Source organism: Microtus pennsylvanicus, chromosome 1, assembly GCF_037038515.1.
Source record: "Microtus pennsylvanicus isolate mMicPen1 chromosome 1, mMicPen1.hap1, whole genome shotgun sequence".
NCBI classification, from domain to species: Eukaryota; Metazoa; Chordata; class Mammalia; order Rodentia; family Cricetidae; genus Microtus; species Microtus pennsylvanicus.
Genome location: NC_134579.1, coordinates 98605392 through 98677480, shown reverse-complemented (window position 1 = coordinate 98677480; position 72089 = coordinate 98605392). Strand labels below are relative to the sequence as shown.

At 40.6% G+C, this 72089-nt stretch overlaps 2 protein-coding genes across 4 annotated transcripts in view; one reads left to right on the top strand and one right to left on the bottom strand.

Annotated features, from left to right (window-relative positions):
• The window catches only part of LOC142851581 (cytochrome P450 3A13-like), a 26459-nt gene extending 19495 nt beyond the window's left edge, over positions 1-6964 (top strand). Inside the window, exons 10-13 of the mRNA XM_075975381.1 lie at positions 1322-1482; positions 3242-3468; positions 6095-6257; positions 6676-6964. Coding sequence (XP_075831496.1) covers positions 1322-1482; positions 3242-3468; positions 6095-6257; positions 6676-6771 — 647 coding nt within the window. The 3' untranslated portion in view covers positions 6772-6964. The remainder of the gene's footprint in view (positions 1-1321; positions 1483-3241; positions 3469-6094; positions 6258-6675) is intronic.
• A 22900-nt stretch (positions 6965-29864) lies between these two features.
• On the bottom strand, positions 29865-54477 carry LOC142851609 (cytochrome P450 3A9). Of its 3 annotated transcripts, none has more exons than XM_075975432.1 (13): positions 54407-54477; positions 51346-51439; positions 49963-50015; positions 49250-49349; positions 46492-46605; positions 46186-46274; positions 45170-45318; positions 42637-42770; positions 40883-40943; positions 36361-36521; positions 34456-34682; positions 30802-30964; positions 29865-30071 (listed from the first exon to the last, which is right to left on the bottom strand). In XM_075975432.1, exons 1-13 carry the CDS (start codon positions 54475-54477, stop codon positions 29976-29978), a joined length of 1512 nt encoding a protein of 503 aa, XP_075831547.1. In that variant the 3' UTR covers positions 29865-29975. The 3 variants fall into 3 exon arrangements, with proteins under 3 accessions (XP_075831547.1, XP_075831556.1, XP_075831565.1); XM_075975441.1 differs by having other exon boundaries at positions 42643-42770; XM_075975450.1 differs by lacking the exon at positions 54407-54477 and adding an exon at positions 51518-51546.
• Between the last annotated feature and the right edge of the window lie 17612 nt (positions 54478-72089).

Sequence of the window (72089 nt, the reverse complement as noted above, 5' to 3'; positions counted from 1 at the left end):
CACAGATCCATTAATGTTCCATACACTCAACCCTTTTTATTGAATGCTCATTCAAAGTGCTTCAAGCTATATTTTACCAAGACTAATTTCATGTTTTCTAAGGAAGAGCTCCCTATTTTATTTATAAAATAGATTTCTTGGGGCTGGCTTGGATGGGTCAATAGTTAAGAACACTTGCTACACAGGCACAAGACCTTGAATTTTAATCCCCAGCAACTACATAAAAAGCCAGGCATGGTTAAACATGCATCTGAAGGAAGAGACAGAGGGAACGTTAAACTCTGACCAGCCAGTACAGCTGACAAAGAAAGCTTCCATGTCAGTAAAAGACCCTATTACAAGGAAATAACAAAGAAAATGACAGAAGAGGACATCCATAAAATCACAGTGGCATAAGATTGTGAACAATGACTAGTCAAGTGTCTAGACAGTTCTGCTGACGTCTGTGAGACATCCTGCTCTTGCCCCCAACACCACCAAGTACTGATACAAATACACCACATACACAAACCACACTCATATACACGCACACATACCACACTCACACACACACCACTTATACAGACTCACAAACAGTTATACACACACTACTAATGTACTTTCACATGCACACTCACAAACACATGCACATCACATGTATCGTTCATTCACGCACACATAATAATTTTTAATTAAGCAGAGTTAAAGGTTAAATGTGCCATACTTATCTGTCTGTAAAGAAGTACTAGAAATTTTTTATTCTTACAAAGAGAGGAAATAAATTGAAGAAAACACGTAGATGTTTTCTATAATCATACCCAGTCATCCAGAGGTGTGCTAAAGACACTGCCATACTAAGTAGACATGCTTTCTCTATAGATTGCAAAAGTATGGTGCTGATAAGGGTGTTGGTATGAGGAGCAGATGGACAAGAGAAACATAGACCTTCGGGAAACTGTGTTAAAATGACTTTTCCATTTTATCCCCTTGTCATGGAATTAAAAATAAGCCTGATATGACCCTGAATTGTTTTTCATGTTCTCAGTAGAGATTTGTAATTTTTCTTTGGGTTGCTCCTCATCTAAACCATGATTTATACTCACCTCCTTCACCCAAAATGTATGTCCTGGACTGATGAGATGACTCAGTCGGTAAGGCACTTTCTGCCAAGCCCAAAGACCTGAGTTCAAACCCCAAGACACAAATGGTACAAAAATAGAATTCACTCTTGCAAGTTCTCCTCTAACTTTTAAACACATATTTTGGCTTGCTAGACTCTGCACACACATCAATCAATCAATGTAAAAATAAGTGAAATAAAATGTTTTCCCTTTTCCTCCAGGTTTATCTGATCTGGAGATTGTGGCCCAGTCTGTTTTCTTTATTTTTGCTGGCTATGAGACCACCAGTAGCGCTCTTTCCTTTGCTATGTATTTGCTTGCCACTCACCCTGATGTCCAGAAGAAACTTCAGGATAAAATTGATGTTGCTCTACCCAATAAGGTGAGGATATGGGACCTGGAATGGCAGTCTGGCTCTTTTTCACATTAGGTGAGAATCTTTGCACAGGGCGATAAGCATCGATTCTTTTTTCAGTTCTATTTAAGAAAGATCTGAAGAGATGAGTGAATGGGAAACAGGCATCAGACACTGCTTTTAGGATTGTAACATCTTTATAGATGAATGTTGGTACATCTTCTTTCATTGTCTGTCATTAAAAACTACCAAGAGACAACCACAAAATCACAGTGGCATGAAAATGTGAGCATTGGTTACTCAAGTGTGGGGGGTTGTCAGCTCTGCTGATGTTGTGGAGTGTGCTGTTGCCTGCTCACACTGTTGTCTGAGTGTGACTGGCCTTGGCTGGGCTGAGCTGGGTAGACTGATTTAGCTCTGCCCTACACATCTCTCTCCACTCATAGGTGGCCTGAGTCAAACTCTTAATCCAACATTATGATCTGTCCAAAAGTCCCATAAAGTAATAGTCACATGTTACCCACATTGGTCTTTACAAATCTACCGAAACTGAGAGGCTGTGGGTGTGAGGATATGTAGTCTGCGGAAAGGGCTGTCTGGTTTGTCATTCTCTTCAGAGCTCACAGGAAGCCCTGAAGGAACAGCCATAAGGCCGGACCAGCAACATAGAATAGGACTGAGTAATGGATCCTGTTCTCACTGTGATTTTTACCATGGTCAGAACTGAGCATTTGATAGCAATGGCTTTTTCTGTCTTTTGTTGTATTTAGTATAGAATAGACTGTTAATACCTCCTTAGATCACTTACTGTTTTTGTTTTTGCTTTTTGCTGTACAACCATGTTGCATGCTTTTATTTAATTTTAGACTATGTTTAATTGAAAAGAATTGCATCACTTTTCCTCCTGCCCTTTTCTTCCTCAAACCTCTCCCATGCCCCAGTTCTCAAGTTGATAACCCCCTTTTGATTGCTATTGTTGCATAAATAGATACACATGTTTTTATGTATGTACACATACACACAATCTGCTGAACTCATTTTTGTTGTTTGTGTATATATGTTATATATGTAAATACTCTGCATTTACAATAAGAGGGTTCATCCCTGAGAGAGGCTAATTCTTCCTCCTCCAAAAGTTATCAGTTGCCTGAAGTTGTTTGCCTAGGAGTGGAACCATGTGAAATTATCTCCATCCATTCACAAGTCCATTTATATTGCCACTGTTCTGGTCTTCTTTATGCATACATTTCTAAGAAAGACTGTATCACAGCAAATTTCCTCTTACAATCTTTCTACCAACCTCATATTCTCCATGTTCCCTGAGTTGTAAGTGCAGGAGCTGTAGTGTAGATGTATCTGTGATCCATTGATCTCTATATTGTGTCCAGTTTCTTATAATGATCTCCATTTGATGTAAAGAGGGGCTTCTTTGATGAGCTGTAGTAGCTATGAAAGTTTATCTTTCAGCCATTTTAGATTCTTCTGTTGAGAATTCTCTGTTTAGGTCTGTACTCCATTTTTTATTGGATTATTTGTTCTTTTGATTTCTGTGAGTCTGAGCCCAGCCTGGTCTACAGAGGTAGTTCCACGACAGTTACACAGAGAAACCCTATATCAAAAAAGAAATACTTAGTAAATGGTAAAGTTTTTTTTTATCAATAGCAGTTATTCTGTGGAACTCCAAACACTTCTGCAATACTCCATAGATGAAAATAATTCAAAATATTAATTAATTAATCTCTCTCCCTCCTCCTCTTCCCCTCACTCTCCCTTTCCTTTCATCTAGGCACCTGCTACATATGATGCCCTGGTCCAGATGGAGTATCTGGACATGGTCGTGAATGAAACTCTCAGATTGTATCCAGTTGGTGGGAGACTTGAGAGGATCTGTAAGGCAGATGTTGAAATCAATGGGGTGCTCATTCCCAAAGGGACTGTGGTGATGGTACCGACCTATGCCCTTCACAAAGACCCAAAGTGCTGGCCAGAGCCTGAGGAGTTCCGCCCTGAAAGGTACAGAGACCCTGGAAAGAGACACTATCCAAGACTGGACTAATTGAAGCATGATTTATTGTCTCATGGTGTTAACAATATGCTTGTAGAAACAACAATTTGTCTGTCTGTGTCTCTGTATCTCTACTTGCCTGTTTTTTCTGTCTATGTAAACTTTCAAAAAAAGTATATCATCTGCCATTATTTTTCTCAGCATGATCTTGTGTTTTATAATATACTTTTCATTCATCTCAGACTTTCCTTGCCATTCCCATTAGCTGTTCCCATCACCTTTAGAGAACATTTGCATCTCTCACTTGACTAGACACTGCCTCCTGGATCTTCTGTTATGGGTGCAATAGTGTCACTGTAGGCATGGAGTCCCTCCTCCATTGTGCTTACAGAAGCCCTTCAGAAGACAGTGGAGCCCATGGGGTCTTACACTCCTGTCTCCAGATGTCATCCTAGCCAGCTCCTTTATACTTAGTGACTCTTCTAAGGCAAAGTCACCTGCCAGTCTAGAAACCTCCTTCTTTGGAGATGCCTCAAACTGATTCTTCTGAAAATTTTGGAGTCAAAGTTAGTCTTCAGTCATAGTTTTATATCTAAAAATACTATTTTCTTGATCTCCTGTTTGGTAACCAAAGCAGAGACTAGAAGTCTTAGCACTGAGGCTAAAAATCAAAGGGAGTTGTGACCCAGATATGTACTGATATGGATTTTCTATTGTCAGAATACATGCCTTAGTGGTTGTGGCGTGCCTGCTGCCACCATAATATTTACTGAGGGCTTCAAGAGGGGTTGATGCATTCCAGATGACTTATGTGTTCCCTTCAGTCTCAGCAATTCTACTTCCTGTAGTATTGAGACTATATAAGCATCAATCATTGGTTATATTTATGATGAATTTTTGACAGTGAAGCAAATAACACATGCCTATTTCCTATATGGAATACTCAAAACACTGATAAAAATCCAAATATTAATGTAAGTCTACTAGAGAGAATGGTTGACAAGTGCCCGAAAGTAACAGATAGAAATTATATGTTCAGCATTCTAAATGGATCTCTGTGTGCTCAGTAACCATTCATCCATGTCAGCTGCTCCACACACATCATCCACAACTCTCAGCTGCAACATAGAATGTGTGTATATGTATGTATGTATAACATACAATTCATAAATACTTGAGAATCTCTTTCAAAATATGTGTTACAGTTTGAAATACATTACCACATAACAATTATCACCCTTCTAAAAATCATTATTCTTCTCTTAAATATTTAAAAATTATCAAATTAAAATAAAATGTATCTTCTCAAGGACAATACAATGCCCAATGACACATATAAAGAAAAACATTGATGGTACCACACTGGAGTGGCTTTGTATATTTTCTATGATATCTGACTTAAGTACTCAATAAAGAAGGAAGGGAAGTAGGAAAAAGCAAAAGAATGGGGAAAAAACAGAAGCAGAAGAAGAAAAAAGGGATGAAAGGAAGGGAGGGATAGAAAAGAGAGAGATAGAAAAGAAAAGAGATACAGGGAGGTAGGGGAAATGATGGAAGAAACAGAGAAGGAAATGAATAAAGGGAAGGAGAGTCGAGGAAGAAAGAATGGAGCTAGCAAGAAAAAAATAAAGATTGTGAAAATAGTCAAAGAAAGAATTGAGCAAAAAGGAGAGAATTATACAAGGCAAAGGGAAAACAAACTTCCAATAACATACTTCCAGCTGTGGTATCCTCTGAACCCAATGAGCATGTGGCCAGAAAAAGTGGTACTTGAGGCAAGAACATGCTTTCCTTCTATTGGCCTCATTTTTGTATGTCAGATTATGAACATATCACTGGGCTAAATGCGCTTTACTTATTTAAGGATAAATTTTCTTAAACTGGGTGTGGTGGCACATGCCTTCAATCCTGGCACGTGTGAGACAGAAGCAGGTAGATCTCTGAGTTCAAGGCCAGCTTGGTCTATATAGAGAGTTTCAAACCAGCCAAGACTACACCGTGAGACCTTATCTCAAAAATAAATAATAAATAAATGTTCTTTTGAACATCTTTGATGTCATCTCAGAATGACTATAAGCTTCTCCGTGGTAAAGAGAGAGGGAGAGTCCTGTAGCCTAAAATTTCTGCAATATATCTCATACGCCAATGCTTAGAAAACATCACGAAAGACAGGGAGGACAGACTGTAGTGGCTAGAAGGTGGGGAGGTGTCTCTTGGACAAGACATGGCCATTGCCATTGTAGGCACACAACATCTGTGGCTTCCTATAAAAAAAAAAAAAACTTGTGTGTGTATGTGGATAGTACACCATACACACACGCACATGCACACGCACACACACGCACACACACACACACGAGCACACACTCAAAGACACACAAAGAGGCATGAAAGTAGGAGGTGACTAGTAGGGGAGAATGGAATGGAAGCAATAGGATCACAGTGTATTGTATACAACTAAGAACTGTCAAAAATTAACTTTTAAAAAGGCCCCAAGCAGAATTTCCACAAACAGCCCAGGCAAGTAACATCCTGCCTACTAAGGCTGTGTGTATGTGTAAGAGATATCAAACAAGGAACTGCTACGAATTTTATGCTTTGTTAACTTGTCTTCATCTACTCCTGTGGGACCAGGTTCAGCAAGAAGAACCAGGACAGCATCGATCCTTACACATACCAGCCCTTTGGGAGTGGACCCAGGAACTGCATTGGTATGAGGTTTGCTCTCATGAGCATAAAAGTTGCTCTTGTCAGAGTCCTACAGAACTTCTCCTTCCAGCCTTGTGAGGAAACTCAGGTCAGCGTGCTTTCCCAATAAGTCACATACAGTTTGGTTTTCTTAATTTGGACCCTCTATATGCAGAGAAGAATATGCGTGTTATTTAATCTACTCTATGAGCCAAGTAACTTCTTTTGTAGTATCTGTTGAGGTTTGGAGCTTCTGGATTCAGGAGTTGGGGGACTGTATCTTATGCAGAGGCTGAGGAGTAGTTCATTCAGGAGAATGCCTGAATTATAAGCATGAAGGCTTGATCTTTATCTGAAGACCCCAAATATTTAAAAAAATTGCCTTCTAAGAAATGATAACTAAAGAAAGGAAAAATAGCTCTCATGTGCACGTAAAGAGTATTTATCCTTGATGAATCTCTTCCTTGCTTCTGTGCTTGGTGACCCTTCATTGCTTGGCTCTTACTGTGTTTGTTTAATTCTTGCAGATCCCTTTAAAACTAAGAAAACAAGGATTTTTTCAACCAGAAAAATCTATTATTCTAAGGGCTGTATCAAGAGATGGAACCCTAAGTGGAGCTTGACATAAAGTCCGTTATGAGACTGCATCCCATAACTCCAGATGCCAGCTGATTCTGTGAGAAATATGCAGAAATCAAGATGGCATTGGTTCTCTTCATGTATGGGGGACTCTAGGCGTTCACCAAATTGCTCACCTCCTCTAGCCACCAAAGTTCAAAAATCACTCGCTTCCCAAAATAGAGAAAAGCAAGAACATTTGTATGTGTGTGAGAGTGTGGTTATTTTTTGTTTGTTTCACTTTTGGATTGCAGTGACTAGTTGGTTGTCTTTAAAACAATGTCATATAAAAAAACAGTGTCATATGTATCCCAGGCTAGAGTCAAAATCTTATATAGCAATGGATATCTGAGAATCCCTGACATCACCTCCCAAGTACTGAGTTATCATCCTAAACTACCATGCCCAGCTAAATTATCACCTCACAGAAGAATGGACGGTTCTATTCATTAGATACCAATGCTGATTTATTTTGATATTTGTGCAGTCAAGATATATGGGGTGAGGACATGGCTGTGTGGACAAAGCCCCCAATATGCAAGCAATAACATCAGCAACAGTATTTCTAGAGCCCCCTGCAAAAGTGGAACTGAAATAGAATTATTTACATCAGTAGTTTTGCCAAGATTACCCTTCTGCCTGCCATGTTTATCTGTCTTACTTAGGGTTTCTAGTGCTGTGACAGAGCACCATAACAAACTGCAACTTGGGGGAGGAAGTGATTTATTTATCTCACAGCTTTCTATCTACCATTCAGAGAAGTCAGAACATGAATACAAGGCAGGAATCTGGAGGCAGGAAATGAAGAAGAGGCCATGGAAGAACACTGTTTACTTTCTTGCTCTTCGTTGCTTGCCAGCCTGCTTTCTAAAACAATGCAGGACCACCTTCCCAGAGGTAGTGAAATTCACGGTGGACTGGGCCCTCCCAAAATGCTCATCAAGAAAATGCACTACACACTTGCCTATAGGCCAATCCTTCTCTGATAAAGTATGAAAGTGTTCTAAACAGTCAAATTCATAGAAACAGAAAATCAATACCACTTATGGCATAAATGATAACAATTTTTAGTTATGAAGGAACCACAAGTGTTAAGAAAGTCAGTACTGAGCACACTGGGAACAAGCAATCACTTTAGCTGTGGGACTTTTCCCAAGTTCACTTTGGAGAGATTCTTCATGCTTGTTTCCAGTAGTGTGGAGTATTTGTGGGGTTTACATTCTCTTATGGTCTCAGACCATACTCACAAACACATACACACACAAAAGTCTATAAATACTCAACATCAGAAACTATAATATACAAGCAAAAGACCAGTAAGGTTAAAAAATGCCAAGACAAAGATATATGGGAAAACGCTCTAAAACTATCTTTTAGATCATTTTGCATTGGCTGCCTACTGCAGGGTGTGGAACCTGCCCTGAGTGTAGCTTGCATACCCAATGAGGCTCCTTAGAGGAACCGATATCTCCTTCCTTTGTGAGTGGTTGACAACAAGAGCTAAGATTCTTAGTTAAGGATATGAGTCTGTGCATACTTCCCCATCTCAGCCCTGGGACTCCATTTGGCTTAGACCCATTCAGTCCCTGTGCATACTGGCACAGTCTCTGTGAGTTAATGTGGGCATCAGTCCTGTTACATCTGGAAGACAGTGTTTCTTTGTTATCATTCATCCTCACTGGCTCTCACAATGTCTCAGCCTCCTCTTCCACATAATTATCTGCATCCTGAGGAGGAGGATTTTATAAAGACATCTCATTTAAATCTGAGTAAGATCTCTCACATTCTGCACATTGTCGAGTTGCACATCTCTGTATTGGCTCCCATCTGCTGCAGGAGAAAGCTTCTCTGATGATGGCTGAGTGAGACATTGATCCATGAGTAAAGCAGAATGTGGTCGGGAGATACTTTACAACTATGCTCCTTTAATAGAACAATAGTATTTGGTTTTCCCCTAGTTCTATCATCTGTCCCATCTCATTCTTGGCCAGCCAAGCAGTGTCAGGCATGGGTTCCGTCTCATGGAATGGGCTTCAAATCCAATCAGACAGTGCTTGGTTACTCCCACTATTATTATACCATCCTATGCTGCAGACAAGTCAACACTGTACATCAAAGGCTTTGTAGCTGGGCTGATGTTTACCTTTCTTCTCTGGTAGCATGCAGGGTATCTTCCAGTACCTTGAACACTGGTTAGTAGGGGTAAAGGTTCCAGTCAGGCACCAGCTTGGCTTCTCCATGTTCAATGAGATATATAAATATGAAAGTAGAAGGAGATCATAAGGGGTCTAAGATGTAGTGGTGTGGGGTGATGTGGGAGTGTCATATATCAATCTGTTGATTTCATTGGTTAAGCAATAAAGAAACTGTTTGGCCCTGTGGGTGGAGTAAACAGAACAAAATGCCGGGAGAAAGAGAAAGTGAGGTCAGACTCGACAGCTCCCTTTTCCGGAGCAGACGCCTCGGCAGAGACGCCATGCCCCGCTCCCAGGCAGACACACGCAATGAAGCTCCGACATAGAATCTTCCCGGTAAGACCGGTGCTCACAGACACAGATTATTAGAGATGGGTTGATTGGGATATCAAAATTAGCCAGTAAGGGCTAGAGCTAAGGGCCAAGCAGTGATTAAAAGAATACAGTTTCCGTGTAATTATTTTGGGCATAAGCTAGCCGAGCCGGGCAGGAGGCTGGGGTGTTTGGGAATGCAACCCCGCCGCCGCTCATATTACTACAAATGGCGCCCAACGTGGGGCTAACTGAGTCCACAAAAAGCCTAAAAAAGCTTGGAAAAGAATAGAGTAAAGCATGTTTCTTGTGACAATTTCTCGGGTCTACTCTTGCTAGAGGCAAGCAAGCGCCTCATCTAAGAGAGGCTTCCTGACTCAGCTTCAGCTGCAAACCCTACAGCTCATTAAGAGGTCCTGCCACAAAACACTTAAACGGTGTTGACAAAAAGCTGAACACATGCTTTTCGGTTTTCAGCCGTAGCAGGAAAAAAGCTGCGCTATTTAAAAATGCCAGCTTTCTGGGCCATCCTGCCAGGGCAAACTCTGACTGTTTGAGACAGGAGGACCGGCTACAGAGAGAGGACTTAAGTGTTGTCTGTTGTAGCTCTCTGGCTGGCAGGTACCTTAAAATGCCAGTTGTGGCTATAAACATGGCTACAGCCTGTATATCCGCCATGAGGCTAAAAAGCTAAGAAATGGACTGGATCTAGCTGACAAAGCCACGCCTTTAGTCCTACTGAGATTGCTTGGTAAATTAAAGACTCATGTGGTCAGAAAAAGAAAGATATACAGTAAAAAGAAATTCAAAGACAGAATTTCTAAATGGTTTAAAGTGTGTTAAAAATATATACAGACTAAAAGTTAAAATTCTTAAAGTAAACCTCTGTGACTTCAAGGTGTGGTAGCACACGCCTTTAATCCCAGTGCCTAGAAGGCAGAGACAAACAGATGTCTATAAATTCAAGTAGTAACAAACACCTTTAATCCCAATGCCTGGGAGACAGAGACAGGCGGATCTCTGAGAGTTCAAAGACAGCCTGGTCTACAGATATACGCTCAAAAAAACAAAAAGTTAACCTAAAAATGTCACAGCTTAGATTCTTAAGCGCCTAGTGATTTAAAGGCGCAAATCAAAAGTGCTCCTGAATAGTAAAAAATTACAGATTCACAATAGGACAGATTCAAACCACTAAATAAATCACACTGTTGGATAAATATACGTAGGCTTGGGAGAAAAAAAAGAATATAAAAAATAAAGTTAATGGTTTAAAAAAAAAGTAAAAGTAAAGTCTTTAAAGAGACAGAGTACAGATAGTTATAGATATAAATAAAAATAAGCCGCGTAAAGGTAAAAAATTCACAAAAAGTCTGGATTATGTACATTGTATTTTCTTTAAAATTTTTGACTGTAAAGGAGCTAAGTACAGAGAGACATTTCATTATATGGGCTGCCCAGTAAAACCAAAATGGATATCATGAGGGTATGATTTCAAAATTTGGATCTAAGGATATGATACTTTAAAAAAGAGATTCTTCTTTTGTTTTCACAGAGGATGAGACTCTATGGATTTCTTCTATTCCGATTTGGTATGATGGACCACGTCCTCCTAAAGGGTTGCTGTGAACATCTTCAAAAAATTGCTTTGCTCAACTGCCAACTGAGATAAAACTAGCACACAGGTTATACCATAAAAGACCTAATTAACGACGCCCCCATTCAGCAAAAAACAGTTTGAAGAAAAAAAACTGCGCCCATGTTCCCAAATATAGTTTATAAATGTTCTTTTACATTTAAAGGGGGATATGATATAGACATGAATAATTTGCATTAGTATAGATTTTGCTTTATTGATAGAGATTTACGGTCAATTTTGTTATATGTATAAATGTTTCTGATGTAACTTTTACTTGATAACTGTTTTGTTATATGTAATTTTCCTATGTTAAGGTTAAAGCCTTCCTTTTTTGTTTAAACAGAAAAAGGGGAAGTGAAGTGGGAGTGTCATATATCAATCTGTTGATTTCATTGGTTAAGCAATAAAGAAACTGTTTGGCCCTGTGGGTGGAGTAAACAGAACAAAATGCCGGGAGAAAGAGAAAGTGAGGTCAGACTCGACAGCTCCCTTCTCCGGAGCAGATGCCTCGGCAGAGACGCCATGCCCCGCTCCCAGGCAGACACACGCAATGAAGCTCCGACATAGAATCTTCCTGGTAAGACCGGTGCTCACAGACACAGATTATTAGAGATGGGTTGATTGGGATATCAAAATTAGCCAGTAAGGGCTAGAGCTAAGGGCCAAGCAGTGATTAAAAGAATACAGTTTCCGTGTAATTATTTCGGGCATAAGCTAGCCGAGCCGGGCAGGAGGCTGGGGTGTTTGGGGACGCAACCCCGCCGCCGCTCATATTACTACAGTGGGGGAACAAGAGAAGAGAAATTAGAAGAAAGATAGATATAGATGTGTAGATATGCATACACACATACATACTGCATGCTTTCACTCCTGTGGACTATGTATCTATCATCCATCATCTATCTGTATATGCATACATATATGCACATAAATAACATGAAAACATGGAGGGAGAGTAGGAGGACCAGTGAGAGGGATGAAGGAGGAAAGACAGTGTTGGAGGGACAAGTACGAGCAAATTACTTTGATTTATACATGTCAAAAAATTATTTTACTGATACCACCATTTTCCCCAGGTTTTAGGTTGACAAAGAATCTTTCCAATTCCAAGCTTCCTAGATATGTATGGTGGAACACGCCTGCAATCCCTGTATTTGAGAGGCTGGTGTGGGAGGGTCTTCTGTTTTGTGTTGATTTCATTGGTTAATAAAGAAACTGTCTTGTCCATTTAATAGGCCAGCCCTTAAGTGGGTGGAGTAGACAAAACAGAATGCTGGGAGGAAGAGGGAAGTGAGGCAGACACCATGCCTCTCCTCTCTGGGTCAGATGCAATGGAGCCAGCCACCAGGACAGACATGCTGAGTCTTTCCCGGTAAGCCACCACCTCGTGGTGTTACACAGATTATTAGAAATGGGTTAATCAAGATGTGAGGATTAGCTAATAAGAGGCTAGATATAATGGGCCAGGCAGTGTTTAAAAGAATACAATTTGTGTGTTGTTATTTCAGGTGTAAAGCTAGCAGTGCAGGAGCCGGGTAGGACAAAAAGCAGGTCTGCTCGCCTCATCACTACAAAGGGTTAAGGCAGGACCCATGATGTGAGTTCAAGATTTGCCTGGAATACATAATAAAACCCTACTCAAACAATTCTAACCCTCTAACCTTTTATTTGGCACATTCCACAAGGCTAGTGTGCATTAAATTAGAGTTCTAATCTGGCCTGAAGAGGGCAGTGTTGTGTGGTTGAGCATCAAGTCAACAAATTGCACAACTCAGTTTGCCTTCATGCTGCCTTGTGTCCAGCAAAGCGTGGCTGCAGGTCAGTGAGGCAGGATTGGATATTTGGGTACCACTGAAGATTGGATAATGTCCTTTGATGGCACAATATTCAAGATGTGCAAACAAAGGCTGGCGATGATCTAGAAATGTGAAGAGATAGTGTGTGTGTGCACTGAACAAGAAGTAAGACAAGATGGGGATAGGAGGAGGGCTCGGTAGGTAAGACAGCTTGCTGCACAAGCTTGAGGACCTGAGTCTGAATTCCTGCACCTAGGTAAAGAGCTGGGTACTGTGGTGTGTGTGTCTGAAACCTCGACACTGTAAGGAGCAGAGAAAGGAGGATCACTGAGGCTTGCTAGCCATCAGCTTCACTCCAGGTTCAGTGAGAGACCCTGTCTCAAGGGAATAAAACAGAGACTGATGGCACAGGACACTCTGGCCTCCCCACGTGTTTGGGCACATACACCAAAGAAAGAGGAGAGAGAGAGAGAGAGAGAGAGAGAGAGAGAGAGAGAGAGAGAGACAGACAGACAGACAGACAGACAGACAGACAGAGGCAGACAGAGAGAATATTAAGGTGGCATGAAGAAAGACTTGAGAGCAGCTCCTTGAGTAAGCTCCTTCATGTCACCAGAAGGATCAGGTGGTTATGTGAAAGATAAAGCAGCTATCTAGACCAGAGTGTGAGTTCAGAAGCTGTTGGAATGAGAGCTCAGTTTCCCTCCTGGAAACTTCCATAACCCTATGGCACGTGAATAGCTTTATACACTTGCATGTGCTGCTAGACTTGAAGCAGCCTTACACTGAAAAGTGAGCTGAACATGACATTCTGGATTTCCTCTGACTTCAGAGCACCTTCTGACCTTTAAAATTCCCTTTCTGCTTACAGAACCAATTGGGTTTTCTTCAGCAGATGATGAGCTCCCAGAATTTCAAACATGGGAAGTCCCATATAGTTATCAATGGTGTTTCACAAGTCTTCTTCTGGGGCAAGTTGGAGGAAAGGGAAATTCTTCTGAGAATAGGAAGTTTTCCAGAGAAATGAGATCCCTGCCAATTTCAGAAAACTACATTTTTGTATGTACCAAACAGCAAATAGAGGTGAGTGTGTGTATGTGTGTGTGTGTGTGTGTGTGTGTGTGTGTGCTGTACATATGTATAGCATATATGAATGTAAATATACTGGTACATGTGGACACATATATGCAGGCCAGACGAGGACATCAGGTGTCTGTGTCTGTCACTCTCTACCTATTTCCTTGAGACAGGGTCTCTCACTGAACTTGGGGCTACACTGGTGGCCTACAAACCACAATGATCATTACTATGCCCATCAGGTTGCCGGAGTTATAGGCATATGCTGTCACGCCCTACTTTTTACATGGGTGCTGGGGATTCAAACTCAAGTCTTTGTGCTTGGGGAGTGCTTGCTCTTACACTCTGAACCATTTTCCCAGCCCAATTAGAAGCACTTTCTAGAAGCATTTAGATATATACTAATGTTTAGAGCTGAAGGGCAACTATGGATATGAATGCCATATCTGGAAGTCAGACAATGCTACCGAGTGACCTCTCTCAGGATAAATGTCACATCTATGACATTCAAATCCAAACTGCTTTTATTCACATCTAGACAACCAGTCAGGAGAAACCCTATCTCCAGTCGGATAAGCTGCAGAGGGAGTATGTGGCTAAAGGGTACCACCTGGTGTTATTTTCCATAAAGTTTTATTTATGTAATTCATATGAAACTTGAGGAGGAACCTTTGAAAACTTCTGATCCTCCTGCCTCCACCTCCTAAGGGCTAGAATTACAGATGCAGACTCCATTTCTGGCACCCACGTGATGACTCACCCCATTCACAACTCCAGTTCTGGAAGAAGGGATCTGGCGCCCTCTTCTGGCACTTCAGGAATGTGCTACACAGACAATACATGCAGGCAAAATGCCCATACACATAAAAAATAAAATTTTAAATTAAAAACCTGGAACTCCATAGTGACAGTTACCCAGTAGAAGGAAGAGACAACTGATTAGAACATATAAAGGAGAAAATAACTGGAAAAGGGCAAGAGTCTTAGTAAGTAGAATTGCATACATGCTGGGGCCCTGAAGGGCATTGGCGGGAATATGCCCATGTGGTTGGCAGCCCAAAGAGTGTGAATGATTCTTTCTTGAAGGATCAGTATAGAGAGGCTTAAGTCCCCTGAGGCTATGGAGAGAGGGTAGGTATTGAGCCTGGGTGATATATTTGGTGGGGTTTGATGGGTTGGTAAAGATGTCAGCCTACCCTGACAGTACGGGAACAAGAGGAAATGTAGGTCCCTAAAACTCCATGAGGACAAAATAGGTGGCGCCAGTATCCAGGAGAGAGACAGATCTCCCCGATACTGTGATTTCCAGTTGAGGCTCCTAGTGAGAAAGGGCAATGGGCCCCCTCAGTCGTCCATGGTCAGATCTAGAAGGTCAACTGGAAGGCCATCTGAGCTTGGTCAGTATAAACGTTTCCCTGAGTCTGAGGAAGTGACCGTCCAGCACTCCTCTGTACTCTTGGAGGTATAGATACCCCCAGCCATTGTCTTTAAGGCTGTGGCTGGCTCTCTTCACCTGATTCTATCCTGCACTTGGAGCTACAATTCTGCAATTTCCTTAGGCCAAACCAGGCATATTGCATCCCTTCCTGCCCTCTTCTACTTCCCGCTTGGAGCTGCCCATAACCCCACAGTTCCTTTAGGCCTGTGTAGCTTTTGTGAGTTCATTACTGACACTTTACTGTGGTTGAGACCCCTCCTCCTAGCACTCAGTTCATTCTCACATCCTTGCCTCTAAGAAAGTACCGGTGCCAGGCACCAAGTTGCTACAAGCCACAACATTTTACAGTAATTGCTCAGCAACTTATCAGAACCAAGGGGTCTAATAAAGGCTAAACCAAAAAGCAAGTCTTTTGGTGTTCTTGCTTTGTGAATAAGGTGACTGTCCTTTGCTGTAGATTTTTCACTGTAGCTGGCTTCCCTTCTGTTACATGTTTATGAATTAATTCCCTAGTTCAGAACAGTTTCCCACTCCCAGGTCTTGTTTTTCTCTCCAAGGTAAACATAGACATTTGCCTTCCTGCAATTACCTTTATCAGCAGGCATCTGGTGAGGGCTTAGGGTCCAGGCATAGAGCATCACCTGCCCAAGCTGCTGCTCTGATTTTACCCCACATAAAGATTCTTACCTCCTACGCTCACCTTCACCTTGGTTCACTGATGACTTTAGTTCAGGACTCTCAATGGCAGCAGAAGAAATAATTAACTGTATCCCAGAGAAAGACCCACAACACCATGATCACAACGACTGATAACAGCATAGGCCAGGAGTGCTGATTTAGAGGCCTGGTTGTCTTCTGGGTTTAACTCTAGACCTAGACCATAGAAACTGCAGCCTCTGGTGTGTGTGCTATCTGATCAAGAGCAATCAGCTTCTCCCTGACTGTTTACGTAGGTTACCTGGAAGCCTCTATGCCTGCTGGGAGAAAAGAAGTGGTGTGCTGATTTAAACAATCCATGCCCTGTTCATAATTTTACTGAAAATAAACCTTTTAGCTCTTTTATCTACTACCTAAAAATGTCGTATACCTAACCTTCCCCTCTATTCCCTGATGATTTAGTTCCTTTCTTAACTTTCTCCATTAAGGAGTTCACTGGACATATAGCCACTCCCATGAATCTCTCTCTCTCTCTCTCTCTCTCTCTCTCTCTCTCTCTCTCTCTGTGTGTGTGTGTGTGTGTGTGTGTGTGTGTGTGTGTGTGTGTGTGAAAACCCTTATCTGATTTTCTATGGGGCAAAAGAATTCCAGCCCCGGAACCTGCTGGGGTTGGGAAATTGTTGGTTTTAAGTATATATATACAACTGGGAATGTTTGTAATGGGTAGAACAAAAAAACTAAGTAGAATTGAGTGCAGTATAGAACAAGGAGAACAAGTAACAGGTGGAACAATGAGGGATGATCGATTGAAGAGAGAAGAATAAGAGACATGGACAAACAATTCTAGTGACTAGACTTCTTTACCCCTAAAATTTTAACCCTCAGATTTCTAACACCCCACCCCCACCTTTAGTTCATGCTGGCACCTTTAATTGAACTGTGAAAGGGAGTCCCAGAGGCTAAAACTTTTAAGGCTCTTGTTACCAAGTCCTTCAGCTGGCTTAGCCAGGCTAAGCCTGTGACCCCCATTGAGTGTGGTGACAATCCACTGAATGGCTTGGTCCTCATTCAGTCCTCCCTGAATCCTGGGGACACCCATGACTACAGGTTGCAGTGACATTTTCCTTTTCTCTCATCCATGAGAACATGTCTTCCATACTCTTTCATTCCCCTATGGGATGCCTCTTAGAAAACCTCCAACTTCACCTGACACCTGATGTGAAGAGCCCTAAACTTATTTGCTTTTGCAATCAAATTTGGCTTCGGTACCCCTTAGATAATCAATTCAAAGGGCACATGATGGCCCCTTAGATTCTAATAGTATTTGGGACCTTTACAAATACTATGAGCAATCAGGGAAACAGAGATTTCGCATTCCCTATTTCTCTACTCTAAGTTCTGCTTGTTTTTGTCTAGTCACACACACGCGCGCACACACACACTCATGCACTGTGTCAATATCCAGTCTTTTAAGTTTCTATAGATGGATCTGTAAGTTTTTTGCAACTTGGGAGCTAGGAGGGTGATGGAGGAAGGTCATTGGTTGAATTAAAAGAAACTGCTTGGCTCTCATTGGTTAGGAGATAGGTGGGAGGAGTAAACAGAACAAAACGCTGGGAGGAAGAGGAAGTGAGGTCAGACTCCGCAGCTCTCCTCTCCGGAGCAGACGCTTCAGAGAGACGCCATGCTACCTGCTCCAGGGAAGACGCACGCACGCTATGAAGCTCCGACCCAGGATGGACTTAGGCTAGAATCTTCCCGGTAAGACCGGTGCTATACAGATGATAAGAAATGGACTAGTCCAGGTGGGAGAGTTAGCCTAGAAGATGCTAGGTAGAAATGAGCCAAGCAGTGTTTAAATGAATACAGTGTCCATGTAATTATTTCGGGGCATAAGCTAGCCGGGCAGGCGGCTGGGGGTTGGGGACGCAGCCCTGCCGCTCCTATTACTACAAATGGCGCCCCACGTGATGGACTAAACCCACTTAAAAAACCTGAGAAGGCTTAAAAATAATGGAGAGAGAGTTTAACACAGATTTTTGCTGTTTGTTGGTGGTGTGCTGTAGAGAGATTTCCTGATTCAGCAACAGCAGCAGGAAAAAAAAGCTGCATTATTTTAAAGCGCGGCTTCCTGGGGCTTTGCCACCAGTGCAAACTCTGGCTTTATGTTTGTGTTCCCGCTTGGGATCGGAAGGAGAGTGCTCTGAGACCTTGACGATGACTCAGCACTCCCTGCCTGCACCTGGGCAGACAGCCGAATCAGGCTTAGGCAGGCAGAAGAGCATGGCCTCTCTCCTGAGAGATTCAAAGACAAAGAAAATTTTTAAATGATTTAAAGTGTGTTAAAAATATATGCAGACTAAAAGTTAAAATTCTAAAAAGAAAACATCTGTGACTTCAAGGTGTGGCAACACACGCCTTTAATCCCAGTGCCTAGAAGGCAGAGACAAACAGATCTCTGTGAGTTCAAGGTGTAGTAGCAAACACCTTTAATCCCAATGCCTGGAAGGCAGAGACAGGCCCATCTCTGAGAGTTCAAAGACAGCCTGGTCTACAGATATACGCTCAAAAAGCAAAAAGTTAACCTAGGAATGTCACAGCTTAGATTCTTAAGCGTCTAGTGATTTAAAGGCGTAAATCAAAAGTGCTCCTGGATAGTAAAAAATTGCAGATTCACAATAGGACAGATTCAGACCACTAAATGAATCACACTGTTGGATGAATGTACGTTGGCTTGGGAGAGAGAAGAAAAAGAATATAGAGAATAAAGTTAATGGTTTAAAAAGAAAAAAGTAAAAGTAAAGTCTTTAAAGAGACAGAGTACAGATAGTTATAGATATAAATAAAAATAAGCCACGTAAAAATGGAAAATTCACAGAGAGTCTGGATTCTTTGTATTATTGTGTTTTCTTTAAAATTTTTGACTGTGAAGGAGCTAAGTACAGAGAGACATTTCATTATATGGGCTGCCCAGTGGAACCAGAACGGATATCATGAGGGTATGATTTCAGAATTTGGATCTAAGGATATGATACTTTGGAAAAGAGATTCTTCTTTTGTTTTCACAGAGGATGAGACTCTATGGATTTCTTCTATTCCAATTTGGTATGATGGACCACGTCCTCCTGAAGGGTTGCTGTGAACATCTTCAAAAAATTGCTTTGCTCAACTGCCAACTGAGATGAAACTAGCACACAGGTTATACCATGAAAGACCTAATTAACGACGCCCCCATTCAGCAGGAAGCAGTTTGGAGAGAAAAAACTGCGCCCATGTTCCCAAATATAGTTTATAAATGTTCTTTTACATTTAAAGGGGGATATGCTATAGACATGAATAATTTGCATTAGTATAGATTTTGCTTTATTGATAGAGATTTACGGTCAATTCTGTTATATGTATAAATGTTTCTGATGTAACTTTTACTTGATAACTGTTTTGTTATATGTAATTTTGCTATGTTAAAGTTAAAGCCTTTTTTTTTTTGTTTAAACCGATAAAGGGGAAATGATGGAGGAAGGTCATTGGTTAAATTAAAAGAAACTGCTTGGCTCTCATTGGTTAGGAGATAGGTGGGAGGAGTAAACAGAACAAAACGCTGGGAGGAAGAGGAAGTGAGGTCAGACTCCGCAGCTCTCCTCTCCGGAGCAGATGCTTCAGAGAGACGCCATGCTACCTGCTCCAGGGAAGACGCACGCACGCTATGAAGCTCTGACCCAGGATGGACTTAGGCTAGAATCTTCCCGGTAAGACCGGTGCTATACAGATGATAAGAAATGGACTAGTCCAGGTGGGAGAGTTAGCCTAGAAGATGCTAGGTAGAAATGAGCCAAGCAGTGTTTAAATGAATACAGTGTCCGTGTAATTATTTCGGGGCATAAGCTAGCCGGGCAGGCGGCTGGGGGTTGGGGACGCAGCCCTGCCGCTCCTATTACTACAGGAGGGAGACCTAGCAGAAGAGGAGAAAGTGAGAGGTAGGCCAGTCGCAAAATGCCCACACCCTTCACTGGCTGTGCATCTCTCAGCTCCCTCCTGCAGCATCCTCTGTGCATGACCAGGACTCAAAAATGTAGCATGAGTAATAATTGCTCATAGACATATATAAGGATTAAAGCTAAAGATCAGAGAAGAAAAGCAGTAAGTCACCAGAGAGACCTTTTACCACTACCAATGCTCAGACCAAAGGGGCAATACTCAGATTGCCTAGACTGCAATTTCTCTACCAAACCTAGACTCCACACTTCAGTGAGTTCCTATCCCTTCCCCTTTTCTTTCTATTCCTCTCTCCTCCCAGCCATATCACTCCTGTCTCTACTACTCTAGTGTTGGTATTAAATGTGTGTGACTCCCAAACACTAGGATTAAAGGTGTGAGTACCACCACCTGGATCTGTTTCTGGATCAATCTTGTGTAGCCCAAGGTAGCCTTGAACTCACAGAGTTCGGTCTGCCTATCTCCAAAGTCCTGGGATTAAAGGTGTGTGCCACTACTCCCTAGCCTCTAGTAGCTTAGCTTTGCATTCTGATCTTCAGTCAAACTCTATTTATTAAAATACAAATAAAACATCACCACTCAAGTATTTCCTATCTGTATACTTTCTTTATTCTCTGCTTATTAGATTCAGTTCTATAAAGATTAAGGTGTCTTTTAGGTATGAGAGGCATTAGACTGTTGTTTTATGATGTGCCACTTGAATTAAAATCTGGCTTAGAGTTAGGGTATGGCTTCTGCTCTTCCAGACCCAAGCATGCTTGTTTAAAGGTTTCTTCCAAAATATCTGTCCCCTAACAGGCCAGTCTTCTGTTATGTGACAGAGAAAGGAGAGCAAAACAAAATAAATAGACAGACTATTTATCTAAAAAAGTATCCATTTCTTTTACATTTTCCAGTTTTATGGCATACAGGCTTTTGTAGTAAGATCTAATGATTCTCTGAATTTCCTCTGTGTCTGTGGTTATGTCCCCCTTTTCATTTCTGATCTTATTAATTTGCATATTCTCTCTGCCGTTTGATTAGTTTGGATAGGGGTTTATCAATCTTGTTGATTTTCTCCAGGAACCAGCTTTTTGTTTCATTGATTTTTTTGGATTGTTTTCTGTGTTTCTATTTTGTTGATTTCAGCCCTCAGTTTGATTATTTCCAGTCTTCTACTGCTCCTAGGTGAGTCTGCTTCTTTTTTTCTCTAGAGCTTTCAGGTGGGCTGTTAAGTCTCCAATGTGTGCTTTCTCTGTTTTCTTTAAGTGGGCACTTAGTGCTATGAACTTTCCTCTTAGGACTGATTTCATAGTGTACCATAAGTTTGAGTATGCTGTTTTTTTTATTTTCATTGAATTCAAGGAAGACTTTAATTTCTTTCTTTATTTCTTCCTTAATCCAGGTATGGTTCAGTAGTTGACCTTTCAGTTTCCATGAGTTTGTAGGCTTTCTAGGGGTAGCATTGTTGTTGAATTCTAACTTTAATCCATGGTGATCTGATGAGACACAGGTGGTTACTAATATTTTTTTGTAACTGTGGAAGTTTGCTTTGTTACCAAGTATGTGGTCAATTTTTGAGAAGGTTCCATGAGCTGCAGAGAAAAAGGTATATTCTTTCCTCTTTGGGTGGAATATTCTATAGATGTCTGTTAAGTCCATTTGATTTACTGCCTCCACTAATTCTCTAATTTCTCTGTTAGGTTTCTGTCTGATTGATTGGTGAGAGAGGAGTGTTGAAGTCTCCTACTATTAGTGTGTGCGGTTTGATGGCTGCCTTGAGTTTTAGTAATGTTTCTTTTACATACATGGTTGCTTTTATATTAGGGGCATAGATATTCAGGGTTGAGACTTCATCCTGATGAATTGTTCCTGTTATGAATATAAAATGCCCCTATCTATCTCTTCTGATTGATTTAAGTTTGAAGTCAACTTTGTTAGAAATTAGTATGGCCACACCTGCTTGTTTCTTAGGTCCATTTGCTTGATAAGCCTTTTCCCAGCCCTTTACTCTGAGTAGGTGCCTGTCTTTGTGGTTGAGGTGTGTTTCTTGTAAACAGCAGAATGTTGGATCCTGTTTTCGTATCCAATCTCTTAGCCTGTGCCTTTTTATAGGTGAGTTGAGCCCATTGACATTAAGTGATATTAATGACCAATGGTTGTTAACTCAGGTCATTTTTTTAGTAGTAGAGTTTGTGTGTTTTCCTTCTTTGAGTTGTGCTGGTGAAGGGTCTCTACATGTCTGAGTTATTGTGGTCATTGTTGGACTCCTTGGTTAGTGATTTTCCTTCTATTACTTTCTGTAAGGCTGGATTTGTGGCTACGTATTGTTTAAATTTGTTTTTATCCTGGAAAATTTTGTTTTCTCCAATTACAGTGAACGAAAGCTTGGCTGGGTATAGTAGTCTGGGCTTGCAACCATGGTCTCTTAGTTTCTGAAGTACATCTATCCAGGACCTTCTGGCTTTCATGGTTTCCATAGAGAAGTTAGGTGTAAGTCTGATAGATTTACCTGAAATGACCCTATCCTATAGCCATACTGATGAATATCTTGCATATCACCATAGAACCTTCATCTGACGATGGATGGAGATAGAGACAGAGACCCACACTGGAGCACCGGACTGAGCTCCCACGGTCCCAATGAGGAGCAGAAGGAGGGAGAACATGAGCAAGGAAGTCAGGACCACGAGGGGTGCACCCACCCACTGAGACAGTGGGACTGATCTATTGGGAGCTCACCAAGGCCAGCTGGACTGTGACTGAAAAAGCATGGAATAAAACCAGACTCTCTGAACGTGGTGAACAATGAGAGCTGATGAGAAGCCAAGGACAATGGCATGGGGTTTTGATCCTACTTCCTGTTCTGGCTTTGTGGGAGCCTAGCCAGTTTGGATGTTTACCTTCCTAGACTTGGACAGAGGGGGGAGGACCTTGGACTTTCCACAGGGCAGGGAACCCTGACTGCTCTTTGGACTGGAGAAGGAGGAGAAGAGGAGAGTGGGGAGGGGGAGAAGGGCGGGAGGAGGGGGAGGGAAATGGGAGGCTGGGAGGAGGGGGAAACTTTTCTTTTTCTCAATAAAAAATTTTAAAAAAAACAGACAGACTGTTCCCAATAGTTACTATTGGTACTCATCTCAAGTTCTTTAGGTTTTGGTTTAACTCTCTAAAAATGCTGCTAAGGTGTAACCTTATCTCAAGAGTTTTGAAAAACTGTACCTCAAGATTTGTTATTATATTGGGTATGAATAAAACCCTGTAAAATCCGTAACAAAAAGATTAATTTGAAACACATATTGATAGTTAAAAAAATCTATACATAGGTAATCTTAAAGGGAACACGTGACTTGCTGCCACCTTACCTGCTGCCCCCGGTCCTGGGATGAAGGTAGCCAAATGGCTGACAGCCGTCTTTGCTAGGGTTGGAAAGGATGGACTTCATCATGTGACCTCACTCCCATCTTGATAAAAGTGACCACATGACATAAGAGAGAGGTAGACTGGATTTCTCCCTCCCAAAAAAAAATCTCTTGAATGAGTTTTGGGCGAAGACCTTCTTTCACCACAGTGAAGAGGAGCAGAGATGCAACAATATCTCTGTAGCAGAACTGCTACCTGTCTGTGGGGAAAACCTCTTAGCAGAGCTGAGCTATAACCGCTCTCTTGAAAAGGAGAAGGATTGCTGCATTCCAGCAGGGAAAACATCCCCCACCACAACAGAGCTATAGTAATCCTAAACTCCTACAGCCAGTTCTCTTCAGAACTGTAGGTATTGCCTGGCTTCTGACAGCCTGGCTACCTTTCCCTTCAGAGCTGTAACACTTACAGGCAGTCTGGTTTCTGAAAGCCAGAAGCTTCTGACGGCTAAGATACCTTTCACTCCAGAGATGTAATGTGTGTGTGTGTGTGTGTGTGTGTGTGTGTGTGTGTGTGTGTGTGTGTGTGAATACATCAGTTGTCTTGCTACTCCCCATAGGTAAGGGAATCCCCTGGGGAGTCAACAAAGTCTGGCACATTAAGGTGGGACATTCAGAAAGTAAAGCTTCAGGAAGTCCCTGAAACTGATCAGCTTCATTAGACTCCTCTTTTCCCAAGAATATATATAAGTAGTATAGACCACTGATATATGCTCTCAAGTGAGATAAACTGCCTGGGAGATGCTGAGACCAGACAAGTACTGGGAAGAGGCTCAGATCAGAACTTCCTGGAAAAGATACTTCCTACCCAGGACACTCCAGGTTCCCAGATGTCATCACCTGTGCTGGTGTGCATTTTTGATGAAAAAGCTGTTTTTGACTCATTTCTGCTCCTATAAGTAACCCCTCATGCATATCCTATAAGGAACCCCAATAAAACTAGTTCATCAAGTTGTGCTTTGGTGGTATCCATACCACATATGGTCTGCCATATATTCTTTATTTTGGTTCAGTAGGCATTCTTCACATCCCCAGGAATAGCGTCAGACAACAAGCCCTGAAGCAACAAAAACTCTGGTCCAGCAACTAAGGATGGGGCTGACTGTAAATTCCTATTCTTGTTGGAACTTTCATTGAGTCTAGAATTGTGTGCACCAGAATCATCTAGTGGCAACCATGGTTATTATCAAAGAGAAGTAAAACTGGGTGAGTTTCTCCTCTGGAAAAGCAGCAAGTGCTCTTAACCACTGAACAATCTCTAGCTCCTTTTGCAGTTTTAGAAAGGCAGAAAAATGTTTCTGTATCCCTTTTATATTTCAACTCACATCTATATTAATACAATACAGATTAAATGAAAAATTGGTTGACTGATCAACAGATTGGCTATCGGAGGTAAAAGAAATGATCTGATTCATCAAGTATTCAGAGTTTTGCGAATTATTCTTTTACTTTGTAAATTGTGTGTGTGATGGTTGGTGGTGGTACATCACTTTAATCCCAGCACTCAAGTGGCAGAGACAGACTGATCTTATGAGTTCAATGCCAGCCTGGTCTACAAAGTGAGTTCCAGGGTGGCCAGAGCTGTTACACAGATGTAGACAGAAGTTCTTTCCTACCCAGTCTTGCAATGATTCAGTCCCCCCCCCCCAAAAAAAGAGCCTTATATTAATTCTAAACTGTTTGGCCTATTTCTCAGGCTTATTACTAACTAGCTCTTGCAACTTAAATTAACCTATAATTCTTATCTATGTTTAGCCATGTGACTTGATACCTTTTCTTAGTAATTACATCTCTGTCCAGCTTGCAATTGTGTCTCTGCCTTTCCTCTTCACATAATTCTCTTAGTCTGGTCGTTCTGCCTGTATTTACAGCCTGGCTACTGAACAACCAGCATTATATTAAACCAATATGAGTGACAAATCTTTACAGTGTACAAGAGAATTATCCCCAGCATATCTACTTTTTCCCTTTTCAAAACAGAAACCTGAATCTAATCTCCTTTATTTAGCTTTTTCATAAACATTATCCATAACACCTTGTAACCAACAACATAAACAAAGTCAAGCATCCATAATCCATTTTTGGAAATATGGACATATTTTTCTAGGCTATTTCTTGCTGATTGGGGGTGCTGGTAATTTGGGGGAAACCCTGAGAAAATTTAGAATTATGGTCAGCTCCTGGCTGGATTATTCTGTGAGGCTGGATCACCTCAACCAGTCACCTTAAAGCTGTTCTGGATGTAGAACTCAGAGGGAACTGCAACAGAGGCGCTCAGAGATATTGGATCATCTAGGCCATCTGCTCCTATCAGAGATTTTTCAGGTTGTCTTCCTCAATCAAACCTGATTTTTCCAAGCCAATAATGAATCAACAGCCTGTATAAATAAAAGCAGAACCTCATTCCCGAAGTAATATATCTTTTGATGTGGGAGTCCCCTCTGTGAGCTTTATTCATTATCCATTAGTGAATAAAGAAACTGAAGTGGCCTGTTGATAGGGCAGAACTTAGGTAGGCAGGGAAGATGGAACTGAATGCTGGGAGAAGGAAGGTGGGGAGAAAGACACCATGGATCCGTCACTGGAGATAGACGTGCTGAAACTTTGCTGGTAGGCCATGATCTCATGGTGATATACAGAGTAATAGAAATGAGTTAAATTAAGATGTAAGAGTTAGCCAATAATAAGCTAGAGCTAATGGGCCAAGCAGTGATTTAACTAATACAGTTTCTGTGTTATTATTTCAGTTCTGGGCGTTTGGGATGAACAAGCAGCCCCTTCTTCAATAATCTTTTGACTTAAATTTTAAAGTAAAAATATGTTTAAAGTATATAGGTTGGTTTAATCAAGCAGCATTTATAATTAAATGTCTTCTGTCAGCTTTTCCTCCCTCCTCAGCAGTCAAATAATTCAAAGAGAACACAATAACATATAGTATCCTGACTCTCTGTGTTTTCTTCCATCTTTACATGCTTTTTCTATTATTCTACTTATTTTTAAGAACTTTCTGTATCCTTTTATTTTCTCTCCAAAGCCTACATATATTTTTAAATACACTGTCAACTGTTTAGAAGTTTTTTTCATCTGAATCTGTCTTTATTGTGTATCTCTATTATTTTCTGACCACATGAGTCTTTAATCTTCTCAGTGACATGGCTAGCATTAAAGTGACAGCTTTGAAACTGGCTCAACCCCATTCCTTGGCTTCCTCAGACTCTAGCTTCATGACGGAGGTACTAGTGGGAGCCACACTTATTGCCACAAATTGTGGAGTGTCTCTGTCCCTTCTACCACCAAGAAGCATGCCACTGGCTGCTCATAACACCATTTAAGTGTTTAGTAGCAGGGCCTCTTAAAAGAGCCATGCAGTTTTTGCTGCTAAAGCTAAGTTAGGAAGCCTCTCTTAAAGAACTGTACCTCTTCTTGACTCTAGCAGAAACCACCGAAGAAACTGCTACTACCAAGAAGCCTTGCTTGACTCTGTTCTTTTGTGTCTAGAATCCCTTCCCAAGGTCTCTCAGGTTTTATATTGATGTAGTTGATAAACGTTAGGCACCATTTGTAGGTGGAAATTCCTGTCCTGCCTGGTTCCATAGTTGTTCAGTCCCAATTAAATACACAAAGGCTTACATTAATTATAAACTGTTTGGCCTATTGCTCAGGCTTATTACTAACTAGCTCTTACAGGTTAAATTAACTCATAATTCTTATCTATGTTTAGTCAAGTGACTTGGTGCCTTTTCTCAGGAAGGCATTTTCATCTTGTTTCTTCTGTGTCTGGCTGGTGACTTTGTCTCTGCCTTTCATCTTCCCAGAATTCCCTAATACTGTTGCCCCACCCATACCTCCTGCCTGGCTACTGTCCAAACAGCATCTTTACAGTGTACAAGAATATTATTCCACAGCACACAAAAAAAAACCTGTCTCAAAAAGTGTGTGTGTGTGTGTGTGTGTGTGTGTGTGTGTGTGTGTCCGTCCATCCTTTTATGAGCACCTTGTGCATGCAGGTGCTCACAGAGGCCAGGAAAGGAACATTAGGTCACTAGATCCAGAGCTACAGGTAGCCATAAACTACCTAATGAGTATGCTGGGAGTTTCTTTACATGGGAGCCATAATTAATTTCCCTGTTCAATTGTCATTTTTAATATTCTAGAACACAAAATAGTTTACAAAGAAGGAGCATGATCTAAACACATTTATTAGTGTCAACTCCATAGAAAATAGACAGCAGAGAAAGTGCTGGACTCATATTAGGACATTGTATGTACACCAGAAAAGTTAAAATGTAGAACTTGGAAAAATTTATATCTCATCATGGACTTACTAAGAATATCAGTGAAGCATTAAGTTTTCCATAGGATCAACAAGATGACTAAATGGTAAAGGAGTGTGTCACCAAGCCAGAGGACTTGAGTTTGAACCCCAGAACTCATATGGTAGAAATAGAGCACTGACTGCCATCAGTTTGTCCTCTGACCTCTGCATGCCACAAGCCTACCCACATACACACATACACACATACACACATACACACATAGACAGTGGGGAAGACAGAGACAGGCACCAAGACAGGAAGAAGAGACACTAACTTACATGCAAGATGCACACAAAATAAATAAATAAAAATGAAAGACATTCTAAAACCATTTCCATTTTTCCAGGAATTCTAGTTGCAGAGTTCATGTTCTCAATAACTGTGTGCTATTGTTCCATTATAGTGAACAAACAAAACCAGTAAGGTTATGTGAGAGATAAAAATAAGATGTTTAAGTCAACAATCACCTATGCCTGTTTCTCCTCTAAAGAATAGCAAAGTAAAAAGAAAAGATTATTTTAGGAACGATTTTTATTGAACCATCTGAGGGAAAATTGTCAAAATGATAGGTATACACTCTCACATTATTACAAACTAGTTGTATTAATTACTTGTCTTGTAGCTGCAACAAAATGTCTGACCAAAAATAAAGTTTCACCAGCACATGAAAGCAGGTTGGAGTCTTTAAAACAAGGGTCTGTCTATTAGTTACTTTTCTGTTGCTGTGATAAATACCATGGCCAAGAAAACTTATAGAAGACTTTGCTTAGGTTTATGGTACCAGATGGGTTAAAGTCCATCATGGCAGGGAGGAAGACAGCACACAGTAAGATCAGGAATCTGAGAGCTGACATCTTCAAATGTAAGCATGAAGCACAAAGAGGTAACTGAAAATGATAAGAAGCTTGTTTTCTTAAAGTCCATTTCTAGTGGCACACTCCCTGCAGTAAGTTTGCTTCACCTACAGCTGCTCTAACAGCATAACCAAACGGTAACCATGTGTTCAAAAGCCCAAGACTATAAAGGAAGTTCTGCAAACAATTACAGCCTGAGATGAGAACTCTGGTGTCCATGGGCTTTTGAGATGACTCATGGGATCATATGTGTGAAAAATGGACTGGGAAGGTGGGAGATACAGGTAGAGATGTGAAACTCTACCCTTCCCTCATAATCTACATGGAATTAATGATAGTTCAGTGATATACGTTTTCTTCAGTGATGTAGCCCACTGATAAGTGGACCATATTGTTAAAAATGACCCCTTAACTTTACTATTCTTAAACAACATTATTTAAACTCATACACCCAAAAAGACAGGAAAGTAGAAGGGGGAACTGGTTGGAAAGAAAGAACTGATCAGTACGATGAAGAAAATGGGGGTAGAGTAATGAAGGTAAATAAAGTCAAAAAATATTTAATGCACATAAAATGCCATAATGAAACACATTAGTACATGTAATTGGTATGAGCAAATAAAATGCACAAGTGATTTAACTGAACAGCAAAATAATTAAACAAAAAAATAGATCCTGATTGAGTTTATCAACCCATCCTGTTGTGTATCTATTTTTTTCTGAAATGAAAGTTTCATCTAGGGAAAAGCTCATTAAGATCCAGAAGAAAATGAAGCTTATCAGATTCAAGAAGTAAACAAAACTCTCAAGTGTCAGGAAGTTTCTGAAACTTGTAAGAATCCTAAGATCCCAGCATCCAGGTTATATAGGCAGTAGTAATCATAAGGAATTATAAGGGAACGTCAGAGATATGTCTTTTTTGCCTCAGAGATGCAACACTCTTCACAAGACTCAGTGATGGAGCTGCTCTAGAATCACCTGTGTGTATGGAAGCAAGAACTCATTCATGCTCTTGTAAGTGCCCATAGAAATTCACTACTTCACTAAGCTAAATTTGGGTGGAATCATTCCTTCAGTCTTTCTTTGTTACCATATCTGGAGTAAATAGTTGTTCCTTCACAACTCTCTAGGAAATGTCAATACCACCATGCTTACTGGCTTCTCAATTTAGTAGTTAATTGTAATATACTTCAAATAAAAAATGTTCAGTAGACATTTAGTCATTAGCATCACTATAAAAATTCTCATTTTCAGTAGTAGTTGTTGATAAAACTTGTAATTGGTATTTATTTTCTCAACAGAAATCAAGTTTGGTGGTGACAATGAAGTAGAATTAGGAAGTCCCACAAAAGCCAGGAAGTTGAATGTATCTATCTTGGATTGGTGTCTTCACATCATTTTGTTCCATAGTAAGCTCGATGAATACCCAGAATCCTGCATGCATGCACAAGATTACCACAGTCTTCATCTTTGAATTTATCCACAATCTAAATTGGTTTCTTGTCCAGTGGAACACAGCATCATAACAAACCACTATACATCAAGCTCCACTTATGGTCCCACCTCTTGACACAACCTTTAGAAGTACTGGTTTTTCTGGTTGAAGAAGTCCTTGCTTGCTTAATTGTAAAGGGATCTGCATCAATTAAACAAGTATAAGAAGTAGTCAATGAAGAGACACCAACCACAAATACAGAGATGAGACACAAAAATGCCAAAGTACTTTACAAGCACACAAAAACGACTTTTACCTCCAGTGTCCTCCTTCCTTAGGTGCTACCTACCCTTTTGGAGACAGGGTTTCTCACTGGCCTGGAACTCACAAATTATATAGTTTGGGCTACTTAGTGAGCTCCTGGAATCTACTGGTCTCTGTCTCCTTGATTCTGGGATTTTTCAGTGCATGTCAACATACCTAGTTGGTAATAAGTGTTGTTTGATTGTTTGGTTGGTTGTTTGGTTGGTTGTTTGGTTGGTTGGTTGTTTGGTTGGTTGTTTGGTTGGTTGGTTTGTTGGTGGCTAGGTTTTTTTAGTTGCTATGTTGGGAGTTGTTTGGTTGGTAGTTTGCTTGTTTGCTTTGTTTGCTATGCTTTTCATGGGTTGTGGGGATTAAGCTTAAGTATACATGCTTTCAAGGAAAGAATCATTCTGATTGGTCTATCTCCTGCATTTAGACAATCTTTATGCTTAGGTCTTTATTTAAAAAAAAGATAACAGTTCTAAAACTGAAATACATAAACTCTCCAATAAATACTGCAAAGAAATTCCTTGGATAAATAGACCAGTATAGTTCTCTACAAATCAATAGCCCAGTTAAAAAAATAAACTCCCATAAAACATAAAACTTACTGAAAAAGCACACTGACCTGAGTTTCCTTACAAGGTTGGAAGGAGAAGTTCTGCAGGATGCTGACAAGAGCAATTTTCATGTTCATGAGAGCAAATCTCATGCCAATGCAATTCCTGGGTCCATCCCCAAAGGGCAGATACGTGTAAGGATTAATGTTGTTCTCGTTCTTCTTGCTGAACCTGGTTCCACAGGAGTAGAGGAAGACAAGTTAACAAAACATAAAACCCACAACAGTCACTTACTTGATATTTTTAGATACCCATAAGCAGTAATAAACAGGAAGCTTTTCTGATTTGGTTGTGAAAATTTTAGTGTTACTCTTACAGTTTCTTGCTTGTTTATAATATATTGTGATTATTTTCCCCTTCCACATTAACTTCTTGTATAATCTCCCCAACTCTATTCACGTTCTTTACAACTTGTCCCCTTCCTATTTCCATGTCTTTTTGTGAGAGTCTTTCACAGGAAGTCACAAACGTTGTATGTTCATAATGGGGATGGCCATGTTCTAGCCAGAAGACATTTAACACTCCTCCCTCATTCTTTAGCTCCTCGTCTTTCCATCCCTTCTTCCACAGTGTTCTCTGAGCCTTGGAGTAGGAGATATGCCACAGGGATTATGCAAGTTACAAGTCTTCCCTCTTGCTTCTCCATGGAGGAGCTTGTAGTCATATTGAGATGAGGTGAATGCTGTTTAATAGAATGTTTATCTTTAAACATGATTGTTGCATTTAGTGTGATATGTTCATTCTCTGAGACATAAGAAATAAGACCAAGTGAAGAAAAGTATCTTATTGGCTAAATTAATAGTCATAGAAGTGGGAGGATAAAATAGTCATCACTACTGTGTAGCATGAATACTAAAAGCCCAGAGACAGATATTGGGTTCAACCTGAAGATCATAAAAGTAAAGCAGCCAGACACTGGAGAAGTCTTATCTCTACCAAAGCTGGGCGACTACAGACTGAGTCCTGAACCTCTGTTTTCTCCTTTCTTATATTCCCCTCTAGGGCTGGGATTAAAGGCATGTGACTCCCTCATAGTGGGATTAAAGGTGTGAACATCACCACCTGGATCTGTTTCTGCATTGATCTTGTGTAGCCCAGGATGGCCATGAACATTCAGAGATCCATCTGCCTCTGTCTCCCAAATCGTGGGATTAAAGGTGTGTGCAACCACTGCCTGGCCTGTATGGCTGACTAGTATTACTGTTTTGTGTACAGAAAATATACAATGAAATATCACTACACTACTGAAATTGTTTTCCTTACTCTTTCTTCTCACTGTTATTCTTTTTTCTCTTCTCCATTATTCTTCTTTCTTCCTCTTATTTATTCCCTTATTGCTTTACCTTCCCTTTCTCTCTACTCTTCTCCATCTCTCTGTTCTTTCCTACTTCCCATCCTCCCTTCCTCTACCATTCTCTTCACTTCCTCTTTACCCTCCCTCCTTTTTTCTTTCCTTCTCTTTCTTTTCCTTTCTTCCTCCTTATGTCCCTATTAGCCTCCCTTTACTTTCCCTCCTGTTCCTTCTTTTTCTTCCTTCACTTCCCTTTCTTCTTCACTGAATATTTTAAGTCAGATAATTTACAAAGACATACAATGCTACTATAGCATGATATTTCCATTAATTTATTTATCTGTGTTTTCTTTTGGGTATAAAATCTGGTAGGGTAGATAACCTATTCAAAATAGATAACATATAAATGATATCTAAGAGAAAATTTGTTGGTTCCTAGAAAAAGCAGCAATTGCAATGTGACTTTGTGTTTTAAGCTGTTTTTTCAATATTTGGAAAATTTTTGAGTCTATAAGTGTATTGTCTTCAAAATTTTTTATTTTAAAACAATTGCTTTTCATTTTATTTATCAATCCCAGTTTCTACTTCCTCTCCTCCCCCATCCACACCTCAAAGAATGGTTTTCCCATGGGGAGCCAACAAAGTTTGGCATATCAGTCTAAGGCATAACCAGAGCTTTCCCCCTATTTCTAGGTTGAGCAAGGTATCCCTCCAAAGAGAATGGGTTTCAAAAAGTCAGTTCCAGCACTAGAGATAAGTCCTGATCTCACTGGCAGTGAACCCATAGACATCCCCAGCCTCACAACTATCACCCACATTCAGAGAACCCTGGGAGAAATATACATGGATTCCCCTGGAAGGGGAAATAAACAAGATCTCCTGAGAAAACTGGGAGCATGGAAATGGAGAAGGGAAGAGGGAAGGGAAGGGGGAAGGGAATGGGAGAGATGGGGGAGGACAACATGAGAGAGTGGGATGGCTGAGATGGGGGAAGGACAGAGAGGGAGAGAAAGGAAAGAGATATCCTGACTGAGGGAGCCATTGTGGGGTTAGCAAGAAACCTGGCACAAAGTAAATGCCCAGGAATCCACAAGGATGACCCCAGATAAGACCCTAAGCAACAGTGGAGAGGATGCCTAAACTAGCTTACTGTAATATTGATAATTACTTTAATTGAAATTATAGAACCTTCATCCAGTAACTGATGGAAACAGAAGCAGAGATACACAGCTAAGCACTGGGCTGAGCTCCCAGAGTCCAGTAGAAGAAAGGAAGAAATGATAATATGAAAAGGGGGTCAAGACATGATGGGGATAGCCAAAGAAGCATCCGACCTAAGCTAGTGGGAGCTCACTGAAGATGAGTGCTGAAGATGTTGGTTTGTACACAGTACCTTTGTGAATTTGTCAAATATTTTCTGTTGTAGATATTGATCAACATATTCATTGATCAGTGTTTGAGGTAGTTCCACATACACAGTAAACATAGACGGTCTCATTATTAAATGAATATAATAACAGCAGCACAGTCAATTGTCTGTGTGCCACAAAACTATAGGAGATGTAATAACTGAGACTGGAAGGAACACAGAAGCCATCTAGTCTAGAAGACAGAAGAACTGATGATCTCTGGTTAGCTTCTTCAGCAAGTACTGTACGTAGACTTAATTATATCTAAATGATACATCATGGCCAACAACATAAGGTATCAGAAATCAGGAGGTGCATAATTAGAAGCAATGTCTGTCTAGATCCTAAGCCTCTGCCCTAGAAACACCATTCTTTATTTTGCTTGCCAAGAAAACAATTAGACTGTAGACTGTGACTAAAGCCTGACCTTGCCTCTGGCTTCCCAGAAGAGCCTGCTTGAGAAGAAGGATGTCTCAGACTTCTAAACAGCAGGCCACATGGCTTTGGAAAATTCACATAGTGTAAGAGAGTGTCCAGGACAACATCCAGAGGTAAGAATGGAAGGATCTGTGGTCTCTGCTCTGTCCTCAGTAGAGCTGCTCAAACAAGACCCTCAGATTACATCATCACAGTCACACTGGAGGACCCAGGAGGCAAAGCCTAGTTAAACAGAAAATGTAAATACTCCTTAAGGGTTATAGGAGCAGTTAAAGGAAACAGCAAAAAAAAACCTAGGAATGAAAAGCCTAATCCATTAAAATCAGGTAGTGCTGAGGACATTGTGACAGATGCTACTCTCGTCTTAAAAGTTTGTATAGGTATATAGGTGAATAGATAGATAGATGATAAGTAAACACAGACAGACTGCTCTTGCTACTTGTGTGTTTTCAACACCAAGAGACAGCACATCATGCTTGGGCTAGCCCAGTTCTGGGTAGTTTATCTTTCCCATGTCCCTGTACCTTTCAGGGCGGAACTCCTCAGGTTCTGGCCAGTACTTTGGGTCTTTGTGAAGAACAAAAGTTGGTACTATCACCACAGTCCTTTTGGGAATGAGAACCCCATTAACTTCCACATCTGCCTTACAGACCCTCTCTAGTCTTCCAGCAATTGGATATAATCTGAGAGTTTCATTTATCACCATGTCCAGATACTCCATCTGGACCAGGGCGTCATAGGTGGGGGGTGCCTGCAAAGAGGGAAAGAGATTTTAGTAAATTATAGCTTTGAACTAACTTTCATCTGTGGAGAACTATTAGCAGGTTACACTGCCAAAGAAAAACTCCCACTGATACAAGATCTTAGCATTTACAAATCATTTTAATAACTGAAACTTCAACCTGCTCAATATACCTATAAGAAATGTTGGGTAATTATGAAATACTGGAAGACTTTGTGACAATCCAGAATTCAGGACCTAAAATCCTCAGTATTGCTATATACAACTTTTTCCTTCTTATGGTGAGGAACTATAACCAGCAGATCATGATAATTAGAGTCAACAACAACTTGAGATGCTTAGAGTTACCTTTCCACAGAGAGACCCTACACATGTACTTGAAAGTAAATAAGCACAGGAAGAAGGAAAACCCCTATTGTTCTTATTTGAAAATATCCCATATTGTCAACCTTTTGATTATATATCAAACTTGGAAGCATTAAATAGGATAAAATTTTAAATGATCTGGGGAGATATTAGTCTCTACTCTATTAAAGGACAAAGACAGATAGAGTCATTGCTATCAAATGGTCCATTCCAACCCTGGTATAAAAGTCACAATGAGAACAGGATCCATCACTCAGCTCTTTTCTTTGTGGCTGGTTCATTCTGGTGGCTGTTCCTTCAGGGCTTGCCTGTGAGCTCTGAAGAGAATAATAAACCAGACAGACTACCACCCCACAGACCACATAACCTCACACCCTGGTGCGGGAGAATTGTCTGTAATCTGTCGATCATGTTTTAAATAAACACTGATTGGCCGGGCAGAAAATATAGGTGGGAAAACCAGACAGGAAGTAGAAATGATGTAATGAGAACAGGAAGATTCTGGGAAGGAGGAAGTTGATTCCTCCCACTCCTGCCCAGACCACCACCGAAGCAGCAGGATGTGATCAGCCCCACTGAAAAAAGGTACTAAGCCACATGGCTAACATAGATCAGAAAAATATGTTAATTAAGATGTGAGAGTTAGCCTAGAACTAATGGGCCAATCAGCTTATAATTTATGGAGACCTATGTGTGATTTTCTTTGGGCCTAAACAGTTGTGGGGTACCAGGCAGGACAGAAACACAAACAAGCAGGCCCCTGTTCATGTTACAACACCCCACAGCTTCCCAGTTTCGGCAGAGTTGTAAAGACTAATATAGGGAGCATTTGACTATTACTTTATGGGAGCTTTGAACAGATGATAATGATGGGTTAAGAGTTTGGCCCAGGCCACCTATGAGTGGAGAGAGATGTGTGGGACAGAGCTAAGTCAGTCTGCCTAGCCAGGCAAGGTCAGTCACAGTCAGACAACAGCAGGCAACAGCACACCCTACAATATCAGCAGAGCTACACAGACATTGAGTAACCAATGTTCACACTTCCATGCCACTGTGATTTTGAGGCTGTTTCTTAGTAGGTTTTGATGGCATATAATAGATAAAGGTGTGCCAACATTCATCTACAAAGACATTATTTTCCTAAAAGCAGAATCCAATGCCTGTTTCCCATCAATGTCTCTTTCCAGAACCTTCTTACATAAAGGTGGTGACGGGATCAATGCTTATCACTATTGAAAAATTCTCACTGGACGTGATAAGGGGCCATTAGTGTCAATGCATCTCCTCTTCCCTTCCTCCCTCTCCAGACCAATCCTCTCACCTTATTGGGCAGAGCTGCATCAATTTCATCCTGCAGTTTCTTCTGGACATCAGGATGAGTGGCCAGTAAATACAAAGCAAAGGAAAGAGCACTGCTAGTGGTCTCATAGCCAGCAACAATAAATATAATTGACTGAGCCACGATCTCCAGATCGGACAAAGCTAATGGGAAAGGAAATACATTTTATTTTATATTTCATTCATGTGTGAGTGTGCATGTGTATGTGTGTGCGTGTGCGTGTGTGTGTGTGTGTGTGTGTGTGTGTGTGTGTGAGTGAAAGGGTATACCATGGTATTCTTGTTAGGGTCAGAAGACAACTTGCAAGAATGAGTTCTCTCCTTGCAACATTTGGGTCCTGAGGTTTGAACTCAGGTCTTTGACTTGGTATCAAGTACCTTTATCTGCTGACCTATATTGAGGGCCCAATAGATACATTTTAGGAAAAGGAGAACAGTATTAAGAAATTTATTATTTGGATAAAAATAAATATTCCAAATCCCTGAAAAGATTATGAGAAAGCAATTCAGGGTCACAGTGGCCATGGTTTTCATTCTCACAATCAATCTGACAAGGGATTGAAATAAGAAAGTCACTTTTGTCAAGTTTCCTAAGGTCTACACTCCTCTTGACTATCTGTCCCTCATTCTGACATCCTCAACACCTCCACCACTGAACCATATCAAGAGGAAGAATTTCTGTCTGTTATACAGTTTCTTCGGTATGCCCTGTAGATAATTAGAAATATACCTTGTTTGCTTAATTTTTATTTTGTCTCTTTGTGAGAACTGAAATCATAAATGCTCATTTACTGGAAAGCTGGTACGGTATATTTTAACTTAAAGTCTGTACAATTTTTATTTATTTTATTAAGTTTCAGTTTATTTGCATGTGTGTGAATGCATGTGTGTGCTCCTGAACATGGGTATGCAGGTGTGTATGGACATAGACTCAGGGCAGGATTTCTGGTGTCTTCCTCCATTATTCTGTGTGTCATTGCTCTGGGACATAGTTTCCTACTGAAATAGAAGCTCATCATTTCAGCTAGTTCAGCAGGATACTGAACTCTGTGTCCTCCTGTCTCTACCCTCTGGTTCTGAGCATATTCAGGAACTTGCAGCCATGCCCAGCTTTGTATGTGGGTGCTGTGCATTCAGACTAAAGTCTTCATGTTCACAAAGTAAGTGCTCTTACCCACTGAGCCATTGCCCCAGCCCTAGGAAATCTACTTCATATAAGCAAAATAAATGGTACTTCCTTAAGGAAAATAATTATTCTGCCTAAAACTTAGCTTGTAACATTTTGAGTGACTATGACATAGAAATATTTGAGTGCATGGGACATTAGCAGACCTATGAAGTATATAGGTATTAAAGAAACTGAGGCAATGATATTAAAATTACTCAAAGTGAGGTCTATGAACCGGTAGCAACATTTTGGAGGTTCTCAGTAGTGTAGCATCTCAAACCCACCCCATATCTCCCTGGTCAGTGTCTGAACTTTCATAAACTGTGGTAATCCATTGGACAAACAAGTATTACCAATCTGCAAAATGCAATTTAGTAGTTAGAAGAGCTACAGATAAAAAAGAATAGCTACAAAGTACTGAATGATGGGCTGGAGAAATGACTGGGTCTGTTAAGAATGTAGGTTGTAGCTGAGTGGTAGTGGTACATCCCTTTAATTCCAGCACTCAGGAGGCAGAGGCAGGTGTATCTCTGAGTTTGAGGGTCTATAATGCAAGTTCCAATACAGCCATGGACACACAGAGGAACCCCTATTTAAAAAAAAAAACAGGAATGTAGGCTTCTCTTCTCTTGCAGAGCACCTGAGTTCAGTTGTGGGCAGCCCACAACCACTCTTCACCTAAGCACCAGGGGATCTGATCGCCTCCTCCGGCCTCCACAGGAACCTTTACTCATCCGTTCACACAGACATACACACATACACAGAAACAAGTTAGAAAATAATTCTTTTATTTAAAGGGCAATGACTAGCAATATTCTAGTAAATGGATCCTCATTAGAGAATTTTTAAATCTCAAACGAAAGAAACATCAATTCCAGATAAATTGCATCTGCGGAGTGCTGTACCTTGATGCTTCAAACTGCAGCCCTGTTATCCAAGACCCAAAGTTTTGACTAAGGCTGAATGTAGGCCAAGCAGGACCGCCCTTATGTGCGTTCTCCTTATTTACATGGTTCTTCTTTACAGGGCAGGGATTACAACAGGGAGTTGCATGCACAATGACTCATGCTGTCCTCCCACAAAATACAAACTAGCCAGTCAAGTATAAACCTGCCCACTGTCATCGGGCATGAATCATATGCCATGGACAAGACCAACAATGAGTCCTATTGATAACTGTGAGCTTTCAGTGATAATATGAGCATGTAGGTTCAATGCTCATAACAAACATACTACTATTCCATTGATGAGTGTTAAAAACGGGAGAGTATAGGGGTAGAGCAAGATGTCTCAACAGGGAAAGGGACTGCTGCCAAGCCTGATGAACTGAGTTTCATCCCCAGAACCAAAAGGATGGAAGGTGAAAACAGAATTGTGTAAGTTGTCCTCTGACCCTCATATGCACACCATTGCATGTGCATGCCTGCATGCACACACAAACAAAATAAGTGATTTTCTAAAATTTATTCAAAAAAAAAAAGAACAGGAGGCTGTGCAGGCATGAAAGCAAGAATATATGAAAGTCTGTATAAATTCAGCTGAAACTGACTGAGAGCCTATAATTTCTCTGAAATTTGTAAACTACTTTTTAAATACATAAAATTAGAGAAGAATAAGAAAGAACTCAGTCTGTTGCAAAGAGAAGTTTTTTTTGATGAGGGATGAAGACTACACTCATCTGTGGGTATAAGGACAAGTGTTCAGACTGTTAGAGATTATGATGATATAGCAAAATAGTGGCTGTAGATTGTCATCTAAGATCCGTGACTTCATGAGCACTGAGTACTTAGCTGGTTGTCAGAAACCAGGCACGGTTTCTCTGTTGTTGAGCAAGTCTTAAGTCCAATTAGAGAACTGCTGGTTAACACCAAGGTATATATGCCACTACTGCTGTGGAGCCCAGTCCCAGTAGATATATCTCCAAAACGCTCCCATACATAAGGTTCAGGGAACACTGCAGATGAGGGGGCAAGAAGAATGTAAGAGCCAGGAGATCACGAAATGTTCTGTGATATTGTGTCTCCTAGAAATGTCAGAAACTACACCCATAAAGTCTCGGCAACATGAATGCCCAAACATGAGCTGAACAAGGACATGCCAATGTGGATGGGGAAATTTCAGGAGGCCTCTACCCTATGCAAAGAACAGTATTCAGCTAATGAATGTAGAAAGGGGGAGAAATAGTCTCCTCCAGAGAAGAGCACAGTTATTCAGTACCAAATGGCCAGACCCAAAAGCATACATACATGCAAAATTATACAGACTTAGCAGATTATATCTAAGAACATATATGTACATGCATATCTGTTAATTCAATAACAATTAATGAAAAAAGAGAGTGAAGTTGAAAGAGCACATGGAGGGGTCCAAGTAAGGGTTTGGAGAAAGGGAGGGATAAGTGTTTTGATTGTGTTGTGACCTCAAAAAAGGAACTCAGGTGCCCGTATGAAAGGTTGACTCAATGCACATGTCTGAATGAACTTGAATGTTCTAATGAGTAATGACAGTGAGGGAGCAGAACTAATTTATGGTATTATGCAGGAGAAGGTGAGGAACAGGAGGAGGAGAAAGAGAAGGGAGAGAGAAGGAAGAAGTGTAAGAGGGAAAGGGAGAAGGAAGAGGGGGAGTTTGGGAGGATGAAGGAAAAAAGGAGGAGCAGGAAGGAGGGCAAAAGGAGGAAAAAGAAAAGATGAAGCAGAAAACAGACAGCTTGCCCCTCTCTTACACAGAACATTACTCATAGCTGCATGGGACAGGATGGAATTAGAAAGCCATCATTCCTCAACTACCACAGCAAAGGTTGTGGGATAATAATAAGAGGAGTGGGAGATATGCTTAGTCCCAAGGCTTCCTCCACACGTTCCTTATCAGCTACATGGGAAATTAACGCTTGGCTGTAAATCAAGAGCTGGGGAAGCATTCATTCCAGGTTTCCAATGACCATCACCACTGTGGGGCTGTTCCTCTCACTGGATGTCTAGACACAAATCTCCAGGCAGAGCTTTTGACTCAGTGGATCTAGACGAGGCCCTGACGGTATTTGTTCTGTAGTACAAGATTCAGAGGCCACTGGTAACCTCCAGGCTCAAATCACATGCTTATGGCTACCCTTTAGGCTTTTAACACAATTATAATCCAGTACTTCTAGAAAGTTCCTCTGGCTACTACATATACTGTCTACATTTGTGGTTGTGTTGGATTAGGTTGGGTTTGGAGGGGTTGGAGTTATTTGAAATTTGGAGGCATATTCGTCTACCTGAAAGCCTACTGCACATTTCCAGGATAAAGCCCCCACTCTGAGGTTCCCTATCAATGAACATGAAACATCCGTGCTTACCTTTATGAGACTCCTTGATGTTGGAACTCTGGGAGTTTATCATCAGTTGAAGAAAATCACTCTTTGCTGAAAGAAAATGGTTTTTGAAAGATTCAAGGTCAGTTGAGAGGTCAGAGTGAGTCACAAGTGCTGAACTAGTCACCATTCTGAGAATAATATTTAGCTAAAATCTAGAAGTCTGGCTATGGTTCCCAAAGTCAACGATAAACAAAAATGTACATGCACATGGTTTGGAGAAAAGAATGCTTTCCTGAGTGACACTGTCTGTGTGTCCAATGACTTTGATCTTTCTCGTCTTTGACGATGAGTTGTCTGACTTCTGCACAGTCCAGGTGGTCCCTTCCCTTTGCATGTGTGCTCACACAGTAAAAAATTCTTGACTTCAATCTCCTGTCCTCCCATATTAATCTCAGACTGTTGTCCTTATCGAGGAAACTTGGAAGAACAATGACTGGGAGAAGCAAGCTTGAGCTACATAGTAAGACTATCCCAAAAAAAATAAAAATAAAGTGAGCTAAACTGTGCTGGGTAGAATAAAATGACCTTTTTGAAAATGTGTAAAATAATAGGGTTGGAAATGAAGTGATTTCTTGCCAGTATAAGGTCTGGGAAATTAAAGGACCTGGAAAGAATTTTTAAGTAGAATCATTTTCCTTTTGGGAAAGAAAAATGGCAATTTTGTCTCATTTTTAAAATTTGCATTAAATGATGCATTAAAATTATACATGGAAATGGAATTAAATGAAATTTTGATACATGCATATATTAAATGTTGTTTAAATCAGGTTAAGCATATTTTTTCAATATCCATTACTCATCAATGATGAGAACTTTCAAAGTCCATTCCTTTATAGTTTTTGGATTTTTTTCTGAATGGCTTCAGCGAGCATAGAAGTACAAATGTCTTGCACATAAACATATGTCATTATAAGACCAACATGAAGATGGTTGGGTCACATAGGAGATCTATTTTTTACTTTCTGCCCAACTTTTTACTCTGATGTGAACTAAGATCACTGAAGGCTTAACCCTTGAAGAAATGTTAATAAAGTTTGTTCCTGGCTGGGTGTGGTGATTCACACCTTTATTTCCAGAACTCAGGAGCCAGAAGAAAGTGAAAACCAAAATAATAATAATAATAATAATAATAAATAATAATAATAATAATAGTTGCTCCAGTTGGGATCTCCTGATCCAACACCAAAGTCATAAGTTCTGTTTCTGATGTGAAATTCTAGAATAAGATTAAGCTAGATACCCAGGGCAACTTGAGCCATTGTTCAAGAATGGCATGTTTGCTGACCTTGTGGAAGGGCCATTGTTTTATCCCCAGTACTGAAAAAAAAAAAACTTTGATTTTTTTTGAGTTGTATTCATATAGTTTTTTATAATTCCCCTAATTTACATCCCCACAAATCATAAGCAAGGAATCTCTTTTTACTAGCATGTGGTAAAATTTTTGCCTTAAAGTATTTATTCTGTGCTAAACTAATTGTCAAGCATATCATTATTTTTAAACAGTTTTCCTAACTCATTTCATTTCTCTATTCACAATCACTACACTCTTCATTCTCTTCCAAATATCAAAAATCCCCTGTCCTTAAACTACACTCCTCCATCTGACTTTCAAAGATGCACAGGAAACACACACAAACACACACACACACACACACACACACACACATATACATGCGCATATTTTTATAGAGAGGGAAAACACATTATCAATAAATGAAAGTCCTCGTGTGAGCAGCTATTACCTTTTCTTTCTCTTGCATTCGATTCTCTTTCATTCGTTGCACAGAAGTTTTAAAAAAGCTTATGACATCTTTTGGAAACAGGCAGAAACCTAATACATCAAGTATTGGGACAAGGAATGGAAAGAGTGCTAGAGGAGAAAGAAAAGAGAAACTGTGGTGAAAAGACAAATTTGACCTAGAATAATTGCATTTTTCTGATACTCAGAACAGTAAAATTTTTCAGGATCTCAATTGAGACTCTGTCTCTTGGTCAGGTTTCAGGCCACTGCCTGGAAAAGGGCATGTCAATGTATGTATGACCACCAACAAAGAAGTGATATCAATGGCTCTTGACTCACAGTGTTAGGGTTAAATTCCTTGATCTCTTACCCCTTGATATGTTGGACTAAGGTCTTCTTGGATTGATCAGGGTTCAGTCCAGTGCTACAATTAATCAAAGTGCTCAAGAAAGAACTTCCAAGGCTGGAAAGATGGCTCAGTGGGTAATGTATTTGCCTTGCAAATAAATGTGAGGACCTATGTTTGGTTCCCATATTAAAAGCCAAGAGCAGTGGCTCAGCAATCGCAGTGTGAGAGGTGGAGAAATGAATTCCTGGGAGCTTAATGGCTAGCTAACCATGGGCAAGTTCACCTAACTACTTGGTGACACTCCAGGCTGGTGAGAGAGACTGCCTTGAACAAAAGGTAGCAGATGCCTGAGGTTTTCCTCTTATCTCTGCACTCTTATGTATACCCATATACGCAAGTGTACCTATCTGCCCACCCATGAATACACACACACACATAAATAACAATAATGATAACATTAACCAAAAACACAAAAACAAAGTAAGCTTTATAAAAGTGGAGACAAAATAATAAGCAGAAGGGAGTTTATGGGTATTGAGGAAACCCTGACCTCATGACAATGCTTTATAGCATGTGCCACTAAAAGAGAAGAGAAAACACACTTTAGGCAGAGAGAGAGTGGATTCTATTGACCAAAATGCAAACTAATGAAATAAAAAAAAAAACATAGAGGAAATCAATGAAAACAAAAGATGCTTCTTTGAAAATATCTTCAGAGTTTGCAAAACATTAGCTGGGATTGTTCTGGAATTAGAGTGATGGCTCAGATTACTAGCATTCACAGTGAAGTGGGAGCCAAAAAATGTCATGAAAAGCACAAGGACATAAAAATGAATCCTATTAGTGGTTGGAGGACTAGGACAGTAGCTGCAATGACACAACTTCCTGGAATATACAAATTCTTAGAAATACACAAATTATAGAAACTAACTCAGAAAAAAACTGCATACCATGCATAATATACCTCTGACGTAATGCAAGGTTATTTGTTGCAAAGAAAATACAAAGAGACCCATAGTTTTTCTAACAGTCTAAAGAAAATGGAGAACTATGGTAAAAAGGAGATTATCATATAAACGTGTTCCAGGATCATACTTAATCTTTACCTCCTCCTACCTTACCATGTGTACAGAATTAAAAGTGCTCCTGATTTTTTTTAATTTCTAGCCACAGGAAAATCCTAAAATCAGAAGGTTGTGATGCTGAGTTTTAATAGATATTAAGGAAAGCATATGCCATTTCTTCCTGAACACTTTCAAAATACAGAAAGGATGTGAAAACATCTCCAAAATTCTCCTTAAGAAGAACAGTGCCCTAATACTAAGACCAGACAAATATTTCACAGGAAAAGAACTGAAAACTAATATCACTTGTAAATGTGGTTGCAAGATTTTCAGCACAATGTTAGTATACTGAATCAAGTGACTATAAGAATTTTATCACCCTAACTAGGTAGGATTCATCTCAAGAATTCTCTGCTGTATCATTGAGCATATCAATGCTAGTGAAAATGAGTGAAACAGATGAATAAATGCAAAATATTTGAGAAAAGCCAATTCCCTTCTGTGATTAGACACATCTTTAATTAGTTCAGTGCATTATGTTAGACATTACTATATAACTGGGCACCCTTGGGTAGACATCCAAAAACAACCAAAATGTGTGCTGAAACACAAACTTGCATAAGAATATTCATTGCAGCACTATTCACAACAGCCAAAAAGTCAAAACATTCCAAATATCCATCAATCACAAACAAAACGTGGCATGCATGTCCATACAGTAGAATATGATTCTGTCATAGAAGAAATGCAATAATGATGCATACTTCAAGATATAACATTTTTAAAACATACCAATTTGAAAGCCAGACACAAAAGGTGACATTATACTCTTCTATTTATATGAAGTGTTTAAGAATATGCAAATCTGAGCAGTTAGAAAATAGATTGCTTTTTGCTTATGCCTGAGGTAGATAAGGAGTAATCATTAAAAGTACAGAGTTTCTGGGATGGCAAAAAGATTCCACAGATGACAATATTGATAGCTGAAAATATTTTAAATATATTGAAAACCTTCTTTTGGCCTATTTAAGTGGGCTACTTACAACATATGTGGATTATATTCCACTACACTGTTACTTAAAAAAACAGAAAGAATGAAACATTAGGTCACATACTCACTGTGAGGACCAATGGATCGAAGACATCAAATTTTAAGAGCTTCTTGATTTTTTCCACAAAAGGGTCCTGAGGATTGTTGAGGGAATCAACATTCACTCCAAATGATGTAGAAGTGATCACATCCATGCTGTAGGCCCCAAAGATGCTGACAAGAAAGAGAGAGATGGAAATTAACAGCTACACCTCTTCCTACTCCACCTAAGATACATAAGGTGTGAAGTAGGAGTAAATTCACATGTCCAGCTAGGACGGTCATAGTGATGTCTTTGTTCCTAACATACTCAACTGTGAGAAGTTTGTCAGGTAACAGTGTTGTGTCTGTCTTTCTGTTGTGGGATGACACGGATACATGAGGGCTAGTTTTAATTATCAAAATAACATAATCTAGAAATGCCTGGGAAGAAACTCTCAAAGAGGTATTGTTTATATCAAGTCGGACAGGGCCATGGGGTGTTGCCTTGATTGTGTAAATTGATGTGGGAAGGTGTGAGCCAATGTGGGTGGCAACATTCCCTGGGTGTGGTAGTTTAAATGCAATTGGTCCCCATAAGCTCATAAGGAGTGGCACTCTATTAGGAGGTGTGGCCTACTTCAACAAATTTGGGTACTTGGTCCCCAGCTAGTGGCACTGTCTGAGAAAAAATGTGGAAACTTAGAGGTAGAACTACATTACAAGAAGCAGGTATTTTGGGCAGGCCTTGAGTGTATGTGTGTGTGTGTGTGTGTATATATATATATATATATATATATATATATATATATATATATATATATATATATATATATTATACACCTTAGCCATATTTCCTTCTTCCTGACCATAGATGCAGTGTGATCAGCTAGCTTCCTGCTCATGCCACTCTGTCTTTATGCTGTGATGAATGGATATATCTGCCTAGAACTGTAAGCCAAAATGAAACCTTTCTTCTTTCAGTTGTTTTGTCAAGGTCTTTAGTCACAGAAAAGTAATCAACACAACAACCCAACAAACAATGACTGTACTAGTACTTACTCTTTCATGCTGATGAGATCCCCATTCTCTGATTTCTTCCTCATGTTTTTCACCAACACATCTGCATACTGCTTAATGATGGGGAGCATCTATACGCAAAACAAAATACCATCCATAGTGAGAGGAGGGGGCTCAGTTCCCAGTAAACACAGTTTTCCCAAGAACAAAGCAAAAGGTCCCATTAACACAAATGGACATTCTTAGGAAGTTTCAGCCCAGAGGTCACTGATTGGAAAAGGGCTGTGATCTTCCATGTCCCCAGATGTGTTTCTCATATTTACAATCACCACCTTATTATTTCATTACCTCCTTGAGCTTTCCACTGGTGAAGGTTGGAGACAGCAATGCTCGGATTCTCTTCCATTCTTCATTCTCAGCGATGGAGATGGCTTTTTTTATAATTCCCGCTGGACCAAAAGTCTAGAATTCAAAGCAAAAGAGATGTTATCCTATAGAGTTTTGGGTAACTGCAAGGCTGTGGGGAACAAACATCACTTATGTACAAACTATTTAGAACTATGTCATTAAATGGTACAGGAAATGTGTGTTTCAAATGCCTCACTCTCTAGGAAGCTGGAGAAGAGAAAGGAGGGTCTGTCAGTGGTGGAGGTTCAATAAAGGTAGGATTGAATTGATCAATGTATTAATTTTCATGCATTTTTATCACGCCTAACTCCACTAATAATATGTAATAAATAAATGCAATGGAAAAATATTAAGCATATGTGTTGTATGGAAAGTCACAAAAACTTAGGAGCAGCAGCTAAAATTGAGCTCAACTGTGGGAGATTAAAGTTTATAACCTTTAAAAGTAAAGGCACACTGAATATTCTGTTCAACATTGTACTGGAACTCCCAGCTAGCACAGCAAGTAAAGACAAAATAGCATAAAAATTATGTAGAAAGAAAAGACTTCCCTATTTATTAATAAAATAATGTCAAGATAAAGAATTCATGGAGGACATAAATTAAAAAACAACTGGAACTTACAGATGAGTCAATTCACAAAAACTCAGTCACAGTAAGGTAAGTAAGGAAAATGCAAAACCTCGTGAAATACACAATGATTTTCACAATAATTCCAAAGGAAATGAAACACTTTACACATAAATCTAACAAAATCTAACAACAGCAATAAAAATGCTCATTAAAAAAAAGTGAAAATTTGAAGGAATAAAGAAGCAAAGTATTCACAGATCAAAACAACATAGATCTAACATACATGGGAAGTAGAAAAAGACAAGATCTCCTGAGTAAACTGGGAGCATGGGAACATTGGGGGAGATTGAAGGGAAGGGGAGAGTCATGGAGGGGAGCAGAAAAAAATGTAGAGCTCAATAAAAATCAATAAATAAAAACAACTGCTGGGGAGATGGCTCTGATGGAAAGATCCTTGTTGCTAAAGCATGAGGACCTGGGTTTGAATCTGCAGCAGCCACATTTTAAAGCATGTTGGCTATGGCCATGGGTGCCTGTAACCCAGGGTTAGGGGAATGGAAACAGGTAGCCCTGGCCAGCCAGAGTAGCCAACAAGGCAGGGTAGTCCAGTAGGACACCTAACATCTTCCTCGGGTCCTCTGCTGGTTCACACAGGCACACACATTGTACATACACATATATACAACTCTCGCAAACAGAAGATTCAAAATACTAAAGTACTTTAGACACACACACACACATGCACACACACACACACACACACACACACACACACACACAAAGGAGTTTCATTCCGTCATAAAGAAGAGCAAAATTATATCATTTCCAGGAAAATAGAAGGAATGAAGACCATGTTAAGTGAAGAAAGATTCATAAAAACTAGTATCACCTATCAATGTTAATAATAGATTTTTAAACTTTGTACATATAACAAAACATTATAGAGATTGGACCGAAGGCTCAGAACTTAAGAAGATTTGCTGCTCTTACAGAGGACAGGAGCTTGGTTCCCAGCATGCATCAGGTCACTCATAAATACCAGTAACTGTGGCTCTGAAGGACACTGCACCCTCTTCTGGCCTCTGTGGGCATCTACACACATGTTCACATGCACACACGCACAGAGAGACACATAAAACATACACATAAACAAATATAAAATAACTATTTTAAAAAGTCACAAGAAAACCCACTATTTTGTATGATAAACATATGCCAATGGTGTAGGAACTAAAGATGAAATGCTTTCTAGCTAAGAAGAAAATACAAGTTCTGTGTGGCAACTCTATAGACTAGGATATGAAAACCTTGCAGCAAATGAAAAATTCTGTATCTTTTCTACTGGTTATACGGAGGTGCACAACTATATATTCATGAAGTTACATGCCTGTATGTACACACACTACAAAATAAGGACATGTAAAATTGCTACTAAATAAAATATATAGGTTATACAAATTTTCTGTCACAGAAACATACTAAATTTACAGTTATGTAAATTAAAGCATTGAGACAAACAACATGAAGAACGAATGGACCACAGTTAGACATTTGACCCAATGTCCTATGAAATTATAATTATTTCATGATAAAAACTAACGTATTGACAGGCTGTGGTGGTGCATGCCTTTAATCCCAGTTCTTGGGAGACAGGGGCAGGCAGATTTCTGTGAGTCTAATGCCAGCCTGGTCTACAAAGCAAGTTCCAGAAAGCCAGAGCAGTTACACAGAAAAACCCTGTCTCAAAAAAAAAAATAATTACTAAAATATAAATGGGGCACTAGAGAGATGGCTTAGTAGGAAGAGTACTTGCTGTGTAAACATAAGGATCTGACTTTGAATATCAAACAAATACTTAAAAAGCTGGATATGACCCCATGCAACTTTAACCCTAGCTCTGTGAGGGACAGAAACAGTGCTTGCTGACTGACAGCCTAGCTCCAGGTTCAATGAGAGACCCTATCTGAAGGGAATAAGGAGGAAAGAACAGAACACCCAATGTCCTCCTCCAACTTCCATATGTGTGTAGGGTGTGTGTAGGCACATGTGTACATATAATTCACGCATCAAAAAGACCTTACTATATAAACAAATAGAGATTACAATATTTTAAATAAATGCCTACCCGCCGATTTGTGAAGGTAGAATAACATTCCTTCACCAGCACTGTTTTGATCATGTCTGGATCCGTGATAGACAAAAGAGGGTTTCGGCCCTCATAAAACCTGCATTGGCAAAGCAAAGAAGATTAAACCCAATCATCTGGACTTGATAGTCGGAAGCACGCCCAGGAACCCAGAATCTGATCCATATGTTATATAATCAACATCTTAGTTATACAACATGCCGCCACATGAGCACCTGCTGCAAGTCAGGGATTCTGACCATGGGTCACTGGTGTCTCATGAAATGAAGTATAATATAGCTCATTCAGGAAAGAAACAAATGCAAAATAGTTCCAAAAAGAAGCCATAATCAAAACTAAATTAGAACATTTGCTAAGCCTGGATGAATATTACCCACATACTATTTTTGATAATTTTGCATGATCAAAATATCAGGTTACCAAAAATGATATTAAGTGAATGGAAAACTGAAAGTGAGTAATTTAAGTACAAAATAGTGGATTATTCAGACACTGGATTGAAACTCAGGTGAACCATCCCCTGAACCAGCAAGTCCTGGAGAAAAGTCAAATTATGCAATTTTCTCAGCCAAATTCAGTATGTGAGACATATGAAACCTTTGGTAGAAAAATCCCCCCAAAATCTTCACAAGATCCTGTGGGTTTTTGTCAACATTTCACATCTTCCCTGTGGAAATTGACAGAATACTTACCCCCACATTTTCCCATATTTTTTATGACATTGTATGTCAAATTCCCAGAAACCCTGGAAAGAGAAAAAAATTAAAAATCCATAACTATGTTAAATATACTGTCCTCCCATACTGTCCTTACCTTTAGTTGAGATACAAATGATTCCAGTCTTACAAAATCAGGCTTACTATCCCTCAGTAGCACTGAGAGGGACATTCTTATTCACAGCTTTCTGAGTGGAAAGGAATTAAATGCTAGAGGTATTTGAAATAGGGATATTAAAGATTCCCACATTATCTCCCAACTTTGCAAATGTACAAAGACTCAGCCTTGGTTATGAATAATTGTTAACCCCATTGTACATGCTTGGGGTTGTTAACTATGAATAATAGCATGTTTCTCTACATGCTGTCCGGAAAATTCTCAAACTCTCTGGATTGTTCCTTCCATAGACACAATGAAGAAATGGAAACTAAAGGAACGTCAATGAGATCCAATGAACTCCTTATTCAGCATCTTTTTGATTTATTTTATGACCACTTCCTTAGAAGACTAATAGAATCATGACACTGAAGAAGTCAGGAGCCTCTTTTAATTTAGAGTTTTTAATCTCAGGCAAGTTACTGACTGAGAAAGCAACTGAATAAGGACTGAAGAGATGGCACAGTGGTTAAGAGCATTACCTGCTGTATCACAGGACCAGAGTTCAGTTCCTAGCACCCACATGGCAGCTAAAGTCAGTAATTTTAGCTCTAGGGAGACTCCTTTGTGAGCATCCAGCACTCATACACACACTTATAAGCACATAAAATACTCATACACATAAAAATGTTTTTTAAAGTAGCTAAGGGAATTTGCCTTTATGGCTCCCTGGAAACATGAGAAAATAGGGAGTTGCCTCCTCTATACAGAAAACAACAAAGGAAAATGTTTTCTCCTCCACACATAACATTGGCGATTAAATACTTGCTCTGAGTCTCTAAAACTTAAAAAGAAAACCTCTGCTAAGTTTCAGTTATATTTTGATTATGCCAATAAAAGTTCCGGAACCATGGCTTTCCCTTGCTAGAATCTACACTGGGGAAAAAAGAACATTTCCTTTCAAGGATCCAAGTCTGAACATCAAGACCTCAGCATCCCCTTGTGGTACGATTGAGCATCCTTTGGATATATACCATGAGTGCTGATATGACAGAGGTCTGAGTTGATCAACTGCGCCAAACCAGATTCTCCAAAGACTAACATCAAGGCCTTTGAGAAGCTGATCTTGCTTCAGATGGAAGCTAAACGTGATTTTTTAAATGCATCCTCAGTTCTCCTCAAGATTTTATCTTTTTATTGATGGAACTAAGCCAGTCTTGGCAACCACAAGGGGAAAGACCGGGAGCCCAATGAACACTCACCTTCCTGTAAGCAAGAATTGACCCAAAGAAAGGCAGAGGTTTGGGCCCAGGAATTCCCAACTTTTTAAAAAGTCCATGCGAATGAGTTCCATATCTATGAAGTGAAAGAGAAAACTAGTACATTGGGATTGCCATTGTATGTTATAGTGGCTCACCTGTCATGGATATAGACACTATAAAATTCAAAAGAAGGTGCAACATATAGGCAACAAATAACAACAAAAAGGCCAACAGTAATAATTATTTTTGGTCTTCACTTCTCTAGAGGTCTCTGTGGGACTCTCAAAAACCTCAAAGGTTATCTTAAAAGGTAAGTAAAACTTTGGGGGTCTAAATCCTAAAGTTAATGTGGAGCACTGGACTGAGCTCCCAAGGTCCAAATGAGGAGCAGAAGGAGGGATAACATGAGCAAGGAAGTCAGGGCCGCGAGGGGTGCACTCACCCACTGAGACAGTGGGGCTGATCTATTGGGAGCTCACCAAGGCCAGCTGGACTGGGACTGAAAAAGCCTGGGATAAAACCAGACTCTCTGAACACAGCAGACAATGAGGGATGCTGAGAAGCCAAGGACAATGGCACTGGGTTTTGATCCTACTGCATGTACTGGCTTTGTGGGAGCCTAGCCTGTTTGGATGGTCACCTTACTAGACCTGGATGGAGGGGGGAGGACCTTGGACTTCCCACAGGGCAGGGAACCCTGACTGCTCTTCGGACTGGAGAGGAAGGGGGCAAAGGAGTGGGGGGAGGGGGAGGGAAATAGGAGGCAGGGAGGAGGCAGAATTTTTTTCAATAATAATAAAAAAGAAAAGACGAAAAAAAATCCTAAAGTTTATTATTAATCATTAATAAATTTTTGGAAAATTGAGTTTGAATGTTCATGTGAAATCCAAGCTGAATTCTTATGTATCATTTTTTCACTTGTTTTTATTTAGAAAATTGATTAGATGCTAATCAACTATCCTTCTAGTGATCTTCAGTAAGAGCCACACCCCGCAAGTGTATTTGAGAGTTCTCTCTTAAGAGAAGAGGCATATTCCCCACTTCCTCCTAACTAATACCTGAAGGTATTGCATTTCATCACAGGCTCATCCTCTTCCTTCTCCGCCCACACTAAGATATTTGCATGACTGGACAGACAGGTATATCAAACACTGATGATTTTTTTTTAAACCTGATAAGTAAGTTTATTTCAAAGCAAATGTGCAATCTGTGCCATGTATTTATGCATTAGGCTCCTGTTCCTGACACTATTGTGAACAAATGAAGTCGCTGTAAATACATCAGTTCTCACAAATATTGAAAGTAACAGTCCCACTTTAACTCTTTGAAGGAAGGTGCTAGGATTACCTCAAAGAAATGCTACAGCTGAATAGAAGGAAATAAAAATTTTACGTTAATTGCAAAATACCATCAGATGGATGGAAAAGATGTTGTCACAATACTTTAAATGCCTATTTCTTTAAAGAATAGCTATCTCTGAATTTTTCATGTTCACATCACTATGAGTTTCTACCTTTCCTTCGTAGAAAATGATGACAGAAGTTAGATGTGAGGGAGCATCTACTGCCCACAGACTCATACGCAGAGAGAGACAAAGGAGAGGGGGGGGGCGGGGGGAGAGAAGAGAGACAATACTGTGGTTCTCATCTTCCTAATAAAGTGATCCTTTAATACAGTTCCTTATGAGATGGTGGCCCGACAAACATAACATTATTTTGTCACTACTTCATAACCATAATTTTGCTATGGTTATAAATTATAATGTAAATATCAGATAAACTGGATAACTGATATTCGATCCCTGATAAATGTTCATTTGACCTAAAGGAGGTCACAACCCACAGGCTGAGAACAATTGCAGTAGAATGAGCTGGGGATGGTGGCCACATATGCTTTGAGTTCTGGAACTCAGGGTAACCTCTCTCCTGTTCTCACAGGAATCCCTTCATTGGAAGGAAATTCTGAGATGGATGTTCCTACTGAAGCTCCCAGAAGCACTTAAAGGGAAAATATTTAACATTCTCTTTGTTTCAGAGTGTCCGATATTTGAGAAGACCAGTAAATCTCATAGCCAGGAAGGAGTAACTCCTTATGCTGATGCTATGGACTTGAAGGGGAATGGTGAAGGAAAAGAACCAAAGTCAGGTCTCCTTTACTCTAAAGATTCATTATTTAATAGTACTAGAGAGATGCTTAGTGGTTAAGAACACTTGTTGCTCTTGTTGAGGACATGGGTTCAATTCCAGAATTTATATAGTGGCTCACAGCCAGATATCTGTATGTAACTCCAGTTATGAGGGATAAGATGTCCTCTTCCAACCTCCTTGGGCAACAAATACACATGTATATGCACATACATACATGCAGGCTAAACACTAATATAAAATAAAATGACCTAATGTAATTTTTTTAAAAAGACTCATTACTTAGAAGCAAATAGCTCATCATATTATAGGTAGAAAGACTGAGTTTGGGGAAGACAGAGAGCTCCATGGAAGGCTAGCAAAACAAGGAATAATCTCAGCCTACCATATGGCCTTGGATGTGCACTAAGGACATTGTATAAACAGTCCTAGAGGGGAGAGAAGGGAATAGAAAAGAGCCATGTGCACATGGGACAACACTATACATCTCCGACATCAGAGGACACAGGTAAAGATGGGAAAAAAAGCTCCTCCTATCCCCACAATCTTGAGACCTTGCAGAAGAGACCTCCCAAAATACACAGGGACCAATTATGTGTCATCCACGTCTGCTGAGCTCTGGTTGGTTAATCTGGGGGAAACCTGAGACTCAATCAGAGTATACCCACGTCTAACTGATGTCTCTCAATCCTCCTATCTACAGAAAGTGGAGCTGAGTAGAAGAGTAATGTGCATTTATCCCCTTAGAAGGATTTGCTTAAGACCAACAGCAACACCTTAGGTCTTTGTAGCATGCCACACTCAAGCAACATTCCCTTCATTTTCTCTTTGGAGAAAAACAGGGAGAGGAAAGAATTATCCAATTCACCTTCCCAACTCTTGATCACTGAGGAGAGAAGCCTGGGCAGTTTACTCACAGGTAGAGGAGCACCAGGCTGGTAGCCAGGAGCATCCAGGTTTCCATGGAAAAGTTTGGGATCAGGTCCATTGCTGCTTCTTTAATCAAGTCTTTCTTTTGTGGTTTATTCTCAGCTGTGTGTGCTCCACCTTGCAGGACTGAGCCTGATGAGCTTTCTTTCCTGCTCTGCTGTGACTCAAAAGGTGAGCCTGCAGTGCTTAAGTATGGGAAAGGGGTGGGGTTGAGTTTGCAGTCAATGAAAACACAACCGTGTCCCACCCACAATTCCAAGAGTCAGGTGCACTCTCTAACTTTGCAGTTGGCATCATGCCATGAATGTACCCACTTTCAGCTTTGAACTCATTTGCCATGAAACATTAACCAGAAAAAAAAATGCAAACGGTGATTTTATTGTCACTCAGGGCAAAGGTTACTTGTCAGAAACTTAAGTGAAATCATTAGCTTTAACTTTCCACCAGCAGTTCTGTCCATGGTTGCTTTCTGTTGTGGTTAAAAACAAAAACAAAACATTATGACCAAAAACAACCTGGGGAAAGGGGTTTATTTCATATTTCAACGTATAGGCCATAATGAAGGGAAGTCAGGGCAGAAATACAAGGCATAAATCTGGAGGCAGAAACGAAAGCAGAGCCCATGGGCAGAACCCTCCTTACAGACTCGCTCCCTTTGGCTTGGTAAGGGTAATTTATTCTCCCATGGAAATGGTGCAAAAAACTGGAAAGGGCCAAAACCTCAAAGGCATGAGAGTCTCCCACACCCATATAGACTACTTACATAGTGCTTTCTGAGTTATTTTGGGAGGTGCAGTGTCTCTCTCTCTTTCTCTCTCTCTCTATGTGTGTGTGTGAGAGAGAGAGACAGAGACAGACAGACACACACACACACACACACACACACACACACACACACACACAGAGAGAGAGAGAGAGAGAGAGAGAGAGAGAGAGAGAGAGAGAGAGAGAGAGAGAGAGAGAGAGCTGTTTTGTTGCATGCAGCCCATAGTCCATTGTGAGAGAATTTTATGGTTTTAATGAAAGTGGCCCCTGTAGGCTCATATATTTGAAATCTTCCACACTTCCACAGCTGCTGGAACTGTTTGGGAAGAAATAGAAGATGTGGAATTGGAGGAGGTTTGTCACTGGAGTGGGCTTTGAGGTTCCTAAAGCAGACACCATTCCCAGTTAGCCATCCTCTCATTGCCACGAGGACTGGATATAAACTCTCAGCTGCTGTTCCAGTGCCATGGCTGCCATGCTCCCCACCATGATGATCATGGACTCACTCTCTGAAACTAAGTTGCCTTGGCCATGGTGTCTCTTCACAGTAGTAGAACAGTTACTAAGAGAGAGGCATTTCTATCCTTCCTCCACTATTGGTTTTCCCTCATGCCAGTCTTGATGCCTCTGGAACCTCCTTCCCTGCTCTTCTCCTACATCAGATGTAGCTGTATAAGTTTATTACTACACCCTTTCCTGTATCCTATCATTGTCAGGAAGGTAGATGGAACCAGAGATCTCAACATAAAGCAAAATAAGTCAGATTCAGAAAGACAAACATTGCATAGGGAATCTTTTTAGGTTTTACTTTATTTTCAGTCATGTTAGGGGTGGGTACACATGCACACCCATGGGTGAGAGTACCTGCAGAGGCCAGAAGAGCACACTGGATGCCCCTAGAACTGGAGTTACAGACAGTTGTGAGCCACCTAACATGGATGCTGGGCACCAAACTCCAGTCCTCTGTCCTCTGTAAGAGCAAAAAGGGCTCCAAACCACTTCCCTATTTCTCCAGGTCCCTCCTATGGACCCTAACAAACAAAAGGCCTAGACAAATAATAGTTATAAAGGAATAGAGAGGGGACCATGGGAGGGCAACAAATGTGAGTACTTAGAGGAAATACGATCAGAGGATCTTAAGTAAAATTTTGTTCTGAACTCCCTTATATTTTTGTACAGGTATGACACTAATAAAAAAGGAAAGTAGGAAAACTGCTTGAGAACATTTCAGACACTGGCTGCACCTCGCTCATCGAAGATTGCTTTGGGAGCTTTAGGGCAAAGGGCTCACACAGAGCCACCTTGCTATTTGACAATCTCTTCCTGTGAAGATTAACACAAACTATGAACTCCAGATAAGGAATTGAAGACAGATGGAAAAAAAAAAACAACCAATTACACTAAGTACAATTTGGCAAACTAACTGGTTTGGGGATTACTCATAGAAGTAGGGGTGAGAAGTTCCTTATAGGATCAGGGATAACTCAAAGAAATCACCTGAAAACTGTCCATCCATTCCAGCATGGATGTTGACTCAGAAAAAAAGAAAAAAATAAGTGCTTGAACCCTGCAACCCTCTGTACATTTTTCAGGCAACTTAATAGGCCATAGAGTCTCGTCTCCTCAGCAATCTTATAACGTTTGAGAGGTGAGGGATTGTACATCTGATCAGTTTCAGGGACTAACTGAGCCTTTTGAGTTGTTTACTTCCTGAGTCTTAATGGGCCTCCCTTTAGAAGTCCCTGAGTGTTTTCCAAATTCATTTTAGGAATCCTGAGTTTTCAGGCATTTCCTTCCAGGAATGACTTAGAAAATTGCTACACAACAATCCAAACAAGTATTTATCCACATTCAACCATCAGGCTGTTCACAGGCTGTCACAGCTCTGGTCCAACTGGCCCTTTAACTGCTGTATCTGTTAGCAGAACTTGTCAGCATCTGAATTCATAGAAATGCAGATTGTGAGCATTGTGGGGGGCACAGAGGCTTCCACAATACTTCACAGGAAAGCTAGAGGCCAAGCACTGTGTTCAAGTCCTAAGCCCTGTGGCAGAGTTCTGGAGGAGCAGCAGGTGGCACCGAGAGAGAAAAGAGTGCTGTGGCAGAACCCCCACAAAGGCTCTCGCCAGCCCAAGTGTGGCAAACATGGCTTAGACAGGCCTCGCCTTTCTCCCCAAATTTCTCTGTGATGCCAACGTGAGGGGCAGACAAGGAAGGCTGTTGAGACAGGGTTGTGTCTCCTACCATATGATGTGAATGACAGCTATGGAGCCCGCGGACTCAACTCAAGGTCCAATGTCTGAATATCATGTGGACTAGGTACACCTCTTTCATAAGAGCAATATCTCTGTAGAGGAAGGGGGTTTGAATAAAAGTGCACATGCATCTTACCTCTGGAATCTCTGGGATGGTAAAGCCGTACACAAAGTTACGGAAGAAATAGAAACTATCTTGGATATTAAAGCCACACATGGAAACCTGAGATATATACAGATGAACTAGGGTTGAAATTCCACTTAATTCTCATACATTTCTGTCAGTTTTTTTCAGTTCACTAGGCAATGTCACATAGAGTCATACTGCTAACCATATTTTACAGGTGTTAAAACTTGAGTTTCAGTGACTGTCAGCAGCTTTATAATAGCAATTTTTAATTTTTTTTAGATTTTTTTTATTGCATGTGTGTGAGTGTTTTACATCATATGTATATATGTCTACAATGAGCTTGCCTGATGATCTAGGAAATCAGAAGCTAGCATCCAATCCCCTAGGATTAGAACCACCAGTAGTTTTGAGCCACCATATGGGTGCTGGAAGTACTGAATCTGGGTACTCTGAAGAGTGACAAATGCTCTTAACTGCTGAATCATCTCTCCCACCCCACATACCATCTTCTATGACCACAAAAACATCATCTATTAAGTGAATATGGAGGGAGATTTAATTCATCTAGTTGGGACTCGGGATATGATTCAATTGATAGAGGCCTTGTCTATTATGCCCAAAGTCCTGAATTTGATCCCAGGTACAAGATATAACCTGGTGGAACAAACCTGTAATCCCTTGGGAGGTAAAGGATCATGAGTTCAAGGTCACCCCCTGCTATACAGTAAGTATGAAGCCAACGTGGATACAGGAGACTCTACCCAAAAAGGGAGGAGCTTGAGAGATAGCTCAGTCAACAAAGTAACTTCCTTGCAAGAACGAGGATATGAGTTCAAATCCTCAGAACATACAGAAAAATTTACATTTAGTTGTGTGCCTGTAACCCCAGCCTGGTGAAGACAGGCATATCTCTGAGGATCACTGGTCTATCAGCCTAACCTAATCAGTAAGTCTCTGATTGAGTGAGACACTGGTTCAAAACATAAAGGCAAACAGAATGGAGAGATAATTGAGTGGGTAAGAGCAATTGCTTTTTGTTGTTTGGTTTTGATGGTTTGGTTTTATTTATTTGTTTTAGACAGGATTTCACTATGTAGTCCTGGCTGGCCCCAACCTCACTATGCAGACCAGCAAGCTGGCTTCGAATTCACAGAAATACACCCAAGTCTACCTCCCTAATGCTGGGATGAAAGACATGGGCCACCACCCAGGGCCTGTTTGCTGTTCTTGCAGAAAACTGGAATCCAGTTTCCAGCTCTCACCACAGGAGGCCTGGGATTCCCCCCATAGTGCATGTGTCTTCTAGAACTACTACTCATTCTGATCATGGCAGGGCTAAGCCAGAAGTCAAGTCAAGACAGTGTAGGGACACTGTGTGGAAGCTCCCTTTCTCCCCTCCCAACCAAAGAGCACAGAAAATATGAAAACAGGAAGAAATTAATGAGTCCTAACTGTTGACAACTTAATGCCTTACCCAAATATAAAACACTTTTTATACTTTTTTAAAATTTTTGAGCTCTACATTTTTCTCTGCTCCCCTCCTTTTTATACTTTTAAAATGTAAAACCAGGCTAGGTGAAAAAACTCAGTGTATGCGGTACTCACCACATAAGTTTGAGGATCTGAATTTGATCCCCTAAAATCCACGCATAAAAAGTGGTGCCTATGCCAGATGGTAATGGCTCATGCCTTTAATTCCAGCACTTGGGAGGCAGAGGCAGGTGGATCTCTGTGAGTTTGAGGCCAGCCTTATCTACAAAGTGAGTTCCAGCATAGCCAGGGTTACACAGACAGGAGCGCTGTCTCAAAAATAAGAAAGAAAGAAAGAAAGAAAGAAAGAAAGAAAGAAAGAAAGAAAGAAGAGGAGGGAGGGAGGGAGGGAGGGAGGGAGGGAGGGAGGGAGGGAGGGAGGGAGGGAGGGAGGGAGGGAGGGAGGGAGGGAAAGCAAAGGAAAGGGAAAAAAGGAGAGGTTGTGGAGAAAGGGGTACACTCACCCATTGCTGGTGGGAATGCAAACTTGTGCAACCACTCTGGAAAGCAGTGTTTCGATTTCTCAGGAAATTTGGGATCAACCTACCCCTGGATCCAGCAATACCACTCTTGGGAATATACCCAAGAGAGGCCCTATCATACAACAAAAGTATATGCTCAACTATGTTCATAGCAGCATTGTGTGTAATAGCCAGAACCTGGAAACAACCTAGATGCCCTTCAACGGAAGAATGGATGAAGAAAGTATGGAATATATACATATTAGAGTATTACTCAGAGTAAAAAACAAGGACTTCTTGAATTTTGCATACAAATGGATGGAAATAGAAAACACTATCCTGAGTGAGGTAAGCCAGACCCAAAAAGAGGAACATGGGATGTACTCACTCATATTTGGTTTCTAGCCATAAATCAAGGACATTGAGCTTATAATTCATGTTCCTAGAGAAGCTAAATAAGAAGGTGAATCCAAAGACAAACACATAGGCATCCTCCTGAATATTAACCTTCATCAGGCGATGAAAGGTGACAGAGACAGAGACCCACATTGGAGCACCGGACAGAAATCTCAAGGTCCAAATCAGGAGCAGAAGGAGAGAGAGCACGAGCAAGGAACTCAGGACCGCGAGGGGTGCACCCACACACTGAGACAATGGGGATGTTCTATTGGGAACTCACCAAGACCAGATGGCCTGGGTCTGAAAAAGCATGGGATAAATCCGAACTAGCTGAACATAGCGGACAATGAGGAAGAATGGGAACTCAAGAACAATCGCAGTGGGTTTTTGATCCTACTGCACGTACTGGCTTTGGGGGAGCCTAGGCAGTTTGGATGCTCACCTTATGAGACCTGGATAGAGGTGGGCGGTCCTTGGGCTTCCCACAGGTCAGGGAACCCTGATTGCTCTTTGAGCAGATGAGGGAGGGTGACTTGATCGGGGGAAGGGGGAGGGAAATGGGAGGCGGTGGCGGGGAGGACGCAGAAATCCTTAATAAATAAATAAATTTAAAAAACAAAAGAAAGGAAAGGAGAAAAAAAACATGCCTGTCACACCGGTGATGGGAGACAAAGAACACAAAGACAGGAAGAATCCCTTGGGGTTACTGGCCAATCAACGCAGCCAAATCAACAAGCTCCAAATCCAGTGAGAGACCCTGTCTCAAACAGTGAAGTGGTCATGGGAAGCCTGCCCCATTCTGAACAGAAGCAGGGGATGAATGGATTGTGGGGGCGGGGTGAGAGAGGGAATGTGAGAAGAGGAGGGAGAGGAAACTTGGTCAGGATGTAAAATAAATGAATAAATTTAATAGATAGATAGAAAAATGAGATGGAGAACAATTGAGAAAGACACGATATTCACCCTTGGTCACAAATGCGCAGTTACACACACACAAGCAAACACAACAAAGAGCAAACAGACACACAATCATGCACAAGATATAAAATCCATCTGTAATTAATCATGTTTTTCTCTAAAAAACATACTTAGTTAAAAGGTCCTTGTAGCTAAATGTAATATGACTTTCCCCTGTCCTATCCACATAAAGGCCTGTGGTTATTCCTTGTGACCAGGCGGTCACAGGGTGAGACAGCCTGGTCCTTCCTTGAGTTAAAACCCAGGCAGCATTAGGGTTAACTCACAGTATAAGGTCTTAGCCTATAAATGGAGGGAGGCTTTTGGGAACCTTTGTCCATGGAAGGTAATAATTTTCCATGTGAAGGAAGATGTACACTGAGAACTGAGCTGAAGATGTGCAGATAGACACTGTGTACCAGAAGTGCATTTATCGGAGCACTCACTTCCTGCTGTGAGTACTCCGAGTAGACAGATGACTCACAGTCAGGCCTAAGACACAGCTGAGTAACAGCTAAACACAGCCCTGGTTGCAGATAAGAACAGTTGATTATGAAAGTACACTGAGCTAGTATTAATCACACAGGTATTAGAAACATACAGCCTTATCAATATTGAATTGATTATCTTTTTCTGTGTCCCTCACAGGTCAAAGTTTGATCTTTGATAATGGTAAAGAAATCATTAAGCTCAGAAATAAATATAATCATACTTATTGATCTGTTCCAAGTTTTACTACAAAAGCCTGGGCTCTGAGGATCCCAGAAGAAGAGGCTGAGCCACCCATTCCCATGTGATAATTAAGAAGATGAAAGGAGATGCAGGACAAAGAGGGAGATTTAATACCCAGGGCTATATTAAGAATGAATAAAAGGGTTCGTTGACTCAAATCAAGTCTGTCTCCTAAGGGTTATCAGGAGCTTTTGGAGTGCGTGTGTGTGTGTGTGTGTGTGTGTGTGTGTGTGTGTGGCATATGTATGTGTTTGTGCAGTAACACCCACCCTTATGAACATGTGTCTTCCTCTATTGCCACTGTTTTTTAAAAGTGTACACACTTTTAAATTTTTATTACATTTTAAAATCTATTTTGTTTGTGTGCATACTTGGTGCCCATGGAGGTTATAATGAGTGTTGAATACCCTCAACTTTGAATTACAGACAGTTGTGAACCACCATATGGGGGCTAGAAACAGAGCCCAAGTGTTCTGGCAAAAGAAACAAGTGCTCTTAACTGCTGATCCATCTCTCTATTAATCCCCTGTTTTTAATGTGTGTGTGTGCGCGCGTGTTTTTGCCCACATACTTATAAAGTGCTTTTTATTAAGATAAGATCTCTCACAGAGTCAACTAAGCAGGTCTCATAGGGACTCAGAGAGACTAAAGCAGCAATCAAGGCGCCTGCATGGGTCTGTGCTAAGCCCTCTGCATACATGTTATAGTTGTTTAGTTTAGGGGTTTTGTAGTACTTCTAACAGTGTGAGTAGGGGTTGTCTCCGACTCTATCGCCTGCTCTTGGGACATTTTTTTCTCCTATTGGATCTCTATGTGCTCAGTAACCATTCACCCATGTCAGCTGTTCCACAGATATCATCCACAACTCTCTCTCTCTCTCTCTCTCTCTCTCTCTCTCTCTCTCTCTCTCTCTCTCTCTCAATTGTCACATGGTGTATGTATGTATGTATGTGTATATGTATAATATACAACCCATAAATACTTCAAAATTTCTTTCAAAATATAAATTACAGTTTGGAATACATGACCACATTACAATTGTCACCCTCCTAAAATCATTATTCTTCTCTTAAATTGTTGTTGGAGGCTGCCTGCTCATTTTCTGGCTGCCCAGACTCCAGAAATAACCACACCAAAAATGTATTAATTAAATCACTGCTAGGCCAATCACTATTGCACATTCCTAGCAAGCTTTTACATATTAAATTAACCCATTTCCATTATTTTATATTTTACCATGAGATTCATGACCTATCAGCAAGGTTCCAGTGTGTCTGTCTCTGGTGGTGGCTCCATGGCCTCTCTCTGACTCTGCCTCCTTTCTCCCAGCATTCAGTTTAGTTTTCCCTGCCTAACTCTATTATTCTCTGTGCAGGCCCAAGACAGTTTCTTTATTCATGAACCAATAAAATCAACACATATAACAGAAGGATTTCCCACATCATTAAATATTTAAATGATATCAAGTTTAAATAAAATGTGCCTACTCTTCCAGAATTTTATGCCCAGGGACACATATACAGAAAACTTTGATGATATTGCACTAAAGTTACTGTATATGTTGTAAGATATCTGATTTAAATACTCATTAAGTAAGGAAAAAAGGTAGGAAGAAGCAAAAAAGGAGAAAAACAGAAGCAGAAGAAGAAAAGAAGGGATGGGAGGAAGGGAGAGATTGAAGGGAATAAAGAGAAAGAGAGAGAGGAAGGAAGGAAGGAAGGAAGGAAGGAAGGAAGGAAGGAAGGAAGGAAGGAAGGAAGGAAAGAAGGAAGGAAAGAAGGAACGAAGGAAGAAGATATAGGGAGGTAGGTGTTGTGATAATTTCATTTGTATTTTAATAAATAAAGCTTGCCTGAAGACCAGAGAGTAAAACCTCATTGGTCAGCCTTACAGACCAGGTAATGGAGAGAAAACATGTTTTTGTGACCCCACCCTGCCTGTTGACTAGAACGTTAGGTGTTTTCCAACAGCCTGAAGGTGCTTCCCTGTCTTCCCTGTGACCCAGCAACCACCCATTCCGCCTTTGACATAACCAATCATAGTAAATGCCCTTAAAATGAGCCAATCCCTGCGTTCAGCAAACAACCCACTGTACCCCCTCCCTGAATATGTGGTTTTTGCTTTTAAAAGCAGCCTGTAATAGCTAGTCGGGGCTTCTCTCTCTGGCACGGCTGAGGAGCCCATTTGTGCAAACGAGAATAAACTTCCTCTTGCTTTTGCATCAACTGGACTGGTGAGTGGTTCCTTGGAGTGACCGTCCTGAGGAGTTAGCATCCCAGAGTTGGGGTCTAACAACTTTTAATCCTAGTGGCCTCACTAGTTTGCCATAGAAATCATGTTACACACCTTTAATCTCAGACCTAAAGAGGAATGTAAAACTGGGGGAGACAATTTTCAGACAGTCTCATTCTGAGATTCCTGGAGGCAGAATTGCCACTTCAGACTGAGGTAGAAGTAAGAGCCAGTGTCTGACTGTTTTGCTTTTCTGACCTTCAGATTGAACCCCATATCTGCCTCTGAGTTTTTCCTCTGGTAGGAGGAAGGAAGGAAGAAATAGAGAAGGAAATGAATGAAGCGAAGGAGGGTTGGGAAAGAGAAAAGGGAGCTAGCAAGAAGAAAAGAAAGACTGGAAAAGTAGTCAAAGAAAAAAGAATTGAGAGGAGAGAATTATGCAGGGCAAAGGGAAAACGAGCTTTCAATAATAGCAGGTGTGTTATCCGCTGAGCCCAATGAGCACCAGCAGAAGCATTAGTTGAGGAAGAACTCACTTTTCTGTTATTGACCTCATTTTTGTGTGTCAGAAAAATGAATATGTCACTGGGCTAAATGCACTTTTCTTATTCAAAGATAGATTTTCTTAAACTGGGTGTGGTGGTGCACACCTTCAATCCCAGCACTTGTGAGACAGAGGCAGGTGGATCTCTGAGTTTGAGGCCAGCCTGATCTACATAGTTTCAGACCAGCCAAGACTGCATAGTGAGATGCTATCTCAAAAATAAATAAATGTTTTTTTGAACACCTTTGACGCCATCTCAGAATGACTATAAACTTCTCCATGGTAAAGAGGTAGGGAGAGGTCTGTAGCCTAAAATTTCTACAGAATATCACTCCGATGCCTAGGAAATATCACAGAAGATTAGGAAGACAGACTGCAATGGCTGGAGCATGTGCAGATGTGCTATACAATGTCTTCTGGACAAAACATGACCATTGCACTATTTTTAACACTCTTGTAATTTTTCTTTTCCATTAGCCCATGGGTATTTTAGCATTTTGGTACAAAGAAAAACATTCAGATAATAAATCCTAAGTTCTTCAAGTAAAATATTTACTCTTTGATGACAACACAGTATGCTGGACCAACAAAGCTAAATGGAATGTCTGCAAGAGCCCGAGGTGATGGATGAGAGCATTTTCCAGACACAGGAGAGCTGATACAAATATACAAACTCAGGGAGACTAGGACAGCATGCACAATCCCTGCAAAGGATACAGCCAGGAAATGTCCCAGCACAGAGATGGAGAATTGGGCACAAAGTCACACCCATAACCAAAAAGTTATTTTTAATGATAACTGTTGGTAAAGGAAAAATCAGTTTTCTACAATGGAATGTCACTGGGTGTATCAAACCAGTTCAGGGTCCATGGTCCATGCTCAGGAGAAGATTGCCAATAAAAAATGAATACCAAAAAAAAAAAACATGACATTGCCATTGTAGGCACACATAATCTGTGACTTCTTGTAAAAGACTTGCATGTGCATGCCAGTACACACACACACACACAAAGTGGCAGGAAAGTAAGAGGAGACTAGTGTTTTGTATATGACTAAGAAACTCAAAATTAACATTTAAAAGCCCTAGCAGAATTTCCACAAGCAGCCCAGGCAAGCATCCTGCCTGCTACTGCTGTGGGGATGTAAGAAATATCAAACAAGGGACTGCTGTGAATTTTATGCTTTGTTAACTTGTCTTCATCTACTCCTGTGGGACCAGATTCAGCAATAAGAACCAGGACAGCATTGATCAATACACAAACCAGCCCTTTGGGAGTGGACCCAGGAACTGCATTGGTATGAGGTTTGCTCTCATGAGCATAAAAGTCGCTCTTGTCAGAGTCCTGCAGAACTTCTCCTTCCAGCCTTGTGAGGAAACTCAGGTCAGCGTGCTTTCCCAATAAGTCACATACAGTTTGGTTTTCTTAATTTGGACCATCTATATGCAAAGAAGAATATGCTTGCTCATTTTTTAATCTACTCTATGAGCCAAGTAACTTCTTTTGTGAAATCTGTTGAGGTTTGGGGCCTCTGACTTGGGGTGGACTGTATCTTTTGCTTTTAAAAAAAAGATTCTATAATGCAGGGGCTGGGGAGTAGTTTGTTCAGAATACCTACATTATAAGCATGAAGGCCTGAGTTTTATCTGAAGACCCCAAATATTTAAAAAAAAAAAAACTTGACTCCTAGGGAATGACAACTGAGAAAAATAGCTTTCATGAGCATGTAAAGAGTATTTGTCCTTAATGAATCTCTTCCTTGCTTCTGTGCTCTGGTGACCCATCATTGCTTGGCTCTTACTGTGTTTGTTTAACTGTTACAAAATCCCTTTAAAACTAAGAAATCAAGGACTTTTTTCAACTAGAAAACCCCATCATTCTATGGGCAGAATCAAGAGAGGGGACCTTTTATTTTGTGGAGTGTGGGGGTGTTGAAGGGTCTCTCTATGTAGTCTTGGAACTCATTAGGTAGACCATGCTGGCCTGGAACTCACAGAGATCCTCCTGCCTCTGTCTTTGGAATATCAGAGTTGGGCACTGAGATTAAAGGACCTCAACAGCACACATGATACCCTGGTTCTGACAGAAGAGAAAGCAGAGGATGTAGCTGAAATAATCGTTCAGTGTCGACTGATCTAACCCTCATAAGCTATCAGGCCACCAGGAGGAGAACTGTGAGCAGCAGCACCATGGGAGCAGGTCAGGCCAAGCTGCCAGAAGGAAAAACATGGGCAGTAGCACAGCAAGCAGGCCTGGTCAGACCGCTGGGTGGAGAAGCATGAGCAGCTGTGTGGTGGGCTATGATGTCAGAAGAGGCCCCCCAAAATTATTTGAACACAAAAGCCTCAGCCCTGCCAACACCAGGAGGAACCACAATTTGAGCCTTAGGCCCGTAGGCATCAAGGAAGGCTCCCCCTGCCCACACCTGAAAGAGTGATCAATGGAGCCACAGCCCCCAGCTACACAAATTGGAGGAAAAGGGACCCCCCCCCAACATGGATTCCACCCATTCTGATTGGAAGAAGAAATGGATAGACAACAGGGTAAAACCATGCAATACAGCACCATCAGAAGCAGTGGTTCTACAACTGCAAGGCCTGAACATCCCAATACAGATGAAGTAGAAGAAAACAACCTCAAAACTAACTATAGGAAGGCGATAACACCCTTAAAGAGCAAATAAAAATTTTCCCTAAAGAAATGGAGGAAAAGACAACCAAAAACTTGGAAGAAAAGAACAAATCACTTAAAGAAAACCAAGAAAAGGCAATCAAACAGGTGAAAGAAATAGTTCAAGACTTAAGAACTGAATTAGAGGGGGGAAAAAAACAAGAGAAATCTGAAAATGGAAAGTTGGAGTAAATAAGCAGGAACTATAAATGCAATCATAGTAAACAAAATGCAAGAGATGGAAAAGAGAATCTTAGGCATTGAAGATACAAGAGATTCATCAGTCAAAGACAATATTAAGACCTACAAATTCTTAACACAAAATATCCAGGAAATATAGGACACCATAAAAAGATCGAACCTTCTTGGAGAAGAATTCCAGAAATATTATGGAAATTTCTCAGAAAATCAGGAATCAATCTACCTTAAGACCCCTCAAGAGTGGTAACTCTTGGGCATATACCCAAAGGATGCTCAATCAAGCCACAAGGACATTTGCTCAGTTATGTTCATAGCAACATTATGTGTAATAGCCAGAATCTGGAAACAACTTAGATGCCCCTCAACAGAAGAACAGCTAAAGAAAATGTGGTATATTTACACAATGGAGTACTGCCCAGTGGTAAAATAATAATAACAATAATAATAAAATGACATCTTGAAATTTGCAGGCAAACCAGTGGAATGAGATAAAAACATACTGAATAAGGTAAGCCAAAAGGATAAATATAATATTTACTCACTCATAAGTGACATTTAGGCATAAAGCAAAGAATAACCAGCCTTCAGTCCACAACCCCAGAGAACCTAGATAACACAAAAGACCCTAAGAGAGACATTCATGGATCTGCCCAGGAAGGAGAAAAGGATAGTATCACCTGAGTAAATTGGGAGTGTGGGGGAGAGGGAGTAGAAAGGGAGAAGGGAGGAATGAAGGAGAGGGGAGAAAATGTGAGGCCCAATTAAAAACAAAAAAAAATAAAATGAAATTTTCAAAAAAGAGATATGGAACTTGGCATGAAGCCCGTTATGAGGCTGCATGCTGTAACTCAGATGCCAGCTGATTTTGTGAAGAAAATGCAGAAATCAAGGTGGCATTGATTCTCTTCGTGTATGGGGGACTCTAGGCATTCACCAAACTTCTCATCTCCTCCTAGCCACCAAAGTTCAAAAATTACTCACTTCCCAAAACAGGCAAAGGCAAGAGCACATGCACACGTGTGTGTGTGTGTGTGTGTGTGTGTGTGTGTGTGTGTGTGTGTGTCCTGACCAGCGGGACATGAACAGAGTCCTTGGTAAACTGAAAGAAAGACAAGAGACATGAGAAAGGACAGCAAATCTGCTTTCTGATCAAGCTGTCAACTTTATTTTTCCTCAGGAGCTGTTATATAGCAAACAGGCAAGGGGAGGATAGAATGCTGGAATGTCAAGTCTGCTAGAATGTCAGGTCTGGAGACAGCTCTGGCTGAGAGAGTGATAATAACTAACAAAGGAAATGCTAATTAATTGCTTCTGAAGCCTGGGGCCTGCAGGTCTCACAGGGAAATAAGACACTGGGGTAATTTCCTAGGCCTGGAACTACATAGGCTTCTGAATAGCTTACTTAACTCGTGAACTTAAGATGGCTATAACCAAAATATATATCTTTGCTTCTGGCATGTGTGTGTGTGTGTTAATTTGTTTTGTTTGTTTGTTTCTCTTTTGGACTGAATTGGCAAATTGATTGTCTTTAAAACAGTGTTACATGTACCCCAGGCTGGCCTAAAACTCACTACGTAGCAGTGGATATCCTGGAATCCCTGATACCACCTCCCAAGTGCTAAGCATATCATCCTGCATAACTAAAGCATTACCTCACAGAAGAGTGGACAATTGTATTCATTAGATAACAATGCTCCTCTTGTTTGGACATTTTTGCACAGTTGAAATATATGGGCTAAGGACACGGCTGTGTGGACAGAAAACTCACTGTGCTAGATTAAGATCTGGAATTCAGAGCCCCAGAATAAAATTAAAAGATGAGCAGGCATGATGGTCACCCATAATTCTAATACTGGAGAGAAAGGGACAGAGCATCCCCTGAGAAAACTGACTGGCTAGAACAGTCAGTTGGTGATCTCTATGGTTCAGTAAAGTGGAGAGCAACAAAAGACTTTGTCAACTTTGAACTTCCCCAAGTACCCTGAACACATGTGTACATGCTCTGGTACACATACACACACACACACACACATGTCACCACACATGCAAGTGTGCACACAACATGCATGCCCACATCTGCAAAAAAATGTAATTTAAAAAGTTGTAACTTCTGGAATTTGGATGTAACTTGCAGAATATTCAGAGTAATGCTTCTCCTACCTTATTGAAAACAATTCACTCAGCCAGTGGAAGTCAATGCTTCCCATGAGTCATGGAGGGAGCTACCAATTTTTATGAAAAGCAATAGCACTCCGATTGCAATGCTTATGTCACAAGGTGCAAGGATTGGAAGATCTAAGAGAGAACAATGGGTACTGGCCTACCCATCTCTATTTTGTCCTATTTCTGCCTCTAACTTTTTCTTTATGAGTTCCCCTCCCATGTATTTACCTTGTCCTATAGGAAAAAAGAGACAAATTGATAACTATAAAAGAACAAAACTAAGTTCACACAGCAATGAAATCTACTGGACAGATCACTCACTCTCTCTCACACACACACACAGAGAGAGAGACAGAGACAGAGAGAGAGAGAGAGAGAGAGAGACAGAGAGAGAGAGAGACAGAGAGAGAGAGAGAGAGACAGAGAGAGAGAGAGAGACAGAGAGAGAGAGGAGCTATTTCTGATGGTGAGGCTCTATCTCAGAGTAGGAGCAACCACCTCTTGCAAATGCAAACAATAGCAGCAGCAACAGCTTTTCTAGATCCCCCTGCAAAAGTGGAAGTCAAAAAGGATTATTTACATCACTGATTAGTCAAGACTACCTTTCTGCCTACCACACCTATCTGCTGTTGGAACTCCTTCAGCTCACTTGGCCATGGTCTCTTACGATACAAATGCAGCTGTAAAGTTTGTACATGGTCTTTCTCTCCCAGTTGCTGGATTTGGTTCCTGTTCCACATTCATACATAAGTCAATGACCTATGAGACTACCCCTAAATAAATAACCCTCTGATCCTCCTGTAACCTAGGTGGAACTCTGAAATAGAACTTGTTTCAATACTGAGGTGACATAAGAGGTGAGTAAACAGCCACACAGTGGGACACCCCACTCTCTGGGACCTCCACAGTGGGACAAAACCCCAGGTCCCTCTTCCAAGTTCCTTGGCTTTTCTAGCTAGCCAGCAGGAGAGTTCCCTGCAGGCAGGCTCCCCCAACACCCAAACCCATCGACCCAACCCTCCAAGCTACTAGCTCTATCCCACTGCCAAACTCACCTATCTTCCTGCAACCTCAGTGGAACTCTGAAACACAACTTGCTCCAATTCTTGGGGGACTTAAAGGTTAGTTAACAGCCATGTAGCAGGACACCCCACTCTCTAGGACTTCCACAGTGGGATAAAATCCCAAGCCTCTCCTCCAACTCCCTCATCTTCTCTAGCAAGTCAGCAGGAGAGTTTCCAGCAAGTAGGCAACCCCAACACCCGACCCCATTCATGCAACCTTCCAAACTACTAGCCCCACCCCACCCTCAAACCAGACTATCCTCCTGAAATCTTGGTGGAACTCTTGCTACAATACTGAGGGTATTAAGAGCTTGCTACAATATATGGGAACCAAGAGCTTGCTTTAATACTGAAGGGACCAAGAGAGAGGACCAAGAGAGTGAACCAGGAGAAAAGATCAAAGAGCAAGCTGAGGAGACCTCACAGGCTTCTTGAGACACAGACATTGACAGTACATAGCAGACCAAAAAAAAAAAAATCCCACACACTCAGACAGCCACTGCAAGGATTGGACCAAGAGGCAAAGACACTGCTAGCCTCATTTGAAGGAAGATATGGGTAGATGCCAATGCAAGAATTCATCCAACAATCTAAAAAGCAACATTGTAATACCAGAACCCAGCAGTCACACAAAAGGAAGATTTGATCATACTAACCCGGAAGAAGCAGAAGAAAATGACTTTAAATGTAACTTTAGGAAAATGAAGGAGACCTTTAAAAAAAGAAATGGAAAACCCCCTTAAAGAAATGAAGGAAAAGACAAACAAAAAAAGTCGGAAGAAATTAAATAATCCCTCAAAGAAACCCAAGAAAAACCAATCAAAGAGATGAAACAAACAGTACAAGACTTGAAGAATAAAATAGAGGCAATAAAAATAAACACAAACTGAGGGAATTCTAGATATGGAAAATATGGGTAAATGAACAGAAACTAGAAAGACAAATATAACCAACAGAATACCAAAGATAAAAGAAAGAATCTCAGGTATTGAGGATACTGCAGAGGAAATAAACTCATTGGTCAAAGGAAACATTAAATCAAACAAATTCTTAACACAAAACATCCAGAAAATATAGGACACGATGAAAAGACCAAACCTAAGAATAATAAGGGAAGAAGGAGAAGAACTCCAGCTCAAAAACACAGAAAATATATTCAACAAAATAATAGGAAAAACTCCAACTTAAATTGCACATAAAACCCCCACACACTAATAGTAAAAACTTCAACACTCTACTCTATCCCATGAACAGGTCAATCAGACAGAAACCTAACAGACAGATAAGAGAATTAACAGATGTCAAGAATCAAATGGACTTAACAAACATCTATAGAACATTCCACCCAAACACAAAAGAATATATCTTCTTCTCAGCACCTCATGGAACCTTCTCTAAAACTGATTACATTCTTGGTAACAAAGCAAACCTCCAAAGACACAAAAAAAAATGGAGTAACCCTGTGTCTTATCATTTCACCATAGATTAAAGTTAGAATTTAACAGCAATACTACTCTCAGAAAGCCTACAAACTCATTAAAATTGAACAGTGAACTACTGAACTACAC

Coding starts and splice junctions, on each gene's coding strand:
- LOC142851609 (XM_075975432.1), bottom strand. CDS start 54,477: ATGGACCTGATCCCAAACTTTTCCATGGAAACCTGGATGCTCCTGGCT. Junction 46,606..49,249: donor CTACCTTCACAAATCGGCGG/GTAGGCATTTAT, acceptor TTTGAATTCTAG/ACTTTTGGTCCAGCGGGAAT. Junction 30,965..34,455: donor GAGGAGTTCCGCCCTGAAAG/GTACAGGGACAT, acceptor CTGTGGAACCAG/GTTCAGCAAGAAGAACGAGA.